This window comes from Rattus rattus, chromosome 2 (genome assembly GCF_011064425.1).
Source record: "Rattus rattus isolate New Zealand chromosome 2, Rrattus_CSIRO_v1, whole genome shotgun sequence".
NCBI classification, from domain to species: domain Eukaryota; kingdom Metazoa; phylum Chordata; class Mammalia; order Rodentia; family Muridae; genus Rattus; species Rattus rattus.
This window is the reverse complement of record NC_046155.1, coordinates 76548232-76620320: the sequence shown is the minus strand read 5'-3', so window position 1 is coordinate 76620320 and position 72089 is coordinate 76548232. Positions and strand designations below refer to the sequence as shown.

The 72089-nt window shown below is 46.9% G+C and overlaps 1 protein-coding gene across 1 annotated transcript; it reads left to right on the top strand.

Annotated features, from left to right (window-relative positions):
- Positions 1-45825: 45825 nt before the first annotated feature.
- On the top strand, positions 45826-48213 carry LOC116893908. The gene has a single exon (XM_032895634.1). It carries the CDS (start codon positions 45918-45920, stop codon positions 46449-46451), a length of 534 nt encoding a protein of 177 aa, XP_032751525.1. The 5' UTR covers positions 45826-45917; the 3' UTR covers positions 46452-48213.
- The last annotated feature ends 23876 nt before the right edge of the window (positions 48214-72089 follow it).

Genomic DNA, 72089 nt, shown 5'->3' with positions numbered 1-72089 from the left:
CAAATTCTGCTGAGAGTCATGGCATCCCAATGCTTTCTCAGAGGTACTGATGAAGGAACAAAGTGAACATTAGTTCTAGGTCCTTTTCAGGTGATGGACATTGCAAGGCCAGTCTGAGTCTGGGGTCAGAACCTCAAAGGAGTTAAGGTTTGGGTCCTTTTGGGTCTCTCAGGACTTGACTTTTCCCCCAAAAAGACCAGAGTTGTCAGTCCCAAAGCTGCTGTGTGTTCAGTCTGTAAGGTTCTTGAAACACCCTGCCTTCCCCTTTTGTAATACTGCCTGATTTGACCCGCTGTATGATACTTTCTGTTCACTTTGTCCCATTTATTCCCTGCGAATAGTATATAAGATACTGTAGTTAGTTATTTGCTTGTTTTTAAGGAAAAGCCTTTTTTTCCTTTATTTGGTAAAAATATGCTTAACATAAAGTGTATTCAAAACCCTAGCTAGTTTGCTTAGCATAAGTGATACTTATGCCTGTGCAAGACTGTCCCCCTCCAGCTTTTATCGTCTTTATCTTCTGCCTTCTCTTTCTCATCCTGATATCAGGAACCTGTAACTAAAGAATGACCTGCCAGTCCACATCAGAATTCAGTGCTGTCCTAATCAAAATCCTCATCTCATGCTTCACAGAAATATAAAAATCTGTCCTAAAATTGATATGGGACCACAAGAGACCCCAGCCAAAAAATTCTGATCAAAAAGAAAAATGTTAATGTGGTTACCATTCCAGACATCAAGCTATATTACAAAGCTATTGTGATAGAAACAATAGGGCTCTGACCAAAAAAAAAAAAAAAAGACAAAGACTCAAACGTAAGTACCTGTAACCAGCCACTTATTCAAAAACATAACGCATCTTCAACAAATGTTGCTGGGGAAACTAGATGTCACACAGGATAAAACTGGACCCACATCTAACACCTTCCACAAAACTCAACTTCAAATAGATCAAAAGACCTGAGACTTGAAACCTGAAACCCTGAAACTGCTAGAAGGAAACATAGGCAGTGATCTGAATTATAAAGGTGTAGGAAAGTACTATTCTGAATTTCCTCCATTTATTCAGGAATTAAGGTCAAGCATTGACAAAAGATCTCACAAAACAAAAGCCCACAGACTGAGAAACTTTACCAACTGTACAAAAAAAATTAAGAAAAAAAAATGGACTTGGAATCTGAACAGGGTTCTCAAAAACAAAAGAAAAAAAAAAAGCTAAGAAACATCTCAAAGCATGTTCATCATCCCTAGCAGTTACAGAAAGCTTCATTTTAAAAAAAAAAGAGATTTTATCTCAGCTCAGAACAATAAAGGTCAGCAGAATAACAGACAAATCCTGGAGGAGATGTGGTGAGAGGGGAATCCTCAACTCTTGTTGGGCCTGGAGGCTTGAATGAAAATGGACCCTATAGGCTCATCTATCTGAATGTTTGGTTTCTAGTTAGTGGAACTGTTTGGGAAGGGTTGGGAGGTGTGACCTTGCTGGAAGTGGTGTGTCACTGGGATCAGATGTGAGTACGCAGCTACTGCTCCAGGTCCATGCCTGCCTGCCACGGTTTCCCACCATGATGATCATGGACTAATCACCTGAGGCTGCAAGTAAGCCCACAGTTAAATGTTTTATTTTATGTGGTGCCTTGGATAAGGTATCTCCTCACAGCAATAGAACAGGAACTAAAACAGTATGATTGCAAACTGGTACAGCCACTGTGGAAATCAATGTGGAGAATTCTCAAAAAGTTAAAAATAATCCAGCATATAACCCAGTTATAACACTCTGTACCATATGCTCAAATGGCTAGACATGGAGAGGCCCACCCATGGCACAAATGAGCAGAAGACACCCAGAGCCCAGCCGGCTGCCATGCGGCATGCGTGGGCTATACACACCCAGAGACCCACCAGCTTTTTGGCCCAGTGGCAGTGGGAACCACTACAATGTACAAGTATGTGGTGGACAGATAGGAGAGAAAGAAGTCCAACAGTCTGAGCACTATGAAGAGATCTGAAACTGGAGACAAGAGGGTGAAGAGAAACAGCCTGTTGTGAGTAGCCAGCCCTGTCACCTGAGGCCATGGTCAAGTCCCAGCCCATGCTGCCACTGAGGGCCATGTCTGGGTCTGTGGCCATGCAGCGGCAGATATCTATGCCAATGTCCATGGTTTCTATTACCACTAAAGACCATGTGGATATCCCTAGTCTGGGCTACTATCTGGGACCATATTAATGTCCAAGGGCTGTGCAGAATTGGCCCCACCTCACTGGCTATGACACCCTTGAGAGCTGTCCCCACCTCTCACTGGCTGCAGCACCTAGGACCAGGGTTTTGAGTTGACCCAGTTCAACATTCGCCTCATCTACAAGCTGCCAGAGTGTGTGAAAGGGCAGGTCCTGCAGATCCAAAGTTGCAGGATCTCCATGACACGGGGCAACAATAGGCTATCCAAGAGGAATCCCCATGGGGATCCAGTAGTGATGGTGTAGCAGAAGCCAGAGGCCTCGAACCAGACCAATGACTCATTGCAATGAACATTCACAAGTAAAGATGTGTGGACAAAAGAGTACACTGTGGGACACACCATGACACACTGCAGCTTCTACAATGAGACACTTGTGTTTTATTTTTATTTTTTTTTATTTTCTTTGGCAGGGGAAAGTTCCAAACATGGAGGGCAGCTATGGAGGGGTGGGGAGATGAGTGGGATTGGGGTGCATGATGTGAAATTCAAGAATCAATGAAAAGGTTTTAAAAAGAACAGAAAGAAAAGACATCATACTGGACAGATACTTGTCCTGCCATGCTCACCGCTGCTCTACTCACAATAATAGGAAATGGGAACAGCTCCAGTGCCCTTCAGCTGAATAATGGACCATGAAAAATGTGGTCCATACTCACTATGGAACTGTACTCAGCTGTAGAGAAGAATTAAAGGAAATTTTCAGGTAAATTGATAGAACTGGAAAAGATCCTATTGAGGTAGTGGGGGTAACTCAGAGAGCTCCATGTTCTTTTCACTGGAGACTCCCAGTTCCCAGTCTTCAGATGTGAATACATAGCCTGTGGTAACTATAGATAGCAGAAAAGTGAAAGGGGATTATTGAGGGAGGTGGGACAAGAAGGGAATGGCGGGATATATGTCCTCTGAACATGGAAGTGGAGGTTCTATTTAAGGAGAGGGAGAGAAATAAATACAAAAGAACAGTAAGAATCTCTCATCAAGGGATACTATTAAGTAGGTACATAAAAACACCTATAGTGTACATTAGTCCCTGTATAAATGTATAAAGCTTAAATGAACTTTTTCCCATCTGGGCTGCCAATAATCCCCACAAAAGCATGGAATGTCTAACAAAGTCCCAGATATCAATCATGAGCAGGAAGCCATCTTCTGAATTTATCAGAGGTGTCTAAGACTCCCAAAATATTGTAGGCTACTGCCCTTTAGAGGTGCCTGGAGACGTCATGCACTTCGCAGGACCAGAAGCCCTGAGCTAGATCTCCCCTGACAGCTTCCCTGAGAACTCATTTTCATGGGACCAGAAAGGGCCGTGTTAAGCTTCCAATGGAAGGAAGCAACAGTCCTACCCAGCAATGATGCCTCTGAAGCACAATTACCAGCATGGCATGATGACCTCAATCATCCTTCCAGCGGTGGCACTCACACACTGCAGTAACCAGCAGCTATCTACTTAAAGAGGGAAATTATGCTTGGTCCTGGAAACCTAGCCGACTACCTAGGGCTAGTGAAGTCAAGAATGTTGAATATATAACTGCTACTTTAGTAAGCCAGTATAATCTTTAAAGACATACTAAATATTTATTCTTCTACCCAGGGATAAGTGTAGCTCTCATCCCTCCTTAAGGAAACTTCTCTTTACAACATGTAGACCTTTACAGAAAGCCATGACTGATCACAATGTGAGTTGTTGAGACCAGCCCCAGTAGATCCATCTCCAGAGTAACTCCTGGCACCCACGGCTCAGGACTCCTGTGGAAGATGGGGTAGAAAGAGTTTAAGAGGCAGAATATCAGGAAGTGTGCTGTGAGGCTGTGTCTCCTAGACATGTTAGAGCCTCGCTAACATATCTTCCTAACATGACCTAAACAGAGGACACGAATGGCCATGCTAATATGAAAGCAGAAACACTCAGCCCTAGACAAAGTGCAGGCAACTAAGAAAAGCTGACCACAGGAGAAAGTCTTCTCCAGGGAAGAGCACACTAATTAATTATCCAATGTCATGGTCAGCCCTGAAAACACACACGTACTTTCAATAGTCTTAGACTGCGCACGTTGCACTAATGTATTTATGAATATACATGGTATTTTTAAAAGAGGCCTTGAATTTGAAAGATGCAGTAGAGTACCTGGGTTTGTGGAAAAGGGAACATAATCCTAACCAGGAAATTATTTCTAAAGAAATTATGGCATGCATTTTGATCATATCCACCTCTAACCCCACTCCCATCCCAGTCTCTCTGTAAGCTTAAAAGTCTATCATCCCTATATCTATGAGATAAAAGATGCCCTGGGGCATATCGAGTAACAGTTCATTTTCTTACATCACAGTGGAGAAGGGAGCTACTATCCTTTTGATGCCCATAAATTTACAAAAAAGTATTTCCAGAGGCCACACTGACCATTAGAAGACCAGATCATCAGAAAGGCTTCCTCCAGCAGCAGATGGGAGCAGATGCAGAAACCCACAGCCAAACATTAGGTGGGGCTAAGGAAACCTCAAGGAAGAGGAGGAGGAAGGACTATAGGATCTGGAGGGGCTGTGGACACCAGGAGAACGCAGCCCTCAGAATCAACTAAGCAGGGCTCATGGGGCCTCACACTGAACTCAACCAGGGAGCCTGAATGGGTCTGCATTAGGTCCTCTGCATTTATATTAATAGTTGTGTATCTTGTAGTTATGGGACCCCTAACAGTGAGAGGGGGAGGCCTCTTTTGCCTTGTGGGACTTTTTCCCTCATACTGGGTTGCCTTGCCCAGACTTGGGAGTTTATATCTAGTCTTACTGTTCTTGTTTCGCTGTGTTGGTTGATATCCCTGGGAGGCCTGCTCTTTTCTGACATAAAATAGAAGTGGATCTGGAGAAGAGGGAAGGTAGGAGCTAGGAGAAGAGGAGAAACTGCTCAGGGTATATTGTATGAGAGAATTAGGAAAAAAAAGTATTTCATATTAGAAAAAAAAGTATTTCATAAGTGTAGAGATGAATTCTGTACAAGCCTAAGTTCCCAAGAAATTTTAGTGAAAGTCATTGAAACAGCCTACACCACACTCTGCACTGAGCTGATTCCCACTTGCATACCCCAGGGCAAAACAAAGATTTTGTCTGTCTCCACTGCCTGTGCTGCTCTTATTAAAGGTCCAGATGTCCTCCTTAAGGGCTGAGTGTGAAAATTGTCACAGCCTGTCATGTGACTGAATGCTTGGCCTCTAGCTGGTCGTGCTGAGAGGGAGTGAAAGCATGGGGAGGCAGAACCTATGAGAATCGAATGACTGGAGAAAACCGAGGCCTCCAAAAACCATTAACACCTCAAATATAGCTCTCCAAACCACTGGCTCCTCCTAGGACAATCCCTTCCCTGCTCTCTGCAAGGCTGAGGCAAAGTCACCCTCCTTTAAGTGGCTTCTTGTCAGGTTTCACAGGCATGAGAAAAATAACTAATGCAGTTGTTGGGGGCAGTGAAACCATATTGAGTTGTTCCTTGCTGCTATTGGTCCTTTTGTGACATCACAGAAAACGTTGTGATAGACGCTGGCTCAGGCTTGGATTTGTCTGAAGCTCATGTTTGTGTGGACAGCCATTGGGTTCGAACTTTGATTTCGAAAACTTTGTATTTCCCAAATCTGTGAGATTTTTGACATACTGAGTGTCCCACTTTGTTGCTTTTCGTTTGATTCCGTTTCGTTTTTATTCATGCCCTCATTACTTTTGCTTTGGGCTTTGTGCAAGTGTGCATTTTCCTTCACTGGGATTTTTCAGTTTCATCTAGTCTGTGGTGAAACATGTTTCTAGCTGTGAAAAATCAGGAACTTTATTGTGACACTTCCATGCATATCAAATTTTATCACTTTCCCCTGCCCTGTGAATTTTTACCAGATTCCTACATGTGGCTAAAATTCTCTTTACATTAAGGCCCCATCATCTACCCACCCGTGCCATATTACAAATAAGCCAACGCCCATCTGTGTAGCAGAAAACGACAGCATCCTGTTCTTGGTGCCTGAGCATAGGGCTCTCCCTTTGAACCTGCCTGGACACGAGCTTATGTGGAATTTCTAGCACTCCTTGCTGAATTCACCTTGCTCATGAAGCATCAGCTTCTTAATGTGCTGGTGAACCTGGCACATTTCACATGCATGTTCATCCAGGAAACTGGCTTGCACTTTGTCTGGCGTCTGGGGTTTAGGAACAGTCATGCTGTCTTCAGTTTAGCAGCGTGCCTTCCATTTCTATTTGATGGAGTAGCTTCAGGAGCACTGGGTCTTGCTCTTCTTCAATGGTGGACAGGGTTCATCAGTGAGTCACTGGCCTCAAGCTATTCTTTGTTGGGAGACACTATCTCTATGTCAGTTGTGTTCTGTATATTGACGGCTCAAAGTGTTTTAAAGTATCTTTCTCTCGGTATTGTCACCTCTCTGTAATATGTTTGCCCAATTGTTCCCTGGGGATTCTCTAGATTTTTGTTTATTTATTTGGATAACAACCTTTGTCTTTATTAGTGCCTTCTCTGTTAGCTGAGCTAAGGGGTGTCCGTTTCCTTGATCCTTTCAAATCAACGTGTTTCTTTGGTTCTTTGTCACTTTGGTGCCTACTCAACCTCAGCTCTCATCTTTCTTATGCTTTCTCCTCAGCTGCTTTGGGGTTTCCATTGCTCTTGTTTGTCTACAACCTTGAAGAACATCATTAGGTTGTTTGGGTATCTGGAATTTTAAGAGGTAGGAATTTGTGGCCATAAACTTTTCTCTTAGATTTGCTCTAATTTTTTTAAAGCATTGAGTAGCAAATTCATTTTCTACCTGTAAAGGTAGCAAACATAAGAGCTTGGAGACAGCCCCTTTGATGAGGATATCCTCAAAGTTCATTATGTCTTAATGGCCCAGGGCCACTGCCTATTTTCAAAGTAAGCAGCATACCATGCACCCACCAATACCAGAGTAGCTGTGAAGATCTTGGACAAGGCCATCAACAAAGCCACCTGAATGAATACTGTAAGAGCAGTCCTAAATCCAAACACTGCAAAAAAACTTCCAGCCATTTGGCAAACCAAAAAAGACAAATTTGATCATAGAGTTTATGGCATGGGGAACTATGGTCAATCTCATAGGGGCATGTGGCCATACATAGAGGGGAGAGATAGTGGCACCTGCAGTTCAGTCCCTCCATGAAACAAACATTGCCTATATGACATAAAGGCAGACAACGTGCTCTTGAATGTAGACAGAAACAATAGACTCTGTGAAGCCCTGATGGCCACAAATGTCACCTCTGGCTAGACATTGTCACTGGCACACTTTCTTACTCAGCACTAGAGATGTTGGGGACCATCACAAACTCACCACAGACATGTGGAGCTTCCGTACTCTGACTTACACTATGGTCACTGGGCCCACACCATACAAGACTTCAACCTCTTCAGATCTGCACCAGCTGGTCACAGCCACAAATATATGAGTCTATGAAACCTACCAAAAGCCTCAGAAAAATTCATTTCATACCTATGCATTACAGAGTCTGGGTCCATGGTTACCATCAAACACGATACACCCATGAGACACCCATGACTGTCTCACTGTAATGAAGTCTCACCGTGAGCCCCCAAAAAACAGTCTGCACAATCCTAGTCATCAAGACTGTGAACACTATGTTACTGCTTTGGCTACAAGGTTCAAGAAATCATAGAATCTGTAGGAAAGAGAGACATAATGATATCATGGCTACTTACAATATAATCTACCATCAATTCAATATGGCTACCTCAATCAGCAAATGAGGAAACTTGCCAAAAATCCATTCAAACACAAGCCCTGTAGGTCCTTCTAACCTCCCTCTCCCCATAAGGAGGAGGAGGAAGAGGAAGAGGAAGAGGAGGAGGAGAAAGAGGAGGAGGAGGAAGAGGAGGAGAAGGAGGAGGAGGTGTGGACCTGCCCTGCCTTCCTATCAGCATCTCATCTAGAAAACTGCAAGAAGTTGTTGAAAAAGAAAGAAACATTGTCTGCACAGGAGATGGCTTTCCTGCTATCCCTTGATCCTTGAAGCAGCAGTAACCAGTCCTAGGGTGCACCCACACTCAAAAATCAACTGAAGAAGGGGTAGAAGTAGGTATGGGGGTTGATTCTTCACTTGTTTCACAGTCTATGTTGTTGCCTCTTTACCCTCAAAGAAAAAAAAGGACACATTCCAGAGGAAGGACTACAGAAGAAAAAGAAAAATTGAGTCCCACAGGAAACCTAGTAGGCATGGCCACCAAGATTTACTTCTGTGTATTGTATTCCCTTTGCGTTTTAGGTGTATGCTGCCATTGGCAGACTGCATCCATTTATAGACTATAAACCTTTAAAATGTCCCACAGCATCCCACTTACCTGGGAGAGTTGAGCCAGAAACAGACAGCAGTTGTGACCAGAGTTTGTGAAGGATGGAGGGGGGTTTGGTATGAGGGTATACATTTCAGAGTGTGAAATCAGGGAGTGAGCCATGGTACAGTGGGGCTAGGGTGGTGCTGAGTTTAGTCCTGTCTCTGTCACAATCACTGACTACACTCTATCTTCTTTCAAGGACTTCAGAACAGACTCACACATCCACTTGCTAAACACTGGAGCTGCTCTCCACCTGGTACGGACTGAGGACCACAGGAGGGACACAGGCTAGAACTTTAGAGGCAGTGCGCCCAAACAACTGTCAACCACCACACACCAACAAGAAACATGACACAAGCTCCTATCCCCCTCCTCTAACAGCCAGGTTCGAGCTAATAGCCCCACCCTCCTGTGACCCAAACGTCAAGTTCTGGAGAGTGATATAGTCCGAGTGGCCTCCACCTTATGAAGTACCAACCCTCCAGGCTGTGTATGACTGAACACTCACACAGCACTGAGTGACCCACAGAGTTCGGTCTTTACCAGCTAGTCCCCTCTTCCACAACAAAAGTATCCTGATGAGTTGAACAGAAGTCCAGAAACCGTATGCCCAGGAGGAGGAAGAGTTGCAACATGAAAGGGGGAGGGGGAAGTGAGAAAAGGTGAGAGAGAGAGAGAGAGAGAGAGAGAGAGAGAGAGAGAGAGAGAGAGAGAGAGAAAGGGGAAGGGGAGAGAAAGGCATCAAGCAGGGTGAAGCCTGAAGGAAGACAGTCTGAGGGGGAAATTCTAGTCACCAAGATGAGGAAAAGGGGTTGCATGCACTAGCTAGGGGCAGAAACCCTGAACTAGCAGGGATGCAGGGTACAGGGCCATGAAGAGAGAACCTGTCCCCAGTGGAAGCCCAGTTTATACCAAAGGGAAAATGTGGGATGCTGCCTTGCAGATCTACTCCTGGGGCCAAGCTGGAGCTGCAAGGTGTGCCACATAGGGTGAAGGGAATCCTGGAGCCATCTCCTCCTCCTCCTCCTGCCTGACCAGCCCCATTTGGTGTCATCTCCTCCCTTCTTGAACTTCCACAGAGGGATTCCTGGCACTTCCCTTTGGCCCAGATAGAAAGATCATGCATATCAGATAGAAGCCCTGAGGATGGACCTGACAGCCAGTAGGCTCTTTGCAAGGAGGAGCTTGCAGGTCTCCTGGGTGGCATGCAGTAAAGGGACACCTCCTGGGATGAGCAGGGTTATGTCTTTTGCTGACAGCAGGGGGCTAATCTCTGTGGCCACACTGCTGACAGGGTATTGACTTCAGTACTGGCTTACAGTAGAAGACAAGTTTCTGATGTGTGCACTTGACTCTCGATGTTTAGAGGAGGGAAACATGGAATAGCTGCAGTCAGCCTCCAAGACAGCCAGGAACCATTTGGTATTTCCTCATTGAAGACCAAAGGATGCCTGAAAGACTGAAGAGGTTGTGCTTTGGGAAAGGTCCTAGCATCTGTTGTCCCGGAATGTGGTTGAGTACTAAGTCATATTGAAGGAAGTTTCCATGTGGCAAGAAAGCTGAGCTGTCATGAGCCAATCACTGCATTGTGCATCACGATCTACGATCATGGCCATCAAGTGAGTCCCACAAGTCCTGCCATGGGAACAAGGGCCAGAGAACCTTGCTTGAAAGGCCAGAGCAGATTTGGGCCAGTAGGTGACTACTAAGTCAAGCCTCCAGTCTATAATGAAGCCAGCAGCTGGGGAAGGTATGTACTTATTTTCACTATGTTAGAGAGTCTTGGCAGGGACAAACCAAGTGAATAAGTCAATGTAGTACTGACTGAGTCTTTGAGGTGCACCAAGAGGCTGGATGACTTTGTGGCATGGCTACAGCCATACTGCTTGGGACATGTCCCTAATTCCTTTGGCCTTTTACCTAAGAGGATGATGGGCACGCAAACCTAGCCAGCTCATAGGCTATCTGCCTGACTTTTCTCCATTCCTCACTTTTCCAGTGGGAGAAGATTCAGTCACTGGGAACTACCATGTACCAGGCTTTTGGCAAACATGCCTTTTGTGGAGCCCACAGAAGTAACTCACAGAGAATACACTATGCACCTTGTAACAGACTCTAAGTAGTTGCTCTGGGTCATAAAGAGTTTTGTCAGAGAATCTTATAACTTTATAAGTCAGCTGCAGTGTCCTTTGTAGCCAGAGGTCACTCTTGGGGCCATTTTTTCTTTCTTTGGTTTTCTTGAAGTATGTGCTCTCCGGGAGGCATGTGAGGAAGGTAAGGTTTTGAAGGGCAGAGGAGCCATGGTCAGACATATGGATGAGGAGGTGTTTCTGGGTATGTGTTCCCACATCCTGCAAGCCAGGACAGTAGCTGAGCAGTGAACCTCACTCAGCCCTGCAGAGGTTTCCTAAATGGGCCCTGTCAGTGTCTTCCCAGGGCAGAGACAAGGTGTTGCACCTTCCACATTAGCCCCTGAACTACAGCCAAAATGACCTTGTTCTCTGAAGAGGTAGCAGGCCTTGGTTCTGGAGAAGAGAAAACTTCATGTCAGCTATCCATTTATCTCAAATGTTCTTCCTCTTTTCTTTATCCAGATAGTTCATCTACGTATCTTTCTCATTCAGCCTGAAGAATTTCCTCTGCCCTGTAGGAGATCAAGCTGGGTTAGAGTGGCATTGTTCATGCCTGCCCTCTTTAGAAAACTGAACACTATGGGTAAGTATAAGGCCAAACTAAGCAGAGATGAGACCTAAAAGAGCAAATAAGATCTCAGATTTAATACTTGCAGCTGATAAAGAGTATATAGATCTCAATCAGATTACAATGTCTTCTTTGAACACAGAAAACATTGGGGTTTTATCCACAGAACCTGGACATATTCCTGAATGAGGAAGCCCATTGCCGAGCATGCTGAGTGGCCTGTCCACTACACCACTGAGCTGATAAATACCTTCTCCTCGCCTAAGTAGTTAACTCTGGGGCATATAAACCCCTGTGCACGTGTATATGTCTACGTAGAGTGAATTCGTTGTAAAGTGGACTTTCAAGAGAAGCACCTTTCCTTCCTAGACGTGTCCCTCTAGGGAAGGAACAGGGTGGGACTAATGGAAAGGTAAAACCTGTGAATGCATCCTGTAAAGTCATCTTGTTTTTTAAGTATCTTCCTTGCTTGCTCTCATTAAACTCTGGATGCTTAATATTCAACTGTATCCTATTTGAATTCTTCTGTTTCAGGAGCACTAGATCCCTTCCCCATTAAACTATGCACTGTCTCACAGGCTGCAAGCTCTCATCTGGCCCCAGGGTGTTCAAGGCTCTTGGAGCAAGAGTCTCTCATGTGCTCGTGGGGTCAGATTGAGAGGTCACCACTTCTAAAAGCCCTGGTATGGCAAGATGAGTCTTCAGGACAGAAATTATATCCTCCACAGTTGACACCCAACTCCCCAACATTCCCTCAGTAGACCCCATCTCTCTAGTTTTTCCCCAAGGGCCTACTCTCCATGAGGTGCCCCGTTTCCCACAGCACAGGGACTGAGGGCAAACCCAAAGGGAAGGCTAGGCTGCAAGGCAAGGAAGAGCCCATGAGGGCAGTGCAGGCAAAGTTGTGGGAGGCTTTCACTTGGCTGAAGTTTCTCCTAGGCTTGGTTTGGGTATAGCAAGAGGAGGGCATGGCAAGGAAACCATAGCGATGGTGGGGATTAGAAACTGAAGCGCGCACAAGGGAGCTGAACTGAGAATGTCTAGGGACTCGGTGGCCCTCCTATGAAGCCTTGAGGATAACTGACAGCAGAAACCGAGTGTATGCAGTATGAGAAGGCTGCAGGCCTGGGGCAAGCCAGAAGCCCTCCCAGACCAGGATAGGAGCCTGGGTGAGGAGGCACTTACCCTCCCCTCCCCAATCTGAAAGCCCACTGAGTACCTTGGTGAGCCAGACCCAGTCAACAATGTAGAAAGCTCTGGTGAAGATAGTGGGGTGAACTGAGCACTCTTCAGAATCACCCTAAGGAAAAACAGGAGGAGTTAATATGGGGTCAGAAACACCAGGTGCCTGAGTCAGGGCCCACGCAGATAAACCCTGGATCAAATCTCAAGGACATGAGACTGAGCGTCAGGCAGCGCCTAAGCCTGTTAGCAGGTGTTATTTTAGGAAAGGCAGGGCCTGATTGGAGGACGCCAGCCACGGCCAGTGTGTCTTTGGAGGGCAGCATCTTGTCTCAACTGTTCGTTACAGGTCACTCCATTTTCTGTCCACTGTGAAGTGTTGCTCCAGCACACTCTTCCTCCGGGACCCTGAATATTCTGAGTTAAGACCAGCCCTTCACCCCTTAGCAGTTTCCAGCCAGGTATTTGGCCTCAGCACCCAAAGCTGGCAGGCACACTGTCTCTCCACCGTGCATCCACAGCAAGCCATGACCGAAGGATAGTTAGGGCACGGATGCTTGCTTTTTTTTTTTTTTTTTTTTTTTTTTTTTTGAGCTGGGGACCAACCCAGGCCTTTGCGCCACTAGGCAAGCGCTCTACCGCTGAGCTAAATCCCCAACCCCTGCACGGATGCTTTCTTAGCACTTGTCTAACCCACCCCAGTCCTCGGCCAACCTCCTAGTTTTTCATTCCTGGCTTCTGCACTCTATACAGCCTTCTTAAACTCAGCGTCTGCTCAGTGCCGTCCTTACCCGGCAATGACCACGCATCCCAACGCCAGTGCCCACCACCATCATTATGGCTGCTTTTTAGAAGGGAAATACAACATCTCTCCACGTCACAGATTAGAAAACTGAGGCACAGAGCGATAGCCTAGTTTTTCAGAGCTAACCCAGCTACTATCAGGAGAGCTATAACACCAAGACATTAGCCAGCAGAACACCCTTCCCTCCCAGGTCCAAGGCACAATTCTAGGATCCCGTTTCACCTCCAGGGACACAGTGTGGGTGGGAAGCTATGGATAGACACAAATTTCAGCTGGGTGAGTAGTTCTGTACCTCAGTTTCCCCGTGGTGAAATGGGGATACTAACCTTTTCTTTACATAAATATGAAGATTAAAAATAGTACACGCTGCCACATGCCCAGACCATGAAAGGTGCTTGGCAGCACACAGCTGACACCATTCAAGACGAAGCTGGGAGCAAGTGGTAGGCAAATGAGGAAGCAGAGGTCTCTTCCCAGCCCCACCACAACTGTCAACTGCATCACAAGCGCTCCAACCTGAGCAATCCAAAACAAACAGCTGACCCACAGCCAGGGACAGTGTGCCAACAGTCACTAGCTTTCATTCTTTGCATACTATACCCCACTGTGCCGACAGGGAAAACTGCCTGTAGAGTGTTTCAAGCCCATTTGGCAAATGCAATTAATTTGGTCAGCATTAAATTGTCTTTCCATAATTGCATGTACAGATGCCCAGGCAGGAGAAAGGACAGAATGAAAAGGCCATTAATGTCACTTGCTTGCCAGCGATTAGCTGTGCTAGCAGAAGATGCAAAGCCAGCCAGACACCACAATGGAGGCCCGACTGTCCACTCACTTGCCACCCAGGCTGCAGAAATCCTGGGAGGCAGCAATTCGTCTGCAGACTGTTTCTGTGCCGCTGGCCACTTCTGAAGAGAGATGGCAGGTTCTGGGGCTGTGCCAGCTCCTCTAAGCCCTGGATCTTCGAGTTGTGGGTACATTTCCAGGCAAGGCTGTGAGCCAGGTCTGAGGTATTGATAGGACCCTCTCGTAGGTCTGGCTGGCCCAGGCTGAGTCTCCTATGCACCTGGAGGAGATCTTGGCAGCTTTTGCCCACAGAATTCCTACCCCAGTCCCAGCCTGAATCATCCAGCTGCACCTGAGCAACTCAGTTAACTAAACTGTGGGGCTACACAAGCTTTCCTGAAAACTGCCCCTCTCGGGGTTCTCACAAGGTGTTACCCCTCCCTGAGGATCTATGAGCCTTGCTGGGGAAGAAGGGAGCATTTTTCCAGTGCTGTAACCAATGTTAAGGTGTCCATGCTCCTCTGTAAATAACCCCTTATTCATGTTCTGTAAGCAACCCTACTGAAACTAATTGGTTCACTACACACACACACACACACACACACACACACACACACACGTAGAAGTGAGTTGGGGCACTGGAGAAGAGTCCTGGCATTCTTCTAGAAGATCTGGTTCAATTCCCAGCACCCACATCTTGGCTCACAACCATTCATAACTCCAGTTTCAGGGCATCTGAGCCCCTCTGATCTCTGTAGACACTAAACACACAGGATGCACAGACATACAAGCAAGTAAAACATTCAGACATAAAATAAATATAAGTAAAATATTTTTAAAAGGTAGAAGTGGGGCTAGTCAGGAAAAAGGAAGGAATCTACATGAGTGGAAGAGGACTAGAGAAAAGTATGAGTAAAAATGATCAAAATACATATATCAACTACAGTATACAGGTCTGGAGAGATGGCTCAGTGGTTAAGAACACTGGTTGCTCTTCCAGAGGTCCCGAGTTCAATTCTCAGCAACTACATGGTGGCCCACAACCATCTGTAATGGGATCTGATGCCTTTTCCTGGTGTCTGAAGACAGGGACAGTGTACTCACTATAGAAAGTAAATCTTTTTAAAAAATACAATATACATATGTATGTATGTCATATCAAATGTATATGTGTGTATATATATATGCTGATGATTATTGTAAAATGTCACAACGAAACCCACAATTACATCTAAATAATATATGGTGATAAGAAACTTTGACAATTGCCCTCCCGCACTCACACAGTGAGTTAAACTCTCTGAATGCATTCAAGCCTCTTAATGCATAAGCAGACCTCCATGTCAAACAACTCAAGTGCCACAGAACATGTAAGGGGAAGGTGCAGTGGGGAAGGGCTCTGGGCACAGCTGAATCCAGACTCTCAGAGCCAAACACGGGAGGCTGAGAGCTGCCTCTGCTTCTAGTTCAGCACCTTACTCTTCAGTGACGTTAGGGTTTGGACAGGAAGTAACCCCCAGAAGCTCATATGTTAAAATTCTTGAGAAGGGAAAGCCTAGCCTCAGGCAGGAGGTCTGTAAGAGAACACATGTGAAGAGGGCCTGCCTGGTCACCAGGCACTTCCTCAGTCTCAGCCTGTCTGCCAATGTCCCCTGCTACACACTCCCACTACCAGGGTTATTTGCCCAGGCACATGGGGCCAAGCACCTGTGATATATCCCTGAAACCATGGACCTCCTGAGACTGTCACTGCCAAGGAGCTGGTCACAGTGGCATGTGTACCCTGTGGCAGCTCCAAGCTAACACCGTCTATCCTTACAGCTCAGCAGAAAGGGAGAGTCAAGGGGAAAAGGCCCAAGAGGAGGCCTTTACCCAGTCCAAATGTCCAGGAGCTGGTCTGTCTGAATCATGGCTTTGTTCTGGAGATGGGTCAAGGTGATGGGGCATCTCTCATTGTGATCTGGGAAGTCTTGATTAATAGACCCGCCCTAGAGCCATTTTCCTACTTCAGCTCCTGCTGTTCACTCAGTCATCCCTTAAGAGTGCAAAATGAAAGAGAATGAGGGCTCTGCCAGAGCCCTACTGATACAGATGAGGATGCTCGCAGCTAACCATCAGACTGAGCACAGGGACCCCAATGGAGGAGTTAGAGAAAGGACCAAAGGAGCTGAACAGGTTTGCAATCCCACAGGCAGAACAACAATATCAGCCAACCAGACCCCACTAGAGCTCCCAGGGACTAAACCACCAACCAAAGAGTACACATAGAGGGACCCATGGCTCCAGCTGCATATGTAGCAGAGGATGGCTTTGTTGGGCATCAATAGGAGAAGAGGCTGTTCCTGTGAAAGCTTGATGCCCCAGTGTAGAGGAATGTCAGGGCATTTGAGGTGGGAGTGGGTACGTGGGAGTGGGAGCATTTTCATACAAGTAGGGGGAGGGGATGGGAGAGGGGGAAAGGGGATAACATTTGAAATGTGAATGCATAAAATATCCAATAAAAAATGAAAGAAAGAGAATGAGAAGGAGAGATACTGGATAAATGGCTCGGAGGTAAAGTACCTGATGCTTAAGCATGAGGCCCTGAGTTCAGATCTCCAGAACCCATCTAAAAAGCTGCCCTTGACAGCATGCATCTATAATCCTGGTGCTGGGAAGACAGATGCAGGGAGCGGGGAGGTCACTGGGGCCATGTGGCCAAAACATCTAGTCAAATTGGCGAGCTCAAGGTTCAGTGAGACATTGTCTCATTGGAGAGTGGCAGAGGAAGTAACAATGTCCATTTCTGGCCTCTATACTCATGTACATACACAGGCACACGTGTGAACACAAGTAGACACAGAGTGGAGAGCAAAGCCACCATACCTGTCAGAATTCCCACCCTCCTCTACATGGGCCAAGCCTGACGTGGGTGGGGCAAGACCTAGATCCATCTCTGGTTCTATCCCCCAGGACGTAGCATCCCAGGCCCTCCCGCTCTCCCTCACCACCGGTCAGGTCATGAGTGAGATGCAGGCCGACTGGGAACCTCTGGGTACTTCCTGGGTCCGGTCCCAGCTGCTGCTCCTGCTCCGGCCTCCTCTCTTCAGGACTACGCCCTTGGCAGGCAAAACTGCTCCAGCTGCATCCACTCCTCAGACTCGAGGTTCTAAAGGCCAAGCTCATCAGAAGCACCAGAGGGGCCCCCTGGGCCCTGGGTGGGATGGAGAGCCCAGTCCTGGAGGCCAGCAGACCTAGGGCCGCTAGGTCAGTGGGAGGCTCACCCTCATCATGATTACATAAGCCCAGCATGAAGAGGGGAAGTAGTAAAGGGAGGAGGAAAGAACTGACTATTCCAGGGCTCATCCCTGCCTGACAGACCTCCCACTTTCACCCAGATAACCCCGCCACTATCTGTGAACTCCCCCCACAACCTCTCGCCTATTGCGCAGGCTTGACCCTACCCCCACCCACCTCCTTCAGCAGCCACACAGCCAGCCCACCCACCTGAGACAGGGTCACTTTGCCCAATGATTCTGAGACACACAAAGCCCAGAGATGATCTTCCAGATGCAGTGTGGCCTACCTCCCATGAGCCTCCCTGTCAGTCCTGGAGATCTGTCGCCAACCGGAAACTCTCGGGTCGCAGTGCATCCCTTGGGCACAGCTTGCCAGAGACTCTAGCAAAGGAGCGCCTCCCATGACAGAGTGACATAAAGCCAGCACGGACCACAGTGGGTCGGCCTGGTCTAGAAGGTGTCTAAATATTTAACTAATTCACATTTAAATAGCAGGAAACCGCCGGAACCACCGTTAACATGAGAAGATATAAATCCATACTCCTACTCAGGATGGCAGCCACAGCCCCTTCCGGCTTTCCTCAATTCCCATTTGCCACTAAACTATGCCATCTGGCATTCCCATGTAGGAATTCTGAAGCAATAATAATAATAAACTCCAGATGCCCACCTGTTCAGACTGGAAAGGAGCAAATACAACCCTTCCTCTTTGCAGGTACCGTGAGTGTAAGTGTAGGAAATCCTAACTGAAACTACATGTACACACAGAGATCTGCCTGAGAATGCACACTCGAGCGCACACACACACATACACACACACAGAAACACACACACAGAGACACACACACAGACACACACACAGACACACACATACACACACACACAGAGACACACATATACAAACACACAGAGATACACACACACAGATACATACACACACAAACACACACATACACACAGAGACACACACACACAGAGACACACATACACATACACAAACACACAGAGAGACACACACAGATACACACACATACAGAGATATACACACACAAACACACACATACACACAGAGATACACACACATACACAGACACACACAGAGAGATACACACACACACACACACACACACACACACACACACACACACACACACACAAACACACACACACACAAACACACCCAGAGACACACACATACACAGACACACACACACACACACAGACACAGAAACACACACAGACACAGATATACACACACACACACAGAGATACACACACAGACACACACAGACACACAGACACACACAGAGAGACACACAGAGATATACACACACAAACACACATACACACAGACACACACACAGAGACACACACACAGACACAAGACACACAGACACATACACAGACACACAGACATACATAGTCACACACAGAGAGACACACACACACAGAGACATACACACACACAAACACACAGAGACACACACATAATACACACAGTCACACACAAAGACACACACACATACATAAACTCTCTCAGAACTAGTGAGTCCAGCGAGATATCACGATGTGAGATCTGCACACAAAGGTCAGCTGCATCCTTGCCTATTAATAGTAAACAGATCTAACCTGAAATTTGAATACCATATTCAATTACTTTTTAAAAAATGAGATACTTGGGAATAAATCTAACAAATACATGCTGAGAACTAAGCAGAGAAGAGAGAAGTCAAAGACCATCTTACGAAATGGAGAGGCATGCCATGTTCATGGGTGTGAGGACGTGGCCCAGTACAGAGAGTTGTCCTTTCTTCCCACTTGAATGCACAGGGAAGCAATCCCTGTCAAAACCCAGTGATGACGTATGTTTGCAGAAACGGAAAACAAACAAATGACAAAAAACAAAAACAAAAAAAAAAACCCCGCAGGGACAAGTCATGCCACCCACTTTTGAGACTTACTATAGAGACATAGTATCAAGACAGTGTGGCACAGATAGAGGGACAGACACACAGATAAGTAGGACAGATGTAGTAAACCCACAAACACAACACACACACCCCCAAGCAAGGCAGGGATTTTTTTTCTGTATGCAGGGAACCGTAGCCTTCTGCACATCCAGCAAATGCTCTACCACTGAGCCACAACCCAGTCCTGGCCACTGACTGCTAGCAAGGGCCCAGAGCTCCCAGAAGAAAAGGTGGTGCCTTCTGCAAGCTCTTGGGAGCCTATAGACAAAAGGCAGAGGGAAGTTCTGAGAGAGAAGGGTCCTTGCTCTGTCCACAGCTCTACACTGAGCACCAGCAACAGTAATGGGCACTCAGTAAGCCATCAAGAAACGCATGCAAAGTGGCTAAGTGTGAATGGTTATTTTAACATTCTTAAGACTGTCACTTTTTGACACTATGCACTACCCATAGCCCTAAATGTCTGACATATTTAGCCTTAGCACAATCAGATAGGCACTGTTCTTCCAGCCTGATAGAAGGAAATTTGAAGCCCAATATTTCCCAGTATTACCCAGGATTCAAAAAGTACTTCCAATGCCCCTCCATTGCTGATGGGACTGCAAGCTGGAAAGAACCCAGAAGTTCTTGAACAGAGGAATGGATACAGAAAATGTGGTACATCTACACAATGGAGTACTACTCGGCTATTAAAAACAATGACTTCATGAAATTCACAGGATGAAACAAGAAAATATCATCCTGAGTGAGGCAACCCAGACACAAAGAACACACATTGTATGTACTCACTGATTTTAGCCCAAAAGCTCAGAGTACCCATGATACAACCCACAAGCCATCCGGAGCTTAAGAAGAAGGAAAGGCAAAGTGTGGATGTTTCACCCCTACTTAGAAGGGGGAACAAAATACAGGAGGTAGAGGGAGGGAGGGGCCTGGAATGAAGAGGGGGAGGGAAAGGGGAGCAAGATCAGGTGTTGGAAGGAACAGAAGTACAGAGAATCAGGAAATCGAACAAAAATATGTAGCAGTGGGGGATGGGGAACTGGGGGTAGCCACTAGGAAGTTCCAAACACCAGGGAAGTCAGAAGCTCCCAGGATCCAATGGGGATGACTTTAGCCAAAATAAGCAACAAAGGGGAGACAGAACCTGTAGAGACCACTTCCAGTAAATAGGCGTGGCCCCAGTTGAGGGATGAGGCCACCCATCCATCCCAAAATTTTTAACCAGAAATGCTCCTGTCCAAAGGAAAGACAGGGCAAAAATCAGAACAGAGACTGAAGGGAAGGCCCTCCAGAGACTGCCTCACCTAGGGATCCAACCTATCTGCAGACACCAAACCCTGACACTATTGCTGATGCCAAGAAGTGCTTGCTGACAGGAGCCTGGTATGGCTGTTCCCTGAGAGGCTCTATCAGCACCTGATCAATACATGTGCAGATACTCACAACCAACCATGGACTAAGCCTGGGGACCCCAATGGAAGAGCTAGGGGAAGGACCAAAGGAGCCAAAGAGGGTTGCAACCCCATAGGGAGAACAGTATCAACTAACCAGACACCCAGGGCTCCCAGAGATTAAACCACCAACCAAAGAGTACACATGGAGGGACCCATGGCTCCAGCTGCATAGGTAGCAGAGGATGGCCTTATCAGGCATCAATGGGAGGGGAAGCCTTTGGTCCTGTGGATGTTTGATGCCCCAAGTACGGGGATGCTAGGGCAGTGAGGTGGGAGGTGAGTGGGTGGAGGAGCACCCACAAAGAGGCAAAGGGGAGGGGGGAGAGAGGGTATAGGATGGAGGGTTGTGGAGGAGTAACTGAGAAGGGGGACATCATTTGAAATGTAAACAAAAAAATTAAAGGGAAAAAAAGTACTTCCAGCAGGACCTGCGAATGTTTAAGCCAGACAGGGAGCCAGCCCTGAGAGGGGAGGTGGACATGGGCCCCCACCCCTAACCAAGAAGCTGTCTGCAATTGACACTGGCTTGTAAGTTTTTCCCCAGCAGAGTCTCACTGGACCCATTAACCACGTTCAGAGTAGGCCTCATGCCCAGGAGTAGCTAACAACACAAACTCAATAGTATTTTGAGTTTTACCTCATATTGTGTATGAGCATGGTCTTTTCTTGTTGGCCTTTTGCTTGTATATTTTGGCTTCTGGATTTTGTGTGTTATGGGGGTGGTGGTCTCTATGGTTTTGTTGTTTGGTTTTGTTTGTTTTTTGAAATGAGAGAAAGGGCTTGAAGTTGGGTGTGTGGAGAGGTAGGGAGGATCTGGGAGGACTTGGAGGAGGGAGAAAGAATGAACAGAATATACTACATGAATGTTTTCTTCAATTAAAAATGAAGTAGTGCCGGGGCCAGGGAAATACAGTTCAATGGGCAAAGACCTGAGTTGGAATCTCCGGCACCCACATAAAGAGCTCCAAATCTTCAGATACAAATGTCCTCAACCCTCACCAAGGGAGCTTCCCATAGCAACAGAGGCCATAACTGAAAAACTCAACCAATCAAAACACAAAGCTGTAGAACCCATCCTGTGGGTCTATCTACCAAACACTCCCGAGACACCCGAGGCTCAGGGAACAGAAAGATTGTAAGAGCCGGAAGATCAGGGAGTTTCCTGTGAGACAATGTCTCCCACATCCATAAGAGCTCACCAGCGTGGCTGTTCAAATGTGAGCAGAGACGATGGTGGGAGAGGGGCACTAAAACCCAATGGCCTCAACCTACACAGAAAACTACAGAGAACTAAGGGATGCTGAGAGTGGGACAAAGAGCCTTCCCTAGGGAAAGGCTCGCCAACTGTTTATCTAATGCCAAATCGTCAGCCCTGGGAAAAAATATACAAGTAACATAGTATAGACTGAGCAGATTCTACATAAGTGTGTGTGTGTGTGTGTGTATATATATATATATATATATACACACACACACACACACACACACACACACACACACACACACACACACACCTATATAGGTCCCTATATGCATGTAATAATTAATGGGGGAAGATCATGAATTTGAAAGAGCAAGGAGGGGTATAAAGGAGACTCTGGAAAAAGGAAAGGGAAGGGTGAAACGATGCAAATGTATGATAATCTCATAAAAACAAATGAATAAATAAATTATAAAGAAAGAAACAAGGGTTGGGGATTTAGCTCAGTGGTAGAGCGCTTGCCTAGCAATCGCAAGGCCCTGGGTTCGATCCCCAGCACAAAAAAAAAGAAAAAAAAAAAAAAAAAAAAAAGAAACATAGATAGGAAGGAGAGGGGGGGGGCAGGCAAGCTGGGTGTGGATGTCGTGCCATAATTTCTATGCAGGGCCTGGGAGCTCCCTGGCTGACCAGATGAATCAGTGAGCTCCTAGTTCAGTAAGAGGTCTTGTCTCAAGGGATGGGGCAGATAATAACAGAGGAAAATATCTTCTCCCTAGCCTTTATGTGCATGCAAAACACACATGCACATGCACATGCACACACACACACACAGGCACAGCCTTTTAAAAGACAACTAGTGACTACAGGAAGGATATACACTATCTAGTTGAATCCTCCACTCTGCCCTTTCCTCTGAGGAAGGAACTGAAGGCCAGCTATCACACACACACACACACACACACACACACACACACACACACACACACACCTGTGGATCCTCCAAAAGGAAGAAGGGGAGTTGACTGGCAATGTCCCCAGGCCCTGCTATAGGCAGATCAGAGCTGCATACATCCCCCCCAACCAAGCTTCCAACCCCTGCCTAGAAACTGCTTGGTGTATACAGCTTAAATACCAGGACTCCCAGCGGGCACGGTTCACCAAGCCAGCTCATTTATTCATTAATTTGCTTTCCATATTTCCAAACGGAGGCAGCTGCAGGCGGGGCAAATCAATATTGCACTCTGCGATTCATCTTCGTTCCTGCCATCTCCTGCGCCAGCCCCTTGTGCGGCTCCTCCGAGGGTCCTGAGCACTGACGAATGGGATTCTCGGAGGCAGCCACAGCACGTTAGCAGATTAAATCATTAATATCTGCATCGGTCATTTTTACGAGCCTCCCTTACCCCAGACTCCGCCACCCTGTTTAGAGACCCATGCAGACATGCTGAGGACAGAATTGCCACTTCTGTGGCATGATTGGTTGTGAGAGTCGAAATATTGATTTTTTTTTCTCTCTGCATTTCTAAAAGCAGGTATATTGCCCACAGTTGCAGAAACTATTGAGACGAGGTCTGAATTCTGACCAGCTGACCCCAACCACACCCACACCCAACGCCACAGGGTTTTTCTACAGGAAAAAATGGTCATGGAGTTACAGCTTCAAGTTAAGGCCTATGGGTTTCGGGCTGAGTTCTACATCGGGCCTCCCGGACCTCCCAGCCACCCACAGAGGTAACACCTGAGAGGAAACTCATGTTCTGAGATTTCCCCACAACCACAGTAAACTTGGATCTTGGGGGCCTCGCCCCCAAACTGCCCTGGTGACCCACTGTAGTAAATAAAGAGATGTCAGGGGCAGGGGCCTGGTTGGTAAAGGGCCTGCCACTGCAGACATGGGGACCTGAGTTCTCCATGCACAGCCACAAATAGGCCAGGCAGGGTGGATCACGCCTCCAGTCCCAGGCCTTGGATAAAGCATAGGTAATTCTATACAATAAAAATAAACACAGACCTCATTCTCCCTCTCCTAAAATTGGGGATTATCAGGCAGGCAGGATAAGAACAAAGGTTCTTCTCCACCCTACCTGCCTTGCCTGCCAGCGGAACCAAGAGAAGTATCCAGCCTCCTCCAAGGAACAAAAGTCACAAGGACAGACACAAAGAAGAAACTGAACAACTGAGTTTGATGCTCGACAGGGGTTCCTAATATCACCCCTTCCCTCACTCCCCCTCTGTCTCTGACTGATCCCACTTTCCACTCCTACATATACTATCCCAGCCATGAGGACCTCTGGTCCTCTTCCTCACGCAGCCAAGCTTGCTCTCACTTCAGAGTCCTTACACAGTCTGATCCTTCTGCCTGGATTCTGAAAGGCCAGCCCTGTGGAACAGAGACTAACTGGACCATGCTGGACCAGTTAAGCCCCAGCCAGTCTACCCACTGAGAATAAGTTCAGGCAAGATCATCAAAACCTGCCCCATGTCAACAGAATACTCCAAGCCAGTCATAGACTCACAAGAAATCATCTTATGGGCTTAAGTCACTTCATCATAGTGGTTTTTTCTTACACAGAAATAGCTGCCACAGTGGGTAACTCTACTCGTTTACAGTAGAACTCTAGTAAGAGCAATTATTCTATACATTCCCCGTCAGAAGAACAAGAGAGTTGGAAATTTTAGTCTGCCTTTTCCTGGCATCTCAGAAGTGCTCAACTTTTGAGGCTTAGCCTTTTTCTGAAACACTTCTTCCCTGGGCTTGTGGGACTGTCTGTGTATTAGGTTTTATTTTGTTTTTGGTTTGTTTGTTTTTGTTTTCCTTTTTTGTTTTTCTGATGCTGAGACAAAAGACCCTGACAAAAACAACTGAAGCCAGAATGGGTTTCTTTGGGCTCACAGTCTGAGGCCCATTGCAGCAGAGGAGTTCTGGTAACAGGAACTTAGGGCAGCTGGTCCCATCACGTTCACAATCCAGAGTCAGAGAATGGAAAAAAGAAAAAAATAATAAGAAAATGAAGAAAGCTTGTTCTTGGTTTGCTTTCTCCATTTTATACAGTCCAGGGACCCCAGCCTAGGGAATGTTGCCACCCGTTGTGGGCAGGCCTACCCACCTTAATTAACCTAATCAAGATAACCTCCACAGGCATGCCCAGAGGCCCATCTCCTAGATGATGCTAGATCAAATTGACAGTTTAGACTATCTGCCAAAGCCCATAATGATCATAATGATCATACGGCTTCCCCACCCCCATTTATGCTTTCAGATTCGTATGTCCTTTAGAAGGATCACCCTCCAATGACTGTTTAAAATACTGGATTTGAGTTAGACATCTTTCCTGATCCTATGATAAAATACCTTAGAAAGTCTACCTACAGGGAGAAAAAGGTTCATCTTGGCTCATGGCTCAGAGGTTCCAGCCCCTGGTTTCTTGGTAGTTGGTTTGGAGACCATGGATAGGTTCTCATGGTAGCTGGAGAACAGAAAAGCTGAGGCCCCAATATCGCTGAAGGGCTGAGTTAGCTTCCGTTAGGCTCCATCTCTCAAAGGTCTCACTGCCTCTCGGAGGTGCCTCAGGTTGAGGACCAAGCCTTACACATGGGCCTCTGAGGACAAACCATGGCATCCCCAGACCTAATCCCTGTCCGTGGTGCTCCTGACCTATATTATAACTCATAGTGCTATCCTACTCACAGGTCCTCACAGTCAGGTCCAGGGCACACACTTTCCTTTGTGGTGGGCATGAGTGGGTAAGGTGCTCGTGCTTGGTTTAAATAATCACCCATAGCCTGAGATTGGTCAGGAAATCTAGAATAACCAACTGGACCTTCCAAAACCTCCAAAAAAATGGAGTTTAACCTCAAAGAGGGACGCTCAGTGTGACTCCCTTTTCCTCCCTTCCCCCTCCTTTCCCCTCCATCTTTGCTTCCCTCTCCCTCACCCCCCCCCCGCTCCCTCTCCAAACAAACCTTTACCAAATCTTTAACCTTGCTCATGCCCACCTTCTGTTTTTGGCTCCATCTCCTCCCTCCTATTCAAACCTATTGCACCCCTTCCCCAGATGAACACAAGAACAAAGCAAATGGTCTCCCTGCTGTAGCATGAACCAGCATCCCTTCTTTACCCAGCAACCCAAGCTGAACACTTCCCACAGCGCACTCCCAATGGTACTCTGACTTCCCATTGCTGCTAGAAACAGCTCCTGACAGCGGCCGGCGACCATGTTCTCCCTCGCTCTCTCCGCTGCACCCACTGTCCTTGCCTTGGTTAAAGAGGTTAGAGGGTCCAGGCTCCCCCACCACAGGGCCTTGCTTTTACTTCTTCCTAGGATGCTCTTGTTGCCACCCTTTGTCTGCCTGTCTCCTTTCAGTCCATAGGTCTTAGCTACAACATCACTTCCTCGGGGAAGTCCTTCCCAGGCCTCCTCACTAGATTGGTGCCCTTAGAGCACGCGTGAGGCCTTGTGTCACTTTGATTCCTGAACCCCATCACTGGCATAGCAGTGAGAATTATTCTTTGAGCGGGGACAGAGATACAACATGGGGCCATACTTGCTTCTTCGTGCTAGAATGCAGATCGGTGCTCCCCGGGGTCTGAGCCTTCTCAAGAGTCACAGCTAGGACAGAATTAAGTTCGGAACCCAGGTCACCCAGACTCAAGAACTGAACTCACTTCATCTCATCAGTGATCGTCAAACTGGGTTCCACAGGATTCTGGGACTCGTCAGGGACACCTCTTAGGAAGCAGGGAACCTGAGAAGCAAACAGTCAGGACCTGAGATGTTATGTTCACCTCTCTGCCCACGTGGTTTACTCCCCGCAAGAACAGGCCGGTGTGCCCTCTCACTGCCCTCAGCCTCACCCTGAACAGGATGTCACAGCCCATCAGTCTGTCTTCCTAGTCTGTCCTGTCTCCCACTGTTCCCACCTAGATCTCCTGCATACTCTGATCTGTCCAACTCAGTCACCTAACTTCTCCCTAGAGCCTCCAGCCATACTCTCCAGCCATACTCTCCAGCCATACTCTCCAGCCATACTCTCCAGCCATACTCTCCAGCCATACTCTCCAGCCATACTCTCCAGCCATACTCTCATTAGGGGGCTGGAGAGATGACTCAGCGGTTAAGAGCAGTAGTTGCTCTTCTAGAGAAACCAAGTTCAAATCCCAGCACCCATACGGTAGCTCACAACCACTTGTTAACTCCAGTTCTGGCTTCCTTAGACACCAAGCACACACATAGTACACATTCATACATACAGGCAAAGTGCTCATACAGATAAAACAAAAATAACTTTTTGAAAACACCTCTTCAGAGGCATGGGAGGTAGCTTAGTGAGGTGCAATAATGCGGACCTGAGTTCAGGTGCCCAGCACTCGTAAGAAAGCTAGACATGGCAACCTACTCTTGCAGTCCTAGAGCTGGGAGGATACCCACGGCTTGCTCATCAGCCAGACTCTCCAATCAGGGAGCGCCAGATCCAGTGAGAAAGCTGCCTCAAAAATAAGGTGCAGGGTGATTAAGGAAGATACCTACCATCAATTCCTGACTTCCATAGGGATGTCCACACCTAAAGACAGACAGACAGACACACACTACATACACAAAGGAGGAAGAAAATGTCCCCTCAAGCTAATCTGACTTGGCTTCTTTCCTGGCAAGAGGCCAGTGGTTGGGTACACCTCTTTGGTTCACCCACATACCTGATGACTTCAACTCCTATTAATTAGTTTGGCGGTTTGTTTTTTTTCCCCTCAGTGTTAGTTAATTTTGCACAGCCATAATCAAACTGTCTAAAGAAAAACTTAATAACCAAGGATTTAGCCAGGCTTACAGCTGCAATGCCGGTGCCTAAGAATTCTAGGGCTACCCTGGGGCAGGAAGAATTCCAGGCTACCCTGAGCTACGGTATGAGACTATCACAAGCAAAGAACCAAAAAAGATTTTAAAGGAAAGAAGGAGGAAGTCTTCAGGCTGGTTTCAAGACTTTGATGTCACAGATTCTGGGACTCAGTGAAAGAAAACACCCTCTTTGTGTGTGTGTGTATGATGCTGTCACCTCATGGCCGACAGAATGCAGAGGGTGAAGGAGGAGTTGGAGACCACGTCTGATCAACTTCTGCATGGACTTGGACCCCAGCCTCTGCTTACCAATAAAAAGCTCCTGCCATTTCCTCCAAGGTCACCAATTCCATGCTCACTCGGCCCTCCTATTCTTGAACCACTATCTGTCTCATTTCCATCTCCAGCCTCTCTCACCCAGCCTCACCATGCAATTGTAAGAAACTGGCTCCTCTAGAAAACACAAGCTAAGCTCTCCCCCCACTGGCACCCTCCACGACCCAGCCATCTCCCCATCTCCCCCCGGAGGATCTTACCATCCTGTCCAGCTTCAAAATGTTGTGGGATCTTGGGTGAGAAGTGGTCATCTAGGGTTAACACTGAGGTCATTGGGGGATGGGGGACAGACGAAAAATGTAGATCTTTACAAGGCTCACTCAGACAAGAGAGAGGAGAGGCAGTTGGGGGAGTGGGGAGAGGAGACTCTGACAGTGAGACAGCTAGAGATCTGAGGTCAGAGCCAGGAAACTGCAGCCAGCCAGATCAAAATGCCAGAGATCCACCAGCTTCTGGATACAAAGTAACAGTTAAAATTCCATCTACTTACTGGCAGTTACACACCCTAAGGCAGTTATAGACCGGTGGGCAGTTACAGGCACGAGAGCACTTACAAATCTGAGCAACCAGCAGAGTGAAGGTGTCTGAGAAGCACCCGGCTTGGAAATTTTTTATAAGAACAAACAATTCACACCCCCTTGATTAGAGAGCCCCATTGGGGACCCACCTAAGGCTCTGGGTTTGACTATTTATAGGCTCCAGGGGCCCTCCCCTGTCTTGCCTCATGGTGAATTGACTCTTCCCTAGCCTTAATTTTTGTAACAATTGCAATCTCCTCCAGAGTATGGGGGAAGGGAGGAGGGGACCAAGAAGTAGTCCTGCTTAAAGGGGCTAGTCCCTGTTTTCCAAGTTCCTCTGACCCTCCTTTACACACACCATCAAGCCTTATTTATCTCTTTTGCCTGGGTGCTTTCCCTGTGGAGAAGTTAGTAAATGACCACCCATCCCAGATCAGGCACTGACAACATAGAAATTATACCACCCTCATCTAGCTTGATGAACCGATAAATCTATTAGGGTTACTACGAGTGTGACTAAGGTGTTACAGGCATCACTGAAGGGCCCACTCACAAACCTGCATCTCTGAAGCTGCTCGCACCCAGAGCAGACAGTTCACCACAGCGGAGTCTCCTTTCCCCTGTCTAACTTTGGGGAGGCGGGGTTAGGTGTCTCAGGACTCTTTGAGCTTCCAGGAAGATGAATCTCTATTTCTGCACCCTGCTCAGTAGCTAACAAGCCTGTGTTTCAATTCCTGCTTCCCCACTCCCTGTGGTGTTTTCTGGGGTCATCTTCTCCAATACCATTCTGTTTGAGCACCTGACTATGAAGGACCAGAAAGCCCTCATCCCCTCTGGGTACCATGTCTCCTTCCCCACTTCGGGACACCCCTCTGTGTGTGTGTGTGTGTGTGTGTGTGTGTGTGTGTGTGTGTGTTGTGTTCATTTTGTTCCCACGCCCTCCTCTGTGTGCTGAAGCCCACTGCCTTCAGTGCCTCACCCAAACTGACTTTTAACTATACAAATGCAATCTTCCCTTGTGCTTGATTCCTCTACAACGTTCAGTATGTGCCACTGTCCTCTCAGAGCTCCCGTCCCTAGTTTCAAATCACCCTCTCCTTTTCCTTCCACCTGACATTCCTTCCCACATACTTTAACTATCCTTTAAATGTCAACTCTCCCAAAGGCCCCACACCCTTGGCCTCCTCCCCTTCTTTTGAGTGTGTATGCAACCATACTTGCTGGCTACTTACTTGGGTTCTTGCATGGACCACCCTTCTCAAGTTGCTGCTTCCTGCAGAATCACAGGTGGCTCTCCATTGCCTTGTCCACACTGAGAACCTGATCTTGATTCTAGCTCTCAATCAAATCTCTCTTATCTTCTGAGTAATGTCCCAACCACCCACCCAGTCACCCAAGACACCCTATTTTCCACCTCAGCCACCACATCCACCATAATTTGAATATTAGCTGTTCCTTCACAGACTTACATGTTGATGTTTAGAGTCTGGGTGTCTGTGCTATTTGGGGAGGTTCTGGAAACTTTGAGAATTCAGAAAGAGGAATTAGGTCACACGAAGCATAGCTTAAACCTGGAACCCAGTACCCTACCCTCTGTTTGCCTTCAGTCTACTATGAGACAAAGGAGCTCCTTGGCTCCCTGCAGCCACAGTGTTCTATCCAAGTAGACGAGGTTGAGAAATCACCGATGGGACCCTCCAAAACTAGAAGCCAAAATAAGTCTTCCCTCCCTTAAGTTGTTCTCTTGGGTGTTGGGATCACAGAGATGATAAAGCTAACAGCACAAGGCTCACATTCTAGACTTTTCCACACCACCTCCTATATTCCTCTCCCGTTTACCAGCACTGACTTTGCCATGTGGTCAAGCCTAGTCACCGTTTTACTGTTACTTGTCTGCCCCTCCCCATACATACACACAAGGTCATGTCCTATCCTCCACAGTTAGTGTTGGTGTAGCACAAGCATGAGCAGCTAGCTCCTGATCCTGCTGCAGTCTGTGCTTATTGCCAATCCCAGGCTCCTGTGACCCATCCCCCACCCTACCCCACCTAAAACTAGTGTGCTGTCCTCCCCAGTGCCCTTTCTCCCACAGTGGACAATCTCCAGCTAGCTCCTGATCCTGCTGTAGTCTGTGGTTACTGCCATCCCCAGGCTTCTGTGACCCACCCCCACCCCACCCCAAGGCTAGTGTGCCTTCTCCCACACTGGACAATCTCCACCTCAACAGCTCCCCATTCCAGCTAAACATCACAGCTACCCAGAAACACTCTTTCCCCAAAGGATAACTCAGAGGATCAGGCCCCAAGTGAGAGACTAGCAGGAGCCCGGATGGACTGAGCACTTTCTAAGCCAAAGGATCAGGGTCTCTCATCCCCTCAACGCTAGCAGCTAACACAGTGTGTCCCACCTTAAATAGTACAGGTTTGCTGAGTGAATATATTCTCTCTAGCTATGACCATAGGAACTTTGTCACCTTTGTATCTCTCCATCCACTTCCTCTATTTTGGTGCTGTGGCATATAGTAAATGCTCAATAAATAAACATTTGTCGGGTGAATTAATACAGAGAAGACAGAGTCAAACATCCACCTAGCCCTCACTTTTCTGGCAAGCTCTAGGGGAATAGAGACAAATCAAACTAAACTTCCTACAGTTTTGCTAAAATGGAATTTGCCAAAGACATGCTGAAAAATGGATTTAATTAGGCCAGTTAATAGGGGAGTCGTTGGTGGCAAAGATTTAAAGCCAGGGCTGGAAAAGGTATCAATAATTTTACCATTTTAAATTATATAAGAGGTTATTTCTCACTCTTGCCTTAATTATAAGAACACTTCTCAACAATGCCTCGGCTTTGGAGGGAAATAAAGCCAAAGGTAGCAGTGAGATTTGATCTATCTCTGAAGGGAGGAAGCATTGGAGGCAGCAAGGCAGGACAAGAGCTGGTCAGTCCAGGATGCCCACCAAGGGGGAAGTGTGGCATTGTGGGACACACAGCTGGGTCTCATTAAGCTAATGACTGTTACTAACACCCAAGTGACTCTTAATTGCAAGAGCTGTCAGTAGAGGGGAGGTATCTATCCTTGCAGTGAGTAGGGGGACTGAGGCTTTGGCTGTGGGTCTCCCACACCACCTCTCCTTTATCTGCATTCAAAACCCAAGTTCAAATCTGCTCCACCATCAGGCTCTGGTCAGGACACTCTTGCCCATCATGGACTGTTGTCATTAGAAATCACAGCTACCCCTGAATTATCATGCTCGCTTCCTTCCGATACACAGGGTGTTGAACAGCCATGGGATGCAGGGGTAGCCTGGACTACATAGTGACTCAAGGCTGTCCTGGTTCAGCTGGACTACATAATGAGACTCTGTCTCAACCATATACATAGGTATATGCTCCCAGTGAATAAGATGTAAGGCTTTTTGCTGTAACGTACAGGCCCACAATTGCAAGAACCATATGCACTCTCCCTCCCAGCTCTGGGCCCAGGCACCAAGGATGCAGCAGTGAGGGTCGAAGGAAGCAGTGGGAGAGGTGGCCATACTGGCATCTCCAGCTCCCAGACCAGCCCAGACTCCTTGCTATCTGTTGTAAAGAAAGGATTTATGATCTTTTTTCCAATCTATGGTCAAACTCCTAAAACCATTTCTGAAAAGGGGGCTCATTTTCTTATTTTTTGCCCAAGTTCTTGATGGGTCTTGACTCACTTCTACCTGCCAGCCCCCCCAAGCTCCCCAAACAATGCTACCAGCTGGGGACAAGCATTCAAAGCATGAGCCTGGGGACTGGGAGGGGCAATCTCAGGTTCCAACCACACAAAAGAGGACTGGTACAGAGATTCCTTCTGTCACCTGTCACTGTCACCCTGCATCCCATACAGCTGTGCACTCTCAGTGTGGCCTGAGGTATGTAAACAGTGGCCATGACTCGCCCAGCCCCTGCACTCACGCATCCCCTAGCCTTGAGCAATCCAGGGAGGTGTGTGCTTCTGCAGTGTGGGCAGTGACTTTGGATGAAAAGATCTTGTAAATGGAGAGGCTTAAGCTTTGGGTTTGTTGAACACGGGTTCCCAGCCACATGCTCCATACCTCAAGCTGAAGCCAGACTCCACCGCTGAGGGACGCAAACTAAGCTTCTGGATCTTTCTGAGCCTCGTTGTCCTCATCTGGGAAATGGGAATGAAACATAGCTCGCATGTCCTGTAATTCTACTGTGAAGTTGTATTCCTGCTAGGGCAGGCACCCAGGAAGTATGCACCTCTCTCCCCATAGCCCTGTCTAGGCCAGCAACTCTGTCCCCAAGGTGACTAGACTCCGCAGGTGGAGTTGAGAGGCAGCCCATTTTCTATTTCCCTGACAGCCTATTTCATGGATCACAGAGACAGACGCAAGCACAGCTGCTTATCCAGCGGAGAAAAGAACAGATTCATTTTCATTCCTTAATGCCCACTGTGACCTATTCTCGTTGATTTCTCCTTTTGGAGGGTACAGCTCTTTCCTAGTACTTCCAATTTAGCCAAAGACAGAAAACAGGCCCTAATGACAGAAGGCCCTGCTGGGAGGGTGCCAGGAGTCCAATGGCTGCCTCACCAGGAATAAGTCCAAATGAAAGATATTATGTCACCTCGTCTGAATTAAACAGATGAACTATCATCCTGGACCATTAAAAATGAACCAGTGTGCTGGAAGGCATCCAAGCGCTCTGTGCCTCGCACTCCCAAAAATCTCCAGGATCCAGTGGGGTTTCACATCCTCATCTTCTGCCAATAATTCTACGTCTCTGCTAACCCATAGGGATGATTTGATAAAACGGCCCTTCAAGCTTCTAGATATGAGGACAACCCACAAGCAGGGGCTTTGAAGGCGCTTGAGGAGCACCAGGGAGTAGGGAGACACAGAACAGACACCCAAGGGAGTCTGAGGGCTGTGTGTTGAGTAACTGTCCCCTGGAAGTGTTCTCTCCTCTCTATATGATCAGGGATGCCTGATCTGCACCCCAAGAACAACTTGTTGTCTGTTACGGAGCCCCGGGTGCCAGTAGCGTCTGAGCAACCAACTCCCCACCCCCACTTCCACTTCAAAGATGCTCTGGTCTCTCTCTTTGAGAACTGCCACTGCTGTGTATAACCTGACCAGGCTCCTCCCTGAGAATCTCCCCAACCTGCACACCCTCACCAGTCACTGCTGTGCATAGTCCACAGGCCCACCACTCAACTAAGCTCCACCCCAAATGGGCAAATTCAGTTCCCCTTGGACTGCCACAGAGAGTAATAGAGAAGCAGGGCAGCCAATAGTCAAGGTGTCCCTCATTATTCCCTCAGCACACGTCATAGCAGAAGTCGCTCCTGGGCACTGGGGACAGAGCAGGGACAGTGCACATACTTCCAGGCTGGAGGGTGCTACGACTCCCACTGAGCAGGTCTACATATCTACAGAGGAAGGAACTGAAGCTGAGAGGGATGGAGAATGTGCTCAGATGGCACAACTGGCAAGAGGCACGGCCCGGGTTTGACCCTAAACTCTGCACTGTGGAGCTTGCTGGGGAAAGGGGTACTGGAGCCTCCATTTGTCCCCGGGACCTAAGTAAGAGTATTTAAAGATGCAGTGGCCTCTCTCATTCTCTCGCTATTTGGTTTTCAAACTTCCGTGTGTCTCAGTGTGAGGAGAACCAGCAGATTAGTTCTTCAGGGACATCTTGGATACACATGGCATCACATTGGGATGAGAAGCTTTCAGCTTTGATGATAACTGTCTGGCCTTATGACTTAAAGACCCATGTCCCAGAACCCTCCCAAGTCATGTGCTAAATGAAAAGAAAAAAAAAAAAAGATTTACGTTGAACCTAAGCGCTCAGTCCCTGTGTGATCTGTGCTAACCCTCAGCTGGCCAGAGCAGCTGGCTCTCTCTCTCTCTCTCTCTCTCTCTCTCTCTCTCTCTCTCTCTCTCTCTCTCTCTCTCTCCAGTTCTTTGAGACCTACTAGGTCAGTACATGTGTCCTTCCTGAAGTGGACATGAGAGACAGCCATTCTATATCTATAACCACCTATGAGAGCTGCAGCATCTCTGAGCCCACATACCAAATCCAGAAGCAACCTGGGAAGGCTTCACATCCTGAGGTTGCAAAATGGTCCCAACCTCTAGCAGTCTGTGAGCAGGGTCAGTTTCACACCATCTCTCCAGTCTTTCACTTCAGCAGGTCTTGCCAAGGCCTTGGCGCAGTATAACTTAGAGTCCTGACACTTGGCACTCAGTGAGCACCTTCTGTATACCACGACTGGCCTTCATAGGATCCTTATCACAACCTACAGCAATCACTCCCCCCTCCACCTCCATTTACAGATAAGCCAACTCCCCTGGTGTCCTCATAGCCTTTGACCTTCAAGGACAGAGTCTGAGGGTTCCTGAATGCTGCCTGATGACTTGACCCAACCTGTATCTGCCACCAGACCTTCTCAGATGTCATCTGAGCATGCTCAGGAAAAGCCTGAGGACAGGCAGTCCCTCCATAGGGACAGCAGCAGTGGGCAGCAGTGGTGTTGATGAGGCCCATCCCATAGCTTTCTGAGGACCCACAGGACCAAGCTCATGTGGCTCATTCTCCCTAAGGTCTCTTCCTGACCTTCCTCCTTCCCTGTCTTACTTGCTGTGTCTTGCTATGGATCTCTTGGGATCACCTCCCAGAGAAATTTCCAGTTCCAAGCCCTTCTCCCAAGCATTGCTTTTGAGTGAACCCCAAATGAGACCAAAGAGGTGTGGGAAGCTTGCCCAGAATTACATGACCTCTAAGTGTCAGAGTCTGGAGTTGAACTTGAGCTGTGGCCTCATATATGCAAGCTCCCCATTACGCTGCTGTACGGGCAGACCTATGGTTATCCTTGGTGATCATCACACCTTGGCCCTCTGAACTCCTTGGAGATCTCTATCACCTTCTGCCTTCTTCCCTTCCCACTTCTACCTCTACAGAGAATCCGTAATTGAGAGTATGGAACAGTTACAAAACTCAGGACATAGGAAGCTGTGTGACAATCCTTGAAGAGGAATAAAGACATCTTTAGTGGCTTGTCACCTTTGAGCCTCCTCCTAGCCACTTCTTCCCCCCATCCCCAACCCTACTCAAGTAAGTTAACTCAGACCTCTCATCTAACCCAAACCGAACATCTTTGAATGACCACATTTTATGACCAAATAGCAGGCAATGAGGCATCTTGCTCATCCCTCGCATCCCTAAGCTGGACCTCACAGAGACTTAGATGAATCCCAAGGGATGTGAAGAAGTGTCTGCCAGGTACATGAGGGGCAATGGAAAGAAACTGAAGCATCATGTTCTGTTAGGTGGCACATGCTCAGAAAGCCTGGGGGAGGGCCATGGGAAGGGGACACATAAAGGTGTCTTTATCATGGGAGAGGAGGGAAGCAATCTAAAGGTTCCCCAGTGGGATGAGTAACCAGCATTCCTATAGAGAACGCAGTAGTGGAAGTGAGCTTGGGATGCGGGTATAAGCAATGATGAGGGCATAAATGTTATCCTGAACGCAAATGGCAAGCAGTGTGCAAAGGATGCCAGCTACATCAAGATGAATGGCAGGAAAAGCACCCCCCCCCGCCCCGCATTCTTTAGCTATGAAAATGTGCATGACAATGCTGGGCATGGCTTTCAGGGTTTCCATGGAGACACAGTGTGGAGGGGTAAACAGATTTGGCATATGTGTTAGATTTCCATTCCTATGACAAAATATCTGGAAAATATACTTTCAAAGGGAAAAGGCTTCTTTGACTCAAGGTTTCAGTACATGATCCCGTGACTTTGGGCCTGTCGCTGCACCATACGCCATGGTGGGAGCCTGGGTAAGAGATCTGTTTGCCTCGTGCCAGCTAGGAAGTAAAGATAGAAGAAAGGGCTAAGTCTCAACAGCCTCTTCCAGGGCGTGGCTCCCAGACAGTCACCTGGCCCCGCTCCTAAAGACTATACCATCTTCCAGTTGCACCCATATCAGGCTGACAACCAAGCTTTTAACACATAGGCCTCTGAAGACATTCGGAATCCAAACCACATTGAGATGTTTTAGAATGTCCCTTTCTGACCCTGGGCATGAGTACACACGGGTCTTCATAGTATCGCCCATTATAATTCTACAAAGTAAATGAATTGAAAAGGGAGCAAGAACCCCAAGTCAGCCCACTTGTGGTTCTTCGGTATCTACGGGAACTGAGAGGCAACCACTGCTATAATACCAAGATAGCACCTGTTAGCCTGTGACAAGGCGTCTTGTAGCCAAGTTAGTTAGGAGTGGGGACTGCGCTATAGACTCTCATGGCTAGAGTTTTGTCATCTTGACATAATAGAGTTATTTGGGAAGGGGAAAATGTTCCCACTAGATCGGCCTACAAGTAGGCAACTCTGTGGTGCATATTTTGATTAATGATTGATATGGGAGAGCCCAGCCATTGTGGGTGACGTCATCCCTGGGAAGGCAACTCTGGGTGCTATCAGAAAGCAGACCGAGCAAGTCATGGGAAACGAACAGTAAATGTTGCTCCTCCATGGCCTCTGCTTGAGTTCCTGCCCAGACTTCTTCTGATGGTGGACTGTTGTGTGGAAGTACACGCTGAAATAAGCTTTCCTCTCAAAGCTGCTTTTGGTGTTCATGTTTTATCACTATAGTTATTCAAAACAAGGCACAGATAGAGCAGAACCATGAGATGTGTGGCTTTGATCTCTGCTTACTGCTCAGCCTCCAAAATGGAGATGCCAATCACGGCATCGCATGAAGCTATTTGAGGAGTAAAGAAGGCAGTACAGCAAACAAGTAGTCGATAGCGACTGCCACAGAGCCAGCTCTCCAAGCCATCGTGGAACTCTTGCTGTGATGCTGGAGGAACCTTCTAGGCTGGGGTCAGGTACCAGTCCCATGCTGACCCAGTGTGTGCAGGCCTTCCCTTGGCTGAGTACCCAAAGTAAACACACAAGGACAGCACAGCATGTGCTCAAGACTCGATGAGGAAGTGCGGAAGGTGCTTACCCAGACTGAAGCTCCACATGGAAATGCTCAATGGGAGAGAAGGGGTAGCATCAGAGGAAGATAGGGGGGTCTCACATAGGAACAAAGTTCCTCTCTCTCTGTAGAGAACTTTGGGAGAAGGTAGGTATTCCCAAGTAGGGGTTCCTGAGGGGAAGAGGGTTTGTCATTTGAAAAGCTCCATGACACTCTAACCAAGCCTCAGGGACATTGCAGAAAAGGAAGCAGAACCAGAGGTTGGGGCCAATTGCTTTGTTATGCCTTCTGGGAATGGTAGGTCTGTTTTACTAATGAACTCAGAGCAGCTGTGGTTCCAGCACACGTCCTGCACAACACCGAGCCAGTCAGTTCTTCAGGGTGTTTCACAAGGCCCCACGCTCAACTGAAGAAGTGTTGGCAGCTGAAAACTGCTGGGGAAGGGAAGTCAGTTTTCCTAAGCAATGTGGTACATGGTAGGTTCCCCATGCCCCAGACAATAGTGCCCTACACACATTCACGTATAAGCAGCTCTATGTTTCAATGAGTCTTTTTTTTTTTACTTTAAAGAAGATACAAAGTTGGGAGGGTATGTAGAGTGATCCATGGGGAGTTAGAGGAGTAGATATGATCAAATACATTATATTCCTATATGAATTTATCAAGAATAAATTAAAATTAATTAACTGAAAATTTTATGACCCACTGCAGCTGTGGCTACCTGGTTGAGGCTGCACACGATTAGCCCCAACACCCATTCATTACATGCATGGAGAAAGTATGCATATGCCCTTGTCCTGGACCAAAGGGTCCAAAGAAAAGGAAAAAAGATCAAAGTAGGAGGTGGGCTTTTGGGAAGAAGACAGGTTTCCATAGGAGTCAGGAGAGAGAAAAATGAGATTAAAACTGTCCCAAAGTCAGTATATACATGTATTAAATTGTCAAAAACAAAACATTTCATGTGAGTATTCATATACACTCACATGTATTCCCATCCACATTCTTCCACACCCACACACACATGACTGTGTGCTATTCACATGCACACATGCACAGGCATACACACAAATACTCTGCTTTAAAGCAGAAGGTTCCCTGAGGGTCAAAGTACCACGTGTGGAGCCTGAAGGAGCAGGCTTGTCCTGACTGCTGTGTCAATCACATCAGCCCTGTGTGGGGCAGTACCCATTACTACTCATGTTCTGTGAAGTTAAGTGGATCCTGCAATGTCTCCTCAACGGTGGTCACGAAGCATAGCATGCTAGGGCACTACCATTTCCCTCTCTCTACTGTCCTGACCCAAGCCGTCTCATGCCCGAGATTACCACATCAGACACTGTGCATCCAGTTATCCTGACTCTAAAATCATCATGCCACCCTTGCCCACCTCGCTCTTTGCCCTGATTCACCAGACTTCCCTTCATGTGGCATCCTGAAACAGATGTTCTGCTGGAAAGTTTCAGTAGTTCCCAGGGCACTTACAAGAAATTCCAAAGCCCTTTCACAGCCCACTTCTAGAGCATGCTTGTTCTGATTGCAGGAATAGATGCATGCATTTCCACACTCGTGTGCACAGGTGCATGCCAGTACTCGCTACTCCCTCATTCTGCTTTAGTCTTCCTAACATTTCATGTCCCGTAGCACATCTGCTCGTTTCCTCATGTCTGCCTCTCTCCATGACCTGTCATCTCACTGAGGGCAGATAATGCCCCACCTAAGCACTGAGAAAGACCCCATAAATGTCTGTGGAAGGAAAGATGGGTAAGAGTCTAGACATCACTGTGGATGGGAGAATAAGCTGCAGACCTGTCCCCTGACACGGCAAGTGCTTCTGCGGCCGTGTTGGGGATGGCTGCTGCTGCATGAGAGGGCTGCAGCTGTGGGCCAGTTTTCCGAAGTTGTGTTGAATGATACTGTCTTTCTTCCTCTGGATACGAGGAAGGGCAGCATCCCTACCCAGACATTTCACTCTGAGACATCATCCAGTGTAGGAGAAAGCAGAAAAAGGAAGACATTGCAAAAACCTCAGGAATAAAACTGAATCCTTCAGAAGGCGCGCTGGCCGTGTCTGGGAGCTTGGTGATTTCATCTATGGAATGCCGCCCACGAGAGCTGGAGGTTCAGCTCAGTAGAATGCTTGCCTAGCATGAGTCTCTGAGCCTGACTCCTATACCAAAGCATGGTGATATCCTCCTGTAATTTCAGCAGCTCAGGAGGCAGAGGCAGGAGGAACAGGTAAAGGTTAAGCTTGGCTACATAGAAAGTTTGAAGCCATCCTGGAATAGAGGCGACCTCTCAAGAAAAAAAAAGGGATTGGGGGTGGAGAAGAATCCCTAGACCGCCTATATAGTGCTCACCCCCTCTGCCTCTCCCAGGCAAGTCCCAGAAGAGTTAGATCTCACTCCCACTGCCAACATTGTTAAGTTCTGTTAATCTCTCAGATGTGTGGGGAAAGAACACTGCCCAAGTCACCATGGGCTCTGATATATATATTCATGTACATGGGCTCTGTCTCCCTACATGGAGGATTCAAGAGGCTAGCATTGGACATAGAAGATAGAGAGGTTATTATAGTTCAAGAGTAGGGGGTTTCCAAATGGGGAATTTGGCAGGCAAGTGGGTAGGGATACAAAAGCAGAACATAAGCATTAACAGGTTGATCATAACCTCCGAAACAAAGACATGGCAGCATGGTGGTCATAACAAGGTGTTCATAACAACCTTTTGAAACAAAGGCATGGCTGCCATATCCCGGAACCAGCAGTACAGAACCATTTATAGTCCCGGTTACAGGTGAGACATAGCCCAAGCCTTGAGAAACAGATTTAATCATAAACAGAAATAAACCTAGTTTGACTTTAAGATGACTTTTAGCCTAAGATGGAGGCAGGCTGGTTTATTATATCTGCCAATGTCCCTCATGCTGAGCCTCACCACAGAAGACATCAAGTACCTCTCCCTCCCAGTCCCTCGTCAGCCGGAAGAACCCCTCCCCCACTTTGTCCAGGAAATCATTTCTGGACAAAAGGATAACTCTGTACAGAACATAAAAGCTAAAGAGCTCCCTGAAGCTGCACAGGGATTGTCAATGAACATGACAGTGACAATTAGCAGAGGCATTGCTGATAGCTATCAAGATGGTGGATGTTCTCCAGTGGGCATCTTTCTTCTGCCTGTTATGCAAACACAGCAAGCCATCCTGCTCCAGTCCTAGTAGGTTTGGCCAAAGCAAAAGGGTGAGGGGGACATCCAACTCCCACATGTTAAGATGAAAGTTGCCCTGAGCCTCTCTTCCACCGAGGACAGCAAGTGTGACAGCAGTGCTCTGGAAGTTATACACACGGATTTCATTTATTTACAATACCTTTAAAGGCTACATATCTAACAATGGCCATTGTAGTCTCTTTTTCTCATGGCTGCTTTGAAGAACTGATTAGCCACACCCAGTTTAGCCTCTCTTCACTCACAGCATCCAAAAGAACCAAGTCCCTCCTCCTCAGAGCAGGCGCCTCCAGATAGCAAAAGCCTAAATGGAAAAGTGTTACAGGCAGGGCATGTGACCACAGCACTTTATATATTAGTGAGGTTCATTGTTCTTCCACACACCCCTGACTCTCTTCAAGCACCTACCTCACTCTGACCTATAGAAAAATGTCAAACCTTAATCTAGTTTGGCAATGTCAGCATGCCATTTTTTCATGACAGTACCTTCCCACTCTCTACTACCTTACAAGGGACCTGTCTTAGCCACTATTGCTGTGGTGAAACACTGTGACCAAAAGCAACTTGTAAATGAAAGGGTTTGTTCGGCTTACAAATCTTGAACCACAGTCCGTTGAGGGAAGCTAAGGCAGGAACTCAAGACGGACAGAAACCTGGAGGCAGGAGGTGTTGCAGAGGGCAAGAAGGAGTGCCATTTACTGGCTTGCTCTTCGTGGCTTACTCAGCCTGCTTTCTTACAGAACCCAGGACTGCCTGCCCAGGGAAGGCCCCAACCACAAAGGGCTGGGCCTTCTCACATTAATCACTAATAAAATGTCCTACAGCTGAATCTTATGGAGGCCTTTTCTCAACCAGGGTTCCCTCCTTCAGATGACTACAGCTTAGGTCAAGTTGACATAAAACTAGCCAGCGCAGAACCTTAAAAGAACAAGGCTGCTCTCTATAGGGTCTGAGGATTTTACTTCAGACCTGTCCATGCTGCCCACTGGGGACATAATATCCTCACCTGAAGAAGGACCCATTGTGTTCTCGTTCTTTCTCTCTCTCTCTCTCCCTCTCTCTCTCTCTCTCTCTCTCTCTCTCTCTCTCTCTCTCGCACACACACACACACACCATTCCTCCCTGTGGTGGTTTGAATGTGTATGGCCCCCATAAGTTCCTACGCTTAAATGTTTGGACCATAAGTAGTAGCACCATTAGGAGGTGTGACCTTGTTGGAGTGGGTGTGGCCTTGTCAGATGAAGTGTATCTCTATGGGAGTAGGCTTTGAGGTCTCTGATTCTCAAGCTACCTCCAGTGATTCAGTCTCCTGTTGCCTTCAGATCAAGATGTAAAACTCTCAGCTCTTTCTCTAGCATCATATCTAAATAGACACTTTCTTGCTTCCCACCATGATAATAATAAACTAAACCTCTGAAACTGTAAGCCAGCCCAAGTCAAGTGTTTTTATTTGTAGGTTCCCTTGGTGTGTCTCTTCACACAATGAAACCCAAACTAAGAAAGACATTGGTACCAGGAGTGGGGTATTGCTGTGATAGGCTTGACCGCATTTTTGCTTGGAGGAATATGGACTTTGGGACTGTGAATTAGAAAAGCAGTTGAAAGCTTTAAGTGGGGCTTAATGGGCCATTCTACTAGGAACATAGAAGACAGTTGTGCTGAGGGTGATTTGAACTATGGGGGGTCTGGCTCAAGAGGTATCAGAGGAGAAGAATTTTAGTATGCTGCCTAGAGATCATTCTTGTGAAATTTTGGTAAAGAATGTGGCTGCTTTTTGCCTTGCCCAAACATTCTAAGGTAAAGAGATTTAGATTAATTGCATTGGCAAAAGAAATCTCAAACAGCTTAGTATAGATTCTGTCCTGTAATTCACTCTTATAAAGGTGTTTTAATCAAACATATCAAGCTGAGAAAGGAAAATATATAAATGTATGCCTCAAGGATTAAGGAGTGCCAGGAATTCCTGTGTACCTAAATTTTATGTTCAGGGGAATAAACAGATTAAAGATAGTAAATGGAATTAAGGTAGTAGTGCCATTGGAGCAAGATTCCACCCATCTAAGCTTTCATTTTCTGAAAAAGAATTAAAGAAAAGCTTAGGTCCAGGCCTGGTAGTGGGTGCCTTTAATACCAGCACTCAGGAGACAGAAGCATGCAGATCTTTGAGTTCAAGGTCAGTCTACAGAGAAAATTCCAGAACAGCTGAGCTTAGGCAGTAAAAGAAATCATTGAAAACAGAAAGCCAGTGAAAACAAAATTGAAGGAAGGGGCCATGTTCCAGTCAACAGCAGAACTTGGCAGCTTCAACCATGTGGTCAAGAGTAGAAGAAAGCGGTTAAGAAAGTTCCCTCTGTGACTAAGGTTACTAAGGCCAGGCATGTGTAGCAGGCATGGCAGTCCAGAGAGGCTACTCAGTGAAGCTGTGAAAATGAAGCCTATATTGCTTTGAAGAGTCCAAGAGGTTAGAGATGCCAGAGCCACGGGATACCTGTCAAGGAAAGCTGCTGAGAGGGTGTGGAATCAGCCCAAGGGAAGTGCGCTGCAGTCAACAATGCTGAAAGGAACCGGAGACCTGGAGAGTATTTGGACATCAGACATGGAAAGGCAGAGTTTAGAGTTTGCCCAGATGAATTTTTGTCAACCTTTAGTATTTCCTCACTATTCTTCCTTCCCTACATTATAGAATGGTAATGTATATCCTGTGCTATTGCATGTTGAAAGTATATGATCTGGTTTTGATTTTGATTTTATAGGGGATTACAATTAAGGCATTGCACGAATCTCAGAAGAAACTTTGAACTTCAGACTTTTAAACATTGTTGAATGTTTAAAAGAGACTGTAATAGACTGTGGACTTTTGAAGTCGGACTAAATGCATTTTGTATAATATTATGGCTACAAGTGTATTGAAATGTGTTGCTTACCACCAGGATAATAATGGACTGAACCTCTGAAATGGAAAGCCAGCTCCAATTAAATGTTGTCCTTTACAATTGTTGCCTTAGTCATGATATCTCTTCAGCGGAACCCCAAGACACAACACCTATTAACTGTCTCAATTTCTTCAACATATTTCTAATCAGTTTCCTCAATAAAGATCTATGAGTGGCCACTAATAATTACTTCACTGTGTGACCCTTGATGGCAGGTGCTACCTCCTGTTAGACTATAGAGGGAACCAGCCACAGATAACATTGTACAATCCATCATGCCAGGAGAATATAGATTAGAAAGTGGATAAAGAATGCCAGGGCCTCTAGAAACTCTTCTTGGGAAGTCAAGAGAGATTTACTGGAAAGGGTCAGTTAGTTTAAAGCCAGGAGGAAAGGGAACAAAAGGAAAACTTAGGAGAGATGGGGGCAGCTAGTACACATGCCCTGCGGCAGGGAAGGGCTTAAAATAAGAAAAGGTAATACAGCTGGGTCATAAGGTAGTTCTATTTCTAAAAATAGAACCCTAAGGTTTTGGTTTCGGTTTTTTAAAAATGACCTTTTTTCTACAGTGGCTAGGTTAAATCTCATTTTCAATTTGCATCGTGAAGTAACTGTGGTCACTTGTCCTGCTTGTAACCTTTCTCCCTTTAGGGCTTCGATATCTGGAAGGGCCTGTTCTGAGGAGGAGGAAGGAGAACTTGGTTCATTTTAGTGCTATGAAGAGAGAGAGGTTGCATCTGGGTTTGGGTGATCAGCTCTTTGCGTGTTGTTGGAATCAAGCCCAAGGATGTACACTAGGCAAACATTGTACTGAGATACCCCACATATTTTTGCAGTTTTTAAGAGTTCGCTTGTTCCTGCATCTTCAACAGCATGTTTCTTTGTGATAACCATTCTGAATGGAGTGACATGGAATTTCAGCATAGTTTAACATACCACAAAGATACATGCATATTCATGTTTATTTCAGCACTGCCCACAACAGTCAAGTTATGGAATCAGTCTGAGTGCCTATCAAGAGATAGGGATATAAATATACTGGTATATATGCACAATGGAGTTCAGACATCAAGAGTGAAGTTGTGTTGTTTGCAACCAGAGATCATCATAGAAAACAAAATAAGCCAAACTCAAAAGGACAACTATTTTCTCTCATTTGTAGATCCTAGACTTTTAAAAATACATAAAACTATTATATGTGACTGTATGTGTGCATGTGTGTATGTATGTGTGTGAGTGTGTGTGTGTGAAAGAGGGGTCAAAGAGGATACCAAGTTTTCTATAACTGCACCTTGGAGACAGGGTCTCTTACTGAACCTGAAACTAGAGTGGTGGCCACCCTCCAGTCCCAGCTATGCTTCTGTCTCCACTTCCTCATATCATGGGGTTACAGCCTCCCATGGCCACACCCCCCATTTTATTCAAGTCCTCATGCTTGCACAGGAAGTGTTCTTATCCACCGAGCCATCTCTTCAGATCCAAGAATTATCAACAGAAAGGAAGACTCAGCCAGCATGACTGGATGTGAAAGGACACATAAGAAACGGCTATAGCAAGGCTGGCAGAACCTGGCTCAGCAGGACCTTGGAGGTCTGGACGGGAATTAGGGTTCAACCTGACTGAATTCTCTTATAGTCTTCTTGCTGTGTCCTTCAGCAAGGACACAGAGGCTTGAGAAGCAGGCCCTAACCCCCTTAGGAACCATCCGGTTCCCATGCAGTGGTGAGGCGCCCAGGAAAGTAGAGGAGTGCAGTGTAGGTGCCTGCACATGTGTTTCCATGAAGGGAATCACCCTCGATGTCAGCATCATCCCTTTGGTCTGTGAGCATAAAGAGGAAAAGGACAAAGCCCACAGCTCAGATGTCCTCCCTGCCTCTGTGTACTTGGTGTTGTCATGGTGCCCTGGAACCTTCAGAGCAGCGAAATAAATCCTTCCTCCTTCAGCTTCTGTAGGGTCTTCCCTTACAACTAGAACTCCCACTATGGCTACCAGGCCCTTTTCTGCCCAAGCTGACCTCTGTTACTGAAGTGACTAACTGGTGTCAGAGAGGCATTGTTCTCCCACCCACCCTGCCTCCACCTCACAGGTGCTATCACCATGGGAACCAAGTTGACCAATGAGAACAAACACTGAGCCACCTCTCCCCCAAGACAGGCCACAAGCAACATTCAGAGGCCTCCGGGGCCCCCTCCTGGATAAACCAACCCCACTGCCCCCCGCCATCAAGGCGGAAAAACGGGGGTCTTCTGTCTGTAATGCTCAAGAGCAAAAGTCAAGTTCGTCATTGTCCAGCTTAGAGAACCAGCTGCATGTGGGGTCCTGCCATTCAGCAATCATTCAGAAGCCCCTAAAGATTGTCTGTAGTACCTTGGGAACACCCGAAAGCACTGAGAGCCTCAAGAAGAGCACACAGAGCCTTGAGCCAAAGGTATGCAGTATCTCTACCCTGTCGAACAGTGGCTATGAAGCCGATGAGGAGAGCAGCAAGGACAACCTGGTTAACAGGAAGCAAACAGTGAGGTTGACTAAGCGGCTCGCTGCCCGAGTAGAGAGCAGTGAGCTATTCCCTGTGCCCCATCTCAGCCCATTCAAGAACCGAAGGCCGGCCAGGAAAGGCCAGTGCACCCAGAAGTCTGGAGGGGAAAAGTGAGACCAGCCTGCCGGGCAGCAGAGTCAGCAGCCTGAGTAGCATTGGCTTCCTCAGCCCAGGCAGTAGTTTCCTATCCTACCAGGTGAGCAGCGGCCTTCTCAGCTCCAGCAGCAGCAGCAGCAGCAGGCCCTCCAGCAAGGCCAACAGCAGCCAGAGCATTAGGGTAGACTGTAATGAGCAGAGCGAGCCAAGAAGCAACACCAACCTCCAGGAGGACAAGACCACGGACACGGACACGGTGGAGAGCAGCAACCAGTCCACCCAGGCTGAGCAGCCCCCTCAAGAGTCCATGCCTTTATGAGGAGATTTCTCAGCAACCAGATCTAGACACTAGGGCCCAGCAAACACCGGTTCACCCGGAATGTCCATTGACAACGTAAGTAGAAGAAGTGGGAGCTGTGTCTTCCACAGCCGTGACCATCAACAGATAGGTCACACGCAGGAACATCTGCTGAGAAGTGACTGTATGAGGTGTTGTGAGAAGAGCTGCAACAAGAGCCATCGGCGCCAGACCATCTTCATCAAACCAAGAACCATCGGCGCCAGACCATCTTCATCAAACCAAGGACCATTGGCGCCAGACCATCTTCATCAAACCAAGAACCATCGGTGCCAGACCATCTTCATCAAACCAAGAACCATCGGCGCCAGACCATCTTCATCAAACCAAGAACCATTGGCGCCAGACCATCTTCATCAAACCAAGAACCATCGGCGCCAGACCATCTTCATCAAACCAAGAACCATCGGTGCCAGACCATCTTCATCAAACCAAGAATCATTGGCGCCAGACCATCTTCATCAAACCAAGAACCATCGGCTCCAGACCATCTTCATCAAACCACCCGTGGGAAGAGCATCAAGTACCATGAACCTCAGCCCAGGCTCTTGGTAAGGTCCGTCGAAATTATCAGCACCATGATCAGTAGTGACCGCTGACACTGTTTTAAGAACCGTTAAAAGGTAGAACCTTCCATGATGAACCCATTATAAACAATGAGCACCATTTACAACTGCCACGTGCTCAGAAGAAACGTGTCACCTACACTGGGAGTGGCCCAGGTCCAGAAGTGTCTGGGATGATAAGGGCCCTGCATGGGGATCTATAACCATGGAGGGCTCCATCCCTACTGAGCTCTATAACATGCAGGCACTGCCCAGGAAGCTCCAACCTGGGGAATACTGTACACAAAGAACATCCACGACTCCCAACAGTGTAACCCAGCCCATCTGGGGGACCATCAAAAGCAGCTGGGAGTACCACTAGCCCAGGGGCAAAGTGTCTAGAAAGAACTTCTGAGGGGATATGGTACCCAGGTACCCAAAGAACATCACCCACGGGAGAGCTGTGCTTCCCTGTCTGATTCTTTCTGGGCAACTGTACCCCACATTCCATCCAGGAGCAAGGGCTGAGAGCACGGTTCCAGTCTCTATATTGGCCTCAGAAAAGAAGAAATCAGAAGCCATGGACAGCCCTTTGCTCAGATGGTAACCACCACCATAGACTCAGAGACCAGCCTGCAGGAACTACGGGGACAGGAACTCTACACCACGGATGAGTGCTGCAGAACTGGATAAGAGGCCTGAGGCTCTGGCCCCTTTCCTTCTCAGAACAGTGGAACCCTTCCCCGGACTAAGCACATAGATCCAGGAAACAAGTGGGTGCATGAAGAGAAGAGGTCAGGGGCAGTCGATGCAAACATCCACGAAGCACCAGAAGGAAAGTTGAGGGGGCACCAAACACAATAAATGGTGTCTGGAGAGGTCACATGTACAAGGCTCTGTGTGTGTCTTCCTATACAGGCCATGGAGAAGGCAGCCCAGACTCACTAAAGAACCAACTATACCTACCACTTGGTTCACTACCAAGCCAGTCACCTGGGGTAAAATGCATTTTCAGAGCCATGTTTCCTGTAGACTTCGAAGTCTAAGGTCAAGGCACTGACAGGAAGGGCCACTTGATCACAGATGGCTTCCTTTTTCCTGTAATGTCACAGGGAGAAAGGGTAAGGACACTGTCTTCACACATTTCACAAAGATGCTAATCCCATTCGCAAGGGCTTCACCCCTGCTGACTCCAGCACCTCCCATTCTAACCCCTGGGGGTTGGGAGAATCCATTTCATTATGCAATCAGTTGCTGGAGAGAGGACTTAGCTGGCAAACAACAGGCATGAGGACCTACACTTGATCCCCCAGAATCCTTGGTTTTATGGGTTTTTGTTTTTGTTTTTGTTTTTTAAAAAAGCCCAACAAGAAGGCAAACACCAGCTATCCCAGTACTGGAGAGATAGCAGCGAGAGGATCCCTGTGGCTTACCGGCCAGGCCACTCTGCCTGCCACCAAGCTCCTGATCCAGTGACCGGTCTGTCCTGAGGAAGACACCTCACGTCAAACTCTGGCCCCTACATGCTTGTGCATACACACATAAACATATGCCTACACGTGTACTACATATACAGGAAAACATACATCTACACCGGCACGTATGTTGAGGAGAGGTACAGAGACTCAACTGCTGCACTGAGCACCCTGTGTTCTGCATGCCTAGCCGTGAGGCCTGGCCACCCCCCCCCATCAGAAAGAGGAGTACACAGGTAGAGACAGAACTGTGAGAGCTACAACACACAGTTATCTCTCATCATAGAAGCCACAAGCTTCTTAGAAACAAGCATCTGGTCCCTTTCCCTAACAACCTCTCATGTCCCTCACCAGATACATCCTCATACTCAACTGTCCCAGCAGGACCCTGTGTGAGACAGTGTCCTACCAGTCCCTGACACCTCTCACATCCACTGAGCCACCCAACCCTCAGCTTCATCCTCTCCTGCACCTGTGGGTCCCTTGTACCCATGGGTCCCCTGCACTTGTGGGCTCCCTGCACCTGTAGGTCCCCTACACGTGAGCATCACAATCACTGAGGGCCATTTAAAACTCCAGATGTCCAGGCTGCCTCACGCTGTGGACTGCCTGTCAGTTTTTAAAGTTCCCAGACTGTGCCAGCCTCGTGCTGATGACAAAATTCCTACAACAATCAGCTTAAAGCTGAGGCTTGTGGGGGCAACTTGTTCCAAAGTGTCCCATGCCTCCCTTCCATAGTCACTTGGCCTGCCTCTCTGGACCTGTGGCTGCATAGTGCATTCTGGGAAAGCGTGTGGTAGAAGAGGTTTGTTGACAGCATTGCAGCCAGGAAACAGGAAAAGGAGCTGTGACTCCAGTATCCCCTTCCAGGGTGGCCTAAAGGTGGAACCACCTTTCAACAGTGCTACACAGTGAGCCTCTGAGGGACACTCAAAATCTAAACGACAGCACCAAATGATGTCTGTGTTCAAACCAGGACTGGGGAATGTGGCTGCCCTGGCTCTCTTTCCAAGCCTTTAAACCTGGAGCGGGGGAACAAAGGGGGGAGTGGGGGAGAAGTGAACTGAAAATCAAAGAGTGAATCCTATAAAGAGAAGCCAGAAGTCTAAAGAAAGTCTCCTGGGCTTTACATTATGCTCCCAAATTCAAATGAGAGGAAGGGAGGGTTCTAAGAAGACACAGAGATCTTCCTGAAATGAGCATCCGCTTCTACTTCTAAACAGCTCAGGGGCACCCAGCACCCAGCCACCCGAACACCTGGCTACCTCAGCCCCTGGCATCTCCTTATGCCTTCACCTCCTATCCTCTCAACCTCCACTTACCATCCCCACCCCTGAGCCTCCCATAATGTGAATGTAACAAACCCCTCCCTGGCTAGTGTGCCGCTGTGACTAATGCAAATGCATCCAGTCCCGCGCCCCCCACCATAGCTTGCCAAGCAGCTTCCTGGTGGTCTATTATATGCACCAGGTCGTGGCTATTCCATGCAGCATGAGGGCTCTCTGGATTAGCTTTCCTTAGGCACTGTGAGTCAGCCGAGGTCAAGTCCACTGCAGAGGATGGTGCACCGTGCATGCGTTCTCTGGCTGAAAGGCACCTGGGCCGCTCCTAGTTTAGACACTAAACTCTAGAAACAGGGTTTGTGTCACCAGGAACTGCACAGCTCACTGCATCAATTCCTGGGACTTGAGTTTGGGACAGTGCAGTGAATCACTTTATTAAATAAAGAAATGTTTGGAGTGATACATCTGTTACCCAAGAAAGCCAGAGAGACAGAAGGATTCTGAATTTGAAGTCAGCCTGGGATACGTATATAGCAAGAATTTGTCTCAAACAAAACTGTCAGTAATTTTCCTCATCCCAATTCCTGTCTGCTTCAAGTCTCAGCAATCTTCCTGTCTCCAAACTTACAGTGCGATAGCGCTAGAATTGCAGGGTTCTGGGATTCAAACTCCGATCTTAACTTCTATATGTTCTCTGCCTGACTGTCTGTAGATAGATAGATAGATAGATAGATAGATAGATAGATAGATAGATAGATGGATGGATGGATGGATGGGTGGATGGATGGATGGATGGATGGATGGATGGATGGATGGATTAATGGATAGATAGATAGATAGATAGATAGATAGATAGATAGATAGATAGATGATGGATAGATAAATCTCCCTTCTCTCTGCCCTCTCCATCTCTTTCCCCCTTCATTTCCCATTTTCTGAAAGCTGCTGTCAATTTGCTCACTGTATTGGAGTTTGGGGGTCCCCTTTGATCATAGGTAAGGGTAATTTATGTAGTCTACCATTGTTAATTCACCTTACCTGTGGCATCTGAGGCACAGGCTAGCTCTGTATAAGTAGAGGGACTGGGATTTAAACATGAATGTAGATCGGGAGTCCATGACCCTAACCATTAAGCTCTCCACCCTGGCACCTTGCTCTAAAGACATTTGCATATCCAGTGTTGGGGACAGCAGGTTGCCCATGTGCAGAGCCTGGGCATGCTGTTTCTTGGGGACTCTGAACATAGCTCCTCTCTGCTTCCTGCCTGAGGCATGTGTGCTTGCAGCTTGAGGAAGGACTCATCTCTCACCTCTCCAACACTCACTTCCGTGTCTTCAGCATCCCTGAACAGAAGATGGATGAAGTGATGAACGGACAAATCTAAAGAAGCAAGTCACACCTTCCAAAGCCTAGAGTAGAGTGTGATGTCACAGGTGCCTCAGGATCCCTTCTACCCCAGCAGAGGGACCAGGCAGGCATGTGAGCAGAGGACTATTTGTTAAGTAGACAGGTGATTTTTCCTTCCCCGTCCATTGCCCCGGCATTGAGGGTGTTGATGGCCTTAGAGTAATGGGTGACTGTAGGTGCTGGCTCCTGAATTATTAACTGAACTGAGGAAAGAGCTGTTTGCCAATTCTGCCTGGCCGGCAGACTAAGGAGACCCTCAGACTCTATATAGGCATAAAATAGCAAAGTATGAAAGGCGTCCAGCCAGTAAACCTCAAAGACCTACTCAACAAGGGCTCCCTTCCCAAATTCACCCTTGGCCTCATCCTGCAACCAGGATGGCTCTTCATCTCTGTCCTTTGTAGAAGTACCCTTTGCTCTGGATGTAAGCTCCTAACAGCTCCTCCCACTGACTCCTCCTGTCTCAGGCTGGCTCCACCAAAAGCTGTCCTGAGCTGGGGACATGGCAACTATCCAGGCTATACCCTAAGGAGGCCAGTGGTGAGGGAGGACTGGTGGAAGGGGCAGAGGGAAAGTAACTGGGTGTAGACTAAGCCTGGCTCAGTCTCGACTGAGTGGGGACTCTAGAGTGAGACCTCCATGGCAGAGCCTGCCCAGCTCCAGCCTTTCGCACCCAGTGTTCAGAATGCAAGCCCTCACTGCCAGGGTGTCTGTGGTGTGAATCTGTATGTGTCCTCAAGATTCTTTGTTAAATGCCCTATCCTCTGCCTGTGGTAACATTTTGAAGGCTGTGGAGTCAGTGGGCCTTTGAAGGTCATATCTACTCCAGACTTCCGGTCTGTGTGCTCTGCTTTTGGCTAAGCTTGATGTGTACAGCTTAGGTCACTCACTCCCCTCACCCCAGATTGAACCACTCTGCACTGCCTTCCCCAACCAGGAGGGACCGAGTTCTCTGTCTTTGCTCCTCCTATCTGATATCTAGTCACAGGAACACAAAAAGATATTGATACAAATGTGAAATGCTCCCCTTCCTGCCAAGAGCAACTATCCAAAAAGGGGGTATCTAGGAGCCACCAGCAGCCTTGACCATAGCCAAGCCCAAGGTGATACTGCAGCTCCGAATTGCCAGGAGCCCATTTCTTCCAGTCCTCCAGCCTCTCACACTTCAGATGGGACCTGGATGAAGAACACAGGAACAAGCCTAGTACAGGTGAGCTAAGTCCCAGCCAGACCAGAAAGCCACCAGCCGAGCCCAGCCAGGAGCCAACCTGCAGGTCTCTTTGCTGCAGAAGAGGTTGTGTGCAGACACTATTACAAAGCTGGGGCTAATGTGACCATTCTCCTCCATTTCAAGATAGAATTTTCATCATGGCCACCAAAGACCTGTCCTTCTGACCACTGTGGTCTCAACCCTATTTCCTCACTCTCTATGGAACATTCACTTCTTCAACTGCATGCACCCCATCCCAGGACCTCTGCAGTGCCAATGTTCCCGACTGGAATGTGCCCTGCCCTCCATCCCTGATCACTGCCTATGCTCCCTTCAGAACTCACTCAGGTATCTCTGCCCTGGGAAGGTTTCCTCCCCGAGGTTATATCAGCTTGTTTGCCTGTCTATACTCTCAGAGTTGTGAGTTGACATGGAGTTGTGTGATTCTCAACTGAAGTCTGCCTCCCCTGTGAACCTTTAACTCCATGGGCATGACCACAGTTGTATCCAAAGAATCTACAATAGCATTCCGCGTTCCCAGTGGCTTTGACATTTTGTCCTCAGTCCTGATAGCCATGTCTTGTATCCAGCAGGTGTTTAATAAGCACCCTGGAATGAACCATCTGGATCCATGCACTGGAAAGTCTATCCAAGGAGAATGAGTCAAACCAGGACCACCCGTTAATTCTTGAAATATGCACGTTGATCTTAGAGACTGCAGAAGCCATTGCACCCAAGCACACACAGCAGATTTGGGAGCTGGTTAGCATCCTCAGGTTGTAACATGGGCTGACAGATCCAGGGCCACTGTCCTACTCAAAGGACAATCAAATAAATGCATTTGTGAAGGCCTATCCAGAATCCCTTTCTTTCTGATAAAAATCTTTCACAGCCAACATGTCAGCCAAGGTAAACACAGGGCACCGAGTTGCAATCCTGGAGTTCACAGCAGCCAGGGAAACAGGCCCTGGCTAGAGACACTTCAGGCACAAGTCTCTGATCTGCCACACATGAGCTGTGTGCCTGACAGCACGTGTTCTCAGCAGCCTTTTGATCCCCAGTGCCATCCTCCATAAAACGAGAAGACAGTCCTGCCTTCTACAGTCAGTACAGGACAGTCTGGACAGAACACTTGGTTCAGCCACCTAACAGGTCTTCAGCCAAGGTCAGCCATTGTTACAGTAGGTCCCAGAGCAGGGTGATCTCTGAGACACCTCCCACCTTGGTGTCTGCCACCACGAAGCCAGAACTTGAAGAGGAACGGATGGCATTCGGCTCACCTGACTGAGCCTTCCTTGGCAGGGAGTTGGGGTTTGCTCAGCCCGTGCAGATAGCACAGTAAGAGTGAGTCTTCCTTTGGCTTCTTATGGTCCAGATTCATGACCCATGTCCCTCCTGTTCATAGGGAATTTCCCTGGAGAGCCACACCGCCAGCCTCCTGGGGCTGAGAATGTAATGAAGTCAGGTTTCCTTGGCCTGGAGGCCTCAGAGTCACAAGCCCGGTCTACAGGGAAGACTGGTGGCTAAATTGTGCTGTCCAGGATATGATGTCACACTGAAGATTCAGGACCATCCTGGAGTGAGGAAGGGGAAGACAGTTTCTACCATGGGTGCTCATGGGTGGCCATAGACAACTGGCCTCCTCGCCTAGGTGTGTCTCCCTGGGAGCTAGGGAAGGCTGGATGGCTCAGTGGTTTGTTGTTGTTGCTATTGTTGTTGTTTGTTTTGCTTTATTTCATTTTTTTAAAAGAAATGAAACCATATTCTTCCCTTTAGACTCCTCCTCTCTTCACATAGTCCCTCTGCCTACTATCATGTCACGTCATATATGTATGTATGTAGTGCGTGTGTGTGTGTGTGTATGTGTGTGTGTTGCATCTCAACATGCAGGAATGCCATCTTTGAACTAGCCACTCAGCACAGGAGGTGGCTGACCTCCAAAGTCCCCACTCTTACCTAACACAGAGAACAAAGTGCTGAAGGAACAGAAAGACCCGTGAGGCAAGTAGACTAGGGAAACAGAGAAAGGCTTGTCTTTGAAAAGGGCAGAGTGCAAGGGTGGAAACCAACCCCAGAGTTCTCACCACCAGACAAAGACTATAGAGTTCCCTCCTCCCTGGTATAGACATCTTCCCAAACCAGTCCCTGCGGTGGTTCCTGCTTAAGCCTCCATCCATTGCCCTCAGTGAAAAGTCCAAATGCGTGAAACCTAACCCCAGACGCCCTCTCACACCCCAGCCTCTGCCCAGCCCGTCACGCACTGTCCTCCACACAGGCAGAATAGAAGGCCTGCCTGCCTGCCTGCCTGCCTGCCTTCCTTCCTTCCTTCCTTCCTTCCTTCCTTCCTTCCTTCCTTCTTTCTTTCTCTCTTTTTTCTTTCTTTCTTTTTTATGAGGCTCTTTTTTCACAATGTTTTTTTCTCGTTGAAAACACTTTCCCTCCCTTTCCTATCCACCCATATGGTTTAGATGTGGTGTATCCCTGCAAACCTGTGTTGAAATCTTGTCACAGTGAGGTGTTACATGGTAATTGGGCCTTTCAGAGGTGTCTGTGATGGTCCTTGTGTAAAATTAATTCATTCTCTCTCTCTCTCTCTCTCTCTCTCTCTCTCTCTCTCTCTCTCTCTCTCTCTGGGCTAGATTCCCATATATGACTTCCATGAGACAGCTACTTACTACAAGAGCCTGTCCTGTCAGCAGGGCTTACTCATGTCATAGGCTCTCTGGCCCTTCCACCTCTTCAACCAAGTTTTGACACAGATGCCCTCACCAGAAGCAGAGCAGAGGGCAAACCCACACACTTGGACACCCCAGCCTCCAGAAGGAAGAGCCAAATAAACCATTCTTCTTTATAAGTCCCACATCCTCAGGCATTCTGTTCCAGCACCAGAAAACAGCAAAGGCACCATCTCTCACCAGCAGAGTCCATTTCAGGTGCACTTGCCACCAGAAAGTCTTCACCAGTCACCCTAGGCCGAAGTTGGATGTTCTTACCACATACACTCTTCACATTCACCCTGCGCTGTAATTGTCCCCTGGTGTTGGGATTCTGACACAGTCACAGAGCAGGCCCACAGTTACAGTGCATTAGGAGAAAGAAAGAAAGGTGATCAAGAGTGAGAGAGCCATCTTACAAAAGCTGTGGGAGCCAAGGCCTTGCTGGCTGTTCTAGACTTCTCCTGCCACATAAGCCTAAAGAATTTATTACCATCAGTGCCAGGGTGATGCCAAGCAAGGGCTTCTGTTCATGGAGGGGCTGAATTCATCAAAAGTCACACAGCAAGAAGATGGCTTGGAAAACCCCAGTAGGATTCTGTCACTCGCTCCTGCCGCTTCTCCAGTTGACAGGGCCCCATCTCCATGAGGGGTCAGAAAAATGAGAGGACAGAGCAACCAATGGCAGGAAAGACAGACACCAAGGATTTCTGTTTCTCTGGGCCTCTGTGGACTCTGACTGCATGAATTATTCACCAGGGAGTCAGCTGGGCGTACTTAGTGTCGTAATTTTCAATTCTCCTAATGCAGACCAATTCTCTGCCGAAAACGTCTCAATTATTAATGTTTCTAAAACAATATTTGTTTTCTATGCACCTAGCAACAAGCAGAAGCCTCACAGCTAAGCTCCTGCTTGGAGATCCCCAGAGAAAAGCTGGGCAGGGGTCAGGAGCGCTCCAGACTGCAACAACTGCCGGGTTCCTGTGGAGCCTACACGGAAACAGGTCTTGACGGTTTCCCGATATCCATGACTCCAGGAACAAAAGAAGCTGCAACAATAAGAAGCAGGACTGAGTGCCCAGCTCCTCCGTGCCAGCACCCAGCTCCTCCACGCCCAGCACCCAGCTTCTCCATGCTAAGTATCGTCATGGGCTTTCATGTGCTTCCTTGCTTCTCACCAGATCCCACCCCCCAAGTGTATGGCTTCTCGTTCCATTTTATGGTAGAGAAAAAGGAAGGGTCTGAGGCCCAGCCCCAGGTCATGTCCATAAAGCACAGGGGACATGAGATTTTTGGCTCAATTCTATAAGACACCATGGCACCCAGGAGTGTGGCCTGGGACTGTAATTGCATCTTGAACAATATGATTGACTCTAGACACAGATCTGAGTCCCAATGGACACCCACTAGAGCATTCAGGTTCTCATGTCCCACTGCAAATGGTGCCCCAGGGATATGCCATTCAACATAGGAACAAAGATAGTTCACTAAGAAAGGGATGTGCTCCCAAGAATGTGTAGAGCTAGGGAACTTAGGGAAAAGCTCAAGGAGCCCTGGACCACAACATGTATGACGCTCTACAGTGCGTTGACACAGAACCCACCTCTCTGCGGTATCTGTACAACCCAGGCTGTTGTCACACATGCTCTGCGTGTTGTAGGAAGCCCACTTAGGAAAGGGCTTCCTGTCTTCATCGTGTGGCTTCTTTTGTAAGTTAATTTTGATGTAGATTTATCTAATGACTTGTCTCCTGCCATGATTCCAAGCAGAACATTCTAGAAATATGTTGTAGTACTCCCAAAGAGCACGGCGTTGTTGGAATGAGCGATAGATGAGACAAAACAGGGCAGTGGACGTAGGAGACTCTGTTGTCACCAGGATGGACTGCTTCTCCTTCCCTGTGACATGATCTACATCTTCCAGGTCTTGTCAGTGACACGTGTGGGAAGGGACAATAATCCCTGAAGCACTGGCAGGTATCTGTGGGCCTCAAAATAGGCAGGTGCACGGCGGAAGTTTCAGAACCCAACAGAATAAAAGACCCACACTTCCGACCCAAGCAGCCAACAAATGCAGGCAAACTGGGCACCTCTGACCTGCTCCTCAACCTCTCTAAGCCTCGCTTTGCCAGGAACAGAGTGACACCAAGCCCCCTCTTCATGTGGCCATCATGTTGCGTGTCTGAGATAAACCCACAGGGAGGCTGGGACATAGTTTGGGACAACAAATGCCAAGTGGCCCTTATAAAAACAGCTGCTGAAGGATGAAAGGACTAGAGAGGAAAAGAATGGAACCCTTTCCCACAGTCCTAGCTGACACAAAGAGGAAGATGGTAGAGACAAAGGGGCACTGGCTGTGAGGACAGAACAGAGCTGTTAGAACCAAGGCAGTAGTAGGCTACTTCCCATAATGTTTCCACTCTCCAGAACTCCAGCATCTATGGACCTGTCTTTTCCAAAGTCTGCTTTATGCCCCATCAATGAAATGCATTGCTGCTTCTATGAAGAGTCAGACATCTAGGGCCACCAGGCTCTTGAGTCCTTATGGAAGCACCCAGAAGCCTGGGTTGCATCATTCCAGAGTCAGACTGGCCCTGACTGCTGTCAGAGACACTCTGAGTCAATCAGATGTGCCGAGCAGGCCATGAGTGCAAACATGGCCACTTTCCCTGTCTATGGAGAAGGGACATCTAGGCTAGTAGGGCACCTCTGAGGCAGTGCTCACACACTGGGTTCCCCTGGTCCTTTCCATGGTCCCTGTTGCTGTAACAAAAAGCATTACAGGGAAAGAAGAAGAGGATTTGGGCTTAAAATGCCAGTTCCCAGCCCACCATGGGGGAATTAGGGCAGGAACTTGGGTAGTTGGTCACATCGCATGCACAGGTGATCAGAGAAACAAGTGCACCCACGCAGCCTGCTTGCTTTGGACTCAGCCAGCCATCTCTATTCTTACACAGTCCAGGGCCCCAAACCCGGAACAGAGCCATCCACAATGGGCTCCATCCTCCATTAACAATCCAGACAGTCAGTCCCCCACAGATATGCCCACAGGTCAAGCTAATCTGGACAACTGAAACTCTCCTCCCAGATCATTCTAGGTTGTGTCAAGTTGACAGCTGAAACTTGCCAGCTCAGTCCCCTGTAGGCTAGACCTGGTGATTGGCAAAGTGGCCAAGTGATGGCTACCTCTTCTGAGAGGAGGCTAAGAAAGGCCGGCATCTGTCTGTCTGTCTGTCTGTCTGATATTCTCTGGATCCTCTTGCACTCCTGCTGGACAGAAGCCACCTGACTTACTATATGACCCTTATAACAAGGTCCCTTGTGAGCCACCATAATGGAAACTGAGGTCTCCAGTCAGCAGACAGCTTGAAACAGCCTTGTCCCTATCACAGCCTTGAGGCTTGGTTGCTCAAGGAAACCAAGATGATATGTGCTGTGCCAAGCCAGTAACACAGAGCTGCTGCATAGGAGACAGGGACCATAGGCACTGCAAGCAGGGGCGGTGGCTCTGGTGGCTGCTCCTTCCCCAAGCAGTACAACAAAAGCAACCCTCCCTGGCTAGCATCCAGCTCTCTGTGACTAATTCAACAGGCCTTGGGCCTCTCTCCATATGGAAGAGCCCCCGGTGCCTATGTGGACATTAGTGAATAAAATGGATTCCTACGGAAGGGTCTTGCCCATATTCTGCCCCTTAGCTATGCAAGGGCAGGTCATATAAGAAACTGCAAGACTAAAAATGCACTGCAAGGGGTCTGGAAAGATGGCTCAGTCATTAAGAGCACTTGCTGTTCTTGCAGAGAACCAAGTTCAGTTCCCAAACCTACATGGCAGCTCACGAACTGTAACATCGATTCCAGGGTATTTGACACCCTCTTTCTGACCTCCTAGGGCACCAAACACACAGGTAGTACACATGCATACAGACAGACAAAACATTCATACACATAAAATAACCGTTAATGCATTGCTAGGCTAGTGAGATGGCTCAGTAGATAAAGGCTCTTGTTGCCAAGTCCTAGGGTCTGAATTCGATGCCAGGGACTCGTGGTAGAAGGAGAGAACTTCTGTAAGTTGTCCTCTAACCTCCATGCACACACCATGGCAAACACACACACACTAAATCAACGCACACAATAAATTTTATTTTCAAAGTGCTTTGCTGGGGCTGGGGCTATATCTCTGAAGTGGAAACTTGTAGTTTGTTTGGAAAGTCGGTTATGTCAAATGATGTTCGGCTGGAGCACACTGGTGGAAGGATGGGTGGTGAAGGGGTATAAATATGACCCCCACAGACAGTGGGAGACAGCAGTGAGCACTGATTTGCTTTGCTCTGCCTCGATACACTTTGCTAACAACACACATGTAATGGTTCACCTTACATGTGTGTTGTTGGTCTCCACTAGTGGTAACACCAGAGAGAAACTCGCCAAAGAATGGCTCTTGAGGTTCCCGCGGCAGCTTGCCGATTCCACGGTCTCACCTCAGCTGGTTGACAAGCCTTTCGGTTTCTCCAGGATTAAACTACAGTTGCTGGTTTATGTGTGGTGTCTGCCTGTCTACAGGACTGGTCTGCAGCTGCTGAGTCGTACTTGGTGTTTGCTACCGGACTGAACTGCTGCCAAAGATTGAGCGCGCTCACCCCTAAAGAACTATTGCTAAACAGGTCCACTTCCCCCATATCCTAATTACTTCTCTCTTCCACTACCTCTGGTGGGTGGTGGGCAAAAGGAGTGGTTATTAAATGCTTGTTAAAGTAGGTTGCAAAATATTTTATTCCTACATAATCCAGTGGTAGCCTTGCCCTGCATTCACAAATCCCTCAATTCAAGCCCCAGCACCACAAACCAAGAAGACTGCTAAGATGGGTGTTACATCTCTGATCCCAGCAGTCAGGAACTGAGGCAGGAGACTTCCGAGTCTGATGTCAACCTAGGATGCACAATGTGAGACCCTGTCTCAAATAAATAAATAAATAAATAAATAAATAAATAAATATGCATGTATGTATTTCTGATCATGGGAGAGATTTAATTTAAAGCCACAGTGAAGAGCCAGCAATCCCTCTCCACAATGGCCAAAAATAGAATCATCAGACAGTGGAGAGGCCACACCCTCCCTCCCAGAATGCCATCTGCTGTGAGTATGAAACAGTCCACTGCCTGGAACTCTCTGCTGTGTGTATGAAATAGAGGATCCATTACACAACTCCTCAGTAGCATCTTCCAGAGTCACCTACAGCCCTACCCTATGACCTGGCAATTCCACCCCTGGGTATATGCCCAAGATAAATTAGTGCTTATATCCATCGGAAAGAATATATGGGGGGTATGAGGTCCTCAGCTCCGAAAAAAAAATTATATATATGGAAATATTCATAGAAGCCCCAAACTGAAAACAACTAAAGAGCCCCTTGTAGGGAGCAGATAAAAAGGACTTATTTAAGTACTGCCATTTTGATGACTTCAGAAGCAACAATAGTTCCCCCCAATCATACCTGTTACCAAGCCCCTCTCTAAGCAACAATAGATAGACAAATATAATCCCTGTTTCTAACATCAGAAAGAACAAATGAATTTGATTGGTTGGACAAAAGCACTTATGGTCAATGTCAGTTGACAATGATGGAACACTGGGGAAAGTCCCTAATCCCTGAGTTCTGATTGGTGAACATTGTAACTGCAATTTGGCCTGATGCTTGCAGGTTTTATGCTTATAGACCCTACTTCAGCCCCTACTCGGGGTTTCTGAGCCCTTGTCTGGCCTTGACCAATCAGAGACTCTGCTTATGTGATGAAAATAATAAAGATTTTGTTGTTTCACAAACCCACTGGTATTTTCTCTCCTCCTTCTCATGGTGCACAAGAGACATTGTGTGTCTGTGTGTGTGTCTGTGTGTGTACATGTGTGTGCTTATGTGAATGTCTCTATATGTGTGTATGTGTGTCTGTCTGTCTTCCTATCTGTGTGCCTGTGTTTATGTGTCTGTGTATATACATATACATAGGGAAAATGGCAAAAAACAAATCCTAATTGCTCCTAAGGAACTTTCTGGACCTGAGTGAAGATAGAGAAGCAAATAGATTTGAGCATGGCCAATAGAAGTGACTAATGAGCTAGGTACCGAGAAGGTGAGGAAGCTGAGCCAGGAGCAATGCCCACTTTTTAGCATGGGAGTCTGGGACAGTAGCAACACCAGTCTGGGATAAGGTCGCTGTGGTGACAGATGTGAATTCTGCAGTTACAAAGAATCTACAGGTTCACCTGGACCTGTGGCTCTGCCCACCCTCCTAGCTATGACCACTGGGCCCTCTATTTCCCTCAGCCCAGGCAGCTTAACCTCCCTTGCCTCCTGCTGACAGAACCTGCCTGCTTCTCCTGTCCCTCAACCTTCAATAAATCTCATTTCACCAAAACCTGGTATCACCACCATTGACTTGACTTCTCCATGCAACAAGCCTTTGTAGTAGTATTGATTCTTGCCCCCTCGGTCTCCTCCTTAACCTCACCAGGCACACCCTACCCAGGTCATTTACCCTTGTTACTCTTTTGTCCCAGCATCCTGTTCTCCTTCAAACCTCCACTGGATCGTTACTTTCCCGGGGGCTTTCCTTGGCCACCTGAGAGTTTTGAAGTTTGCCTCAGGGCTCACATATACAGCTGCAGGAGCTGCATGGTGGTCTGACCCACACTCTATCCAGGGACTCACTGCACACACTCACGCACCTATGCAGAGGACGGCGACATGCCAGGGTGGGTGCTTTCAAATGCTACATGAGCCAGGACCAGGATTTGGGGAGGCAAATAAAGCATTTGCATCGATTTTAAGAAAAATATAAGGCTGCAAAGAGCTCAAAAATCATGGTAGATATTTTAGTGAGGAAATTTTTTTAAATCAAACTTAATTCAAAGAGTCCATGGTGAGTTTTTTAAAAGTAAATTTTAAATAGAGTCAGGATAGGAGACATGCTGGAGCAAGCCAGGCCAGAGTACGGGGTAGGGAATCAACCATTCCAATCCCGCCTTTAAATTGTATTTGATTTGGTTCACCCTTGTATTGCATTACTCTTGGTTTTTAAAAAATAATACATTAAAGGCTGGAGAGATGGCCCAGTTGGTAAACACTTGCTGCTAAAGCATGAAGGCCTGAGTTTGAATCCCCAACCTTCCTACAGAAGCCTGTGAGGGACATTTCACATCCAAACCACAAAAGCCTGGATGGAGAAATAACCAGCAGATGCCAACACTGGCACAAGGGCCATCTGAGAATTGCTTCGCTTGGTGGTGCACACATGTAACCCCAACACCTGAGAGGGTAAGGCAGGAGCATCACAAGTGTAAGGCCAATGGGGAAGCTTATCTAAAAAAAGTCAAAATCAAAACAAGCAGCAAAACAAAGAAAACAGAATTACCTGGTAAGGATTTTAAAGCAGTCATCATAAAATGCTTCCAAGCACACGTACAGACCCACTGGACAGCACAGACCCACTGGACAGTGATGACTCAATGGAAAGTCTCCATGAAGAAATAAAAGACTGAGCGAAGACACAGAAGACACACAGAAGAAAGGGCTGGGGACCTTAGAGCCAAAAAACATAGCAAAGGAAACTAAAAAACGCATTGACCAAATTCATTCTCAGAAAGGAGATGCCTGAGGAAAGGATCCGTAAAGTCTGAAGGGTTTGTTTTGCTTTTGTTTTGTTTTTGATTTGGTTTGGTTTTGGTTTTGGTTTTGATTTGCTTTGGTTTTGCTTTGGTTTTGGTTTAGTTTGGTTTTGACTTTGTTTTGTTTTTGTTTTCTTTGGTTTTGCTTTTGTTTTGTTTTGTTTGGGTTTTGGTTTGTTTGGTTTGGTTTTGGTTTTGGTTTGTTTTGGTTTTGGTTTGGTTTTGATTTGGTTTTGGTTTAGTTTGGTTTTGATTTGGTTTTGGTTTTGGTTTGGTTTGGTTTTGGTTTTGGTTTTGGTTTGGTTTGGTTTGGTTTGGTTTTGGTTTTGGTTTGGTTTGGTTTTGGTTTGGTTTTTTTGGTTTGGTTTTGATTTGTTTGGTTTTGTTTTTGTTTTGTTTTGGTTTTGTTTTGGTTTGGTTTGGTTTTGATTTGGTTTTGTTTAGGTTTGGTTTGGTTGTTTTGGTTTTTTGGTTTTGGTTTGGTTTTGGTTTGGTTTTGGTTTTTTTGGTTTGGTTTTGATTTGGTTTTGATTTGGTTTGGTTTTGATTTGGTTTTGGTTTTGGTTTGGTTTGGTTTGGTTTTGGTTTTGGTTAGGTTTGGTTTTGATTTGGTTTTGTTTAGGTTTGGTTTGGTTTGGGTTTGGTTTGGGTTTTGGTTTGGTTTGGTTTGGTTTGGTTTGGTTTGGTTTGGTTTGGTTTGGTTTGGTTTGGTTTGGTTTGGTTTGGTTTGGTTTGGTTTGGTGGTTTTTGGTTAGGTTTGGTTTGGTTTTGGTTTGGTTTATTTTGTTCTGTTTTGGTTTTGGAACCACCCCTTCTGGACAATAGAGAGAAAACAAGCTGGAAAAGTTGAGCAGAGTATCAAGGGCTCTTGAGTCTTATATCAAAAGATCAAGCCATGGAGACTCAAAAGAGACAGGGGAGAGCAGGGCTGAGTAATCACTCACAGATGGAATGGCAAATTCTTTTTCCTGAATTTGACAAGGTGTTTAAACTTACAGAATCAAATGCACAGCAATTTAACACACTCGCACATGCATGCTCATACACACACACACACACACACACACACACACACACACACACAAAGCTACCCCAAGATATACCAAAGTCAGCTGCAGATACATTAAGAAAAACTAACAAAAAAAAACAAATAAAAGACCCAAAAGACAACATAAGAATGAGATAACCTGGGTTTGAGTTTCTCCTCCACAGGAGAGGAAGCAGCAGCCACAGCACCAATGAACGAGCCATGACCCTAAATCCCTAAGGAAAACTATACAGCAGAAATTTTCTGGAGTAGGGGACTGAGATATTTTGGGGTCAAAAGAAAATGAGAGGAGTTTGTCTCTAGCTGACCTGCTTCAAAAGGACAGTTATGGGAAGCTTTCTAAACAAACAAAACCACAAATTAAAGAGAGAGTTGGCTATTTGGAGGAAAGAGCCAATGTATGCAGGCCTTGGTCTCTCTGTGATTACTGTCTGGTCATTTCCGTCATGTTCCTCAGTTTACATAATGAAAAGGAAGCGTCAGTTCATAACCAAGAAAATAACAAGTCAGTGAGCACTTTCTAAAAAAAAATCACTTTTTCCAGAAGAAATACAAAGGTATAAAAACATTTTAAGGAAGAGGGATGGAAGGAGGAGGAGGCAAGAGACATGAGTCAGTGGTTAAGAGCCCATAAAGCTCTCAAAGAGGACTCAAGTTTGGCACCCACATTGAAAAGTTCACAACCCCAAGTAATTCCAACTCTAGGATATCTAATATGCTCTTTCAGAGGACTCACCTGCCCATTACACACACACACACACACACACACACACACACACACACACACACACTCAAATAAAATCTTTTTTAAAACATAAAAGTTAATTTAAAAGGCATCCAGAGACAGAAGGAAGAAAGACAGATAAATGCATATAGTTTTCTTTGCTTCCTTGTTCAAAGTACCTTTGACAGTTGGTTCAAAAAATTATTATGCCATCCAATATGTTTCTAAATGTCTGCAGAAGGCATAGGGAAGGTTAGAGTACCACCCTGGAGAATAAGCCTTTAACACATGAAACACACACAAGACCCACATAGTGGCAAATATGCTTGCTCTCAAAACACTGTGATAAGTCAAAATGGAATGCTAAGATTGTTTCAGTAACCCACTAGTAGGAAAAAAGAAAACATAAAAATAAAACACAATTTTAAATGGCAACTTTATGTCATAATATATGTATCTACATTAAATGTAAGTTAGTCTAAATTGCATTGCAGAAAAGATATTGTGTACTAGGAAGATAGCTCAGAGGTTAAAAGCATGTACTGGTCTTATAGAGGACCCAAGTTCAGTTCCCAGCATCCATGTAAGATCACTCATAACTGCCTGTTACTCTAGCTCTGGGGACTCTGACACCATCTTCTGATGTCCACACACCTGCACTAGAATGCACATACTCCTCCCATTCACACACACACACACACACACACACACACACACACACACACACATATATATATATATAGAGAGAGAGAGAGAGAGAGAGAGAGAGAGAGAGAGAGAGAGAGAATTTTAAAAAGGACAGTTTGGCAGACTAATGTGACTTTATACCCTCTACAAGAAGTCACCATTAAGCATCACAATAAGGGTAGTTTGATAGTAAGATGATATAAACATGTATATCCTGCAGATATTAACAAAAAAAACTATTAATCTGGTAGACAGATGAGCAAAAAATAATTACTAAAACCAAAAATCAACAAGAATGAAAATAGATTAGACAAATACATAGTCAGAGGTGCCAATGCTGGTCAAAGTAGTCAGAAAATGAGGGAGAAATAGAAGAACCCCACAGCCAACAAGACTTTCACAGCACTTGTAGAATGCCCCACCAAATATCAACAATGTACACACTGTTCCGAGTACATACAAAGCAATATCCAAATAGACTGCATCCTAAGTCATAACAACTCTCAAGACATTTAAAAGAATTGAAATCATACAGAGTATGTTCAAAGACTGCAGTAGGCTAAAACTGGAAATCAATGACAGAAAGAAAAGAGTGAAAATTTTAGAAGCTAAATAATGGATCGTGAAAACAATCCCGTAAGTCAAAAAGAAAATCTTAGGGGAAATCTCGAGACATGATGAACTAAACAAAAATCAAAATGTGATATGCCAAAATTTGTAGACATAAATAAAGCAATGCTGAAAAGATATGTATAGCACTAAATGCTTACATGAGAAAAGAGGGAAACTCTAAAATAACAAACTAAGCTACCATCTCGGCAACATGGAAAAAAAGATCAAAATAAATCTAAAGAAAATATAAGGGGCTGGAGAGAAGGCTCAGCAGTTAAGAGCACTGACTGCTATTCCAAAGGTCCTGAGTTCAATTCCCAGCAACCACATGGTGGCTCACAACCATCTGTCATGGGATCTGACGCCCTCTTCGGGTGTGTCTGAAGACAGCTACAGTGTACTCACATATAATAAATAAATAAATCTTTTTTAAAAAAAGAAAATATAAGAAAGGTAAATCAATAAAATTATAAATAGGTAAATAACAGAGAAGATCAACTAAATGAAAACTTGATTATCAAGTAACTCAGTATAATTGTCAAATATCTAAGAAGACTGACAAAATCTACTAGCAAAGAGACAAAATGTCAGTGTCCAGAATTAAAGAGACATCAGTATAGATCCTACAGACATCAACAGGGATATGATGAGTTTGCCTCACACACAAACTTAACAGGTTAAAGGACAATACCATAAAAGGCACAAACTCCCATAACCCATCTGATGTGAAATAGTTAATCTGAATAACCATATTAACTATTAGGAAAAGTGAATTTGTAGTGTAAAATTCTCCCCAACAGGAGTCTCCAGACCCCAGGGTTTCACTGTAGAATTTCATTAGACAAACATAGTCTACATGTCTGCATAATTCTCTTCCAGAAAACAGAACCAGGGTTGCCTCATTATTTATTTTATGAACCTAATATACTAATATATCACTAACACTAATATTAATCAAAGACTATATGTCAGAAAGAAAAACATACATCAAATCCTTCATGAGTACAAAACGAAAAAAAATCCTCTTAAAAATCCTTTCAAAAAATATTTTAAAATAAGATTCAGTAATAGTCTTGGCAAGAATGCTATAGATTATTGCAAAAGAAATACACTCTTCCATTAGAACCTTTCAAAAACAACTGCTTCCCACTTCTACACTTCCATACAGCTGTCCATCTATTTAATTATGAATTTGCTAATAAAGTAACCTGTTGACTAGGTCAGAGTCCTCATGATCCAATCATCTCTCAATAATTGGCTCTACCAGTTGGGAACCAACCCCTCAACATATGAGCCTTTACAGAGCCTTTCAGCCCCAAGCCAAAAGAAGTGTCTATGTTGGCGCCTGCTCCTTTTCTAAGGACATTAGACTCATAGGAGTGAGGAATAGCCTGATGGTCCCACTTAACCTTAATTACCTCTGTGTCCTCAGACACAGTCACACTCAGAGATACTGAAGGCAAGGGCTTCAACATAAGATGGAGGAACCACAATTCAACTTGAAGCCGAGAATTCCTGAAGGGTTCAAACACGAGATTGGTCAGGGTTCATATCTGTGAACCTGGCAGGAGGAAGGTGATGCGGGACACCCATTAGGAGGCTGGCACCATCTCCCAGATAAAAGACAACAGGTCTATCCCAAGGCAGTAGCAATTGGGGGACGTAGAAAATTGCTAATGCTGACATAAGTAGATCTAAAAACAGCCCTAAAAACAGGCTACAGACAAGAACCAGGGTGCATAGGTGGCTTGTTTATGATGCAGCCTCGGGAAACATGGTGAGCTATGGGGAAAGAGAGGCAGGGAAGAACGTGAATCAGTGGAGGTGTGCCAAGGAGCAGTAAATACTGTGGGCACCTGGGTGCAAGCCTGCAGAAGGCTGTCTCCCTAAGATCAAAATACAGCGTCAGGAAAGGAACAAAATTGCCCACTAGGTGGACAAGGAATCCAAGGACGATATTCACTAATGCCCATCCTCTCCCACTCCAGTGGCTACAGGGTACAACCCCTCTCATTAAAGCAAGCCTCCAGGCCACATCTCCCTAGCAGGTCTGAACCTTGCGGGTATGCAGCTGAATGATCGTGAATGCTATATACCCTCACTGTCTACTAGAAATTTCCATACAGAGCATGTTGTCTCATATGTCTCTGCTCAGTGCTGTGTGGTTCTGTGTTCTTCATCTCCTCTTGAGGTGTCTTGGTGCCACAGATATACAGGCTGGAAGAGGACAGAGCAAAGTGGCAAAGTCTGGAACTGGTGGGGTCCACAGTCTGCCTCTTCAGGCCCAGTTGGGAGTGGGGAATTCCTCAAGAATCTTAGTGTTACAACTCCCTTAGGCGAAGGCCTTCTCTGAGATAATCTCGACTCATTTATATTTCTTTACTGGGGCAGATTTGAATGCATACACTTTATTTGGGGTGAATCAAGGGTTACATAGTTTTGGGGAAAGGGCATGAGAATATCCATGGAGTAAAGGCTATTGGATGGAGGCCGCATTAACCTGAAGAGGTGTTCCAGGTGCTGGGTACCTGACTGCCTCTGACAACCTGGTTGGGAGTCACCTGAAGCAGGTGTGGAAACACGGAAGGAGCTAGCTCTATTCCTGCCCATCTCTGAGATTTCTGGGGTTTGAACTTGCTCTACCTCGCCAGTTCCATGTCAATTCCTCTGGTGGCACAGTCCATATGCCCTATGCCACTTAGAACTTAATTTTTCATTTTATGTCATTTAAATGAACTTTGGTGTATGTGCTTGTAAGGGTCCATGATTTGCCAAAGAATGATACCTCAGACTCAAATAGAATGTAAATGCAAAGAGTGTTTATTCTGCAGAAGTCCAGCATGCTGGGGTCTAATATCTACAAAGATGGAGAGACCCTGAAGTGAGTTTACAGTCCCGATTTAGAGCACATTAGGGGAATTCCAGGGAGAGGTAGGTGACCTCTATCTTAATCTTGACTATCTCTAAGGACATTCCAGAACCATTGCTGGGGCCTGGGGGGCTGGAAACTGTTGCTGGGGAAATCTAGAAACTGTTGCTGAGGGAGTCTGGAAACTGCTACTGACCCATTGTCCTTGCCTCAGGCCAGGTGGTGGGGCAGCTTCTGAGGCCTGGACTTGCCCAGTTCTTGGAAACAGAGATTGAAGCCTTGTCTACTAAACTGCCAATCTGAAGCCTGTCATGGAGTCAGCCTAGTCTTCTCATGGTCATGTCTGATGGTGGTTCCTATATTACAGAACACTGCTATAGAGAAAGTGAAACTGACCTCAGCAGTGCTCAGGATACAGGCCTTGACAGGAACATGGATCAATTCTCCACAGATGAACTGCATCTGGGAAGCTGAGGGAGTAAGAAAAGGATTGGTCTGTCAAAGAGACTTGGCCTTGAAATGGACATGAGCGTGTGACTCCTGGTGGTGAGCCTTGGCCCATTCGGGTCTGCCATAACAAAGATCCCAAAAACTGAGAGACTTATAAAGGATCCAATTTAATTATCTCACAGTTCTGGGGCTGAGGCAGCCACAATCCAGGCTCTAACTTGTCTAGCTACCTGAGGAGGAACGCTGGGTTCTTCCCAGGCTGCACCTGAGGCTGTGTTCTCTACTGGGGAGGAGCCAGCACCACTCTCACAAAGCCGAAAGGCAAAAGCACTCTTCAGAAGGCCTCTTAGCAGAGCACCTGATTCTATTCAAGAGGGCTCCTCACTTAGGATTCATCTCCTGAAGGTCCCACTTCTTACTGTGGTTACATTGACAATTAACCTTCAGTGTGAGTCTAAGCTGTAAACCAGTATAACATGAGGTGTGCTGGGCTGGTCAGCAGCCATGCAGGCATTGTCCCCCACAGTCTAGGCTAGTGTCGCAGGGCTTATGCCTACTGTAGCGAAGAGTCCAGAGCTAATGCCAAGTGATTCCCCACATGGCTCTTACAAACAGGACTGGCAAATGGCAGAGTACTCAATGACATAAGGAAGAGAATTTAGAGCATTAGTGTATTTTGAGCCTCCCATTGATATTCCATCGTGCTATAAAGCTGAGCATAATTAAAGCAGAATTTCCTCCAGAAAAGCAAACAAGGTCCCCAACAAAGGGAAGGAATTTAGGCAGATAGGCATTGTTTGTGGACTTGGCAGTGCCCTTATGGTGTCTACATGCGGTTGGCATGACGCATGCTAATTTCTTCCTGATCGCTAGACTTACTCCCTTGTTACTCAACCTGACTCCTTTGAAAACATTGCCCACAGCCCAATTAAACAGTGAGCTAAGCATATGAATGGAAATTTGCCCCTAAAGAGAGTCTCGGAAAGTGCCCCTCTGGGATCTGGGTGAACCTTGCTGGTTGCTTGGCCCTCTTGACCTAAGAAACCAAGATGCCACTGTCAAAACAAGGAGGGCGGGCACTGCCCAAGTGCAATGGTCAAGTCTTAGGCTCCCCCTACATTGACGTAAGAAAACGCTGTAGGTTGGTTGGTTGGCTTCAACAGTTTGTTTTCTTACACTTCTGGGGCTGGGAGTTCAGGATCAAAGGTTCTGTTTCCTGTGAAGACTCTCCCTGGCTTGCAGACACCCTCCTTCCTGCTGTGGCCTAGTGGTCCCTCCTCTGTGTACCAGTGAGGAGAGAGAGTGCTCCCGAGGGTACAACTGCTCCCTAGGACCCTGCACTTTCTCTGGATGATACGCATCCGACTGGACAGCACAAACTGGTTGAACTCGAATTTGCTCCATCTTTGGGCATGTTAATGGTTAAGACTTAACATAGGAATGTAGAATGGACACAGGATATTTGAAGACCAGGGGTTCCAAGGTGCCACACGCTGGAACAAGCAAAGAAGCATAAGAGGTCTTGGTCCTCTCTGCTTGTCTGGCATCAGAGCTGGCCCCGGGGGAGGGGGTTGGCTGTCACAGTTCCAAGCCCACTGAGATAAAAATCATTCAGTGTTATGCCAGTGGGAACAAGGTGCTGCTGCTGCTGGTGATGATGATGGTGATGATGATGATGATGATGGTGGTGGTGGTGGTGGTGGTGGTAGTGGTGAGGATGATGATGGTAGTGGTGGTGGTGGTAGTGATGATGATGGTGATGATGGTGGTGGTGGTGGTGGTGATGATGGTGATGATGGTGGTGGTGGTGGGTGGTGATGATGGTGATGATGGTGGTGGTGGTGGTGGTGATGGTGATGGTGATGATGGTGGTGGTGGTGGTGGTGATGATGGTGGTGGTGGTGGTGGTGGTGGTGGTGGTGATGGTGGTGGTGGTGGTGGTGGTGGTGGTGGTGGTGGTGGTGGTGGTGATGACAACAATGATGACGACGATGACAACGACAACGACGATGACGACGACGACGACGACGACGACGATGTACTGTGAGCTGCATGCTTCCCAACCTTGGAGTTCAGTTCACTGACAGAAAGTGCAAGACTCTAAGAGAACTCATGTGTCCAGACAGGAACAATGTGTAAAATGAGACTTAAAAGCTTAACTGTGGAGCTTTTCAAGTGAGGTAAAGTAGGAATGGAATGATGAGACCCAAACAGCAGAGACAGAATCTGTGCAAAGCTGCTGAGCTAAGAGAACAGGGCTCAGGGAAGACCGGAAGCTCACTAGGTCTGAGATCCTGCCTTTCAGACCCTCTGCAGCCCCAGAGCACCATGGCCTCCTGCCCAGGGGTCAAGCCCTGGCTACTGCTGAAGTTTTCACTGACCAGAACCTCAGATTTTGTCTTCTGACATTCTCTCTGAACCCAAGGGGAGCTCAGTGTCTCTCACTTTAGGGAGGCAGATGGAACCTCGAAGGCACTTCCAAGACATCTGCCTTAGGAGACCAGGTGTTCTATGAGCAGGGAAGAAGCGTCACTTCTGAGTTGACCTCAGCTTCAGGGTGTACTCTGCTGTGCCGTGCCCCCAAGTTAGGAACACAGTATGTAATGAAACCAG

What these genes read in the sequence shown, in the direction of transcription:
- LOC116893908 (XM_032895634.1), top strand. Translation starts at nt 45,918, where the DNA reads ATGAGAACAAACACTGAGCCACCTCTCCCCCAAGACAGGCCACAAGCA.